Source organism: Diadema antillarum, unplaced genomic scaffold, assembly GCF_040938485.1.
Source record: "Diadema antillarum isolate AM-2024a unplaced genomic scaffold, OU_Dant_1.0 seq00000783_RagTag, whole genome shotgun sequence".
In the NCBI taxonomy this organism is placed as follows: Eukaryota; Metazoa; Echinodermata; class Echinoidea; order Diadematoida; family Diadematidae; genus Diadema; species Diadema antillarum.
The window spans coordinates 1,806,971-1,879,059 of record NW_027271671.1 but is presented as its reverse complement, the minus strand read 5'-3'; the positions used below and the strand labels follow the sequence as shown (position 1 = coordinate 1,879,059).

The 72,089-nt window shown below is 39.2% G+C and overlaps 1 protein-coding gene across 1 annotated transcript; it reads left to right on the top strand.

Annotated features, from left to right (window-relative positions):
• Positions 1-11,649: 11,649 nt before the first annotated feature.
• LOC139739119 (cullin-5-like) lies at positions 11,650-69,210 on the top strand. Its single transcript, XM_071649738.1, has 19 exons — positions 11,650-11,729; positions 14,353-14,465; positions 19,857-19,956; positions 21,493-21,681; positions 24,815-24,956; positions 39,069-39,214; positions 39,677-39,757; positions 41,882-41,975; positions 44,673-44,803; positions 52,101-52,208; positions 55,312-55,376; positions 56,197-56,329; positions 57,503-57,634; positions 58,039-58,162; positions 58,558-58,730; positions 61,811-61,972; positions 62,863-62,981; positions 64,113-64,236; positions 65,828-69,210. Exons 1-19 carry the CDS (start codon positions 11,664-11,666, stop codon positions 66,020-66,022), a joined length of 2,397 nt encoding a protein of 798 aa, XP_071505839.1. The 5' UTR covers positions 11,650-11,663; the 3' UTR covers positions 66,023-69,210.
• The last annotated feature ends 2,879 nt before the right edge of the window (positions 69,211-72,089 follow it).

Here is a 72,089-nt window from a genome sequence, read left to right as displayed (position 1 = left end):
GAACATTTGTTCTTCTTTTTTTTTTATCTTGGGTTGTTTTAAGACAAGTTGCATATATCCAGCTGAAATGTGAGATTTTTGTCATTTCTGTACATACACTGTAATATGAAATGAATAAGAGATTGTGAGAGCATGTTATTGTGAGAGCATGAAATTTCAAAATGTCATAATCTTCCCAATTTCTTATCCGATTTTGTCATTTTTGTATTGTTCTGTGGGGGATATTTTCTCTTTCTTTTAAAGCTTATTTCTCTTGTGGGAGGGATTCCCTCTTTAATAGCCTCTAGTGAAACAGTATCAAAAGTTGTTGGTTGGGAGACCACTCCAGAGTATGATTGTTCTTAGAAAGTAATAGGGCCTAATTTTTAAGGGCCTTTGTAGTTTCAATCAAATCCTTTACCCTGTCAGATTACCAGAAAAAAACAGCCACAACAACTAGCAAACCTCGGGGCATTCTATCCATCACAGGTGCCTACATAAGATAATGTAATATTTCGCGAGGTTTTTATTTTCGAGAATTTCGCGAGTCGGGTGGTATTTGCGATTTAAAACACGCGAAAATATCAACTCTGATCCCGACATGAATGTTGCGTGTATGCATATAATTATTTTCTCGATCAGTACTGTGTGTGTATAGGCTATAGGCCTACTCAATAATCTCGAATTCAACCACTCACGAAATTGCCGAAAAGTTCCGATCGGCGAAAAATTAGACTCCCTAAACATAATATGGCGTATAGTAATCATTATGTTGCGTGATGAACCAAGTTACTATCACAGGCGGTCCGTTTACCCCATCCACATTCACCCAGGGCTTTCCCCTCACTAGTAAACGTATTCTTTATAGGCTCCTACTAACTTTACTTTACTTTTACTTTTCCGGAACGATGCTGTAGGTCAGAGTCTATTCATCGATCAGGATTGTATCCTCGACTGCTCTTGATCCTTCCATTAGGCCGAAATAGCCTGTGCTAATCTTATTCAAACAAGTGGGTTAAATTCTGAATATCTATACAATGGGACCATGCAGGGGAGAGTGGGTGAACTGGAACGCGGGAGAAGTGGGTCACCTCCCATATCTCAAAAAATTTTGAACTTATCAGCTTTCAAGTAGTATCCCCTATTAGGTATTAGGCATCATTTTGATGAGAATAGTATGGAAATGATCGTCCAAGCATTTATTTTTAGTAAACTGGATTATTGTAATGGGTTACTATAATATGGACTCCCTGATTCTCAAGTTGGGCGCCTGCAGCGAGTCCAAAACTCCTGTGCAAGGCTAATCTGTTATCTGTAACAAACTCAGGTTCTCAAGAATTTATCCTCTTCTGAAAGACCTACACTGGCTTCCGATTTAGACCGGGGGCCCAGAAGATTTATTCAGCTGAAAAGGGTCACACTTTTTAATGGTCTCATCGTATAAGGATGTGGCCAAGGGTCAATAAAATGGATTGCTGGCAAGTCACATCCTGTACCGTAAGCCTAGGGACCACAAAAAGGGACCCCGAAAATGGATTTATTCAGCCGAAGGGGGTCACGGACAAAAGTGTGTGGATATTGTTCCTTTGGGTGTGCTTATCATGAAAACAGCAATGCCAGCTATTTTATCCTGTACGGGGCCCCAGACAGTAGCCCCAAAGGGCCCCACAAATATGGTGTTATTCAGCTGAAAAGGGTCACGGCTAAATTCTTTTGCAATGGAAGTAGTTCCCATTAGAGATATCCAAAACACCAATGCCAGCTATTTTATCCTGTACGGGGCCCCAGACAGTGGCCCCAAAGGGCCCCACCCCCCATAGGCCCAACGTACAAACACACACAAACATTGATTTTATTCAGTTGAAAAGAGTCGCGGCTAATTTCTTTTCCAATGGAAGTACTTCCCATTCCATCAGAGATATCTAAAACACCAATGCCAGCTATTTTATCCTATACGGGCCCCAGACAGTAGCCCCAAAGTGATCCATCCCCATAGGCCATACATACAAACACACACAAACATTGATTTTATTCGTGCAGATGAGAAGAGTAATGGCTAATTTCTTTTGTAATGGAAGGAGTACCCATCAGAGATATCAAAAACACCAAAGCCAGCTATTCTATCCAGTACGGGGCCCCGGACAGTAGCCCCAAAGGAGTCCCCCCCCCCCCCCGGCACACACAAACACATTAGTTTCATTCAGCTGAAAAGGGTCAAGGCTAATTTCTTTTGCAATGGAAGTAGTACCACCCATCAGAGATATCCAATATACCAAAGCCAGTTATTTTATCCTGCACGGGGTTCCAGACAGTAGCCCAAAATGCCCCCTCCGCCTCCTCCTCCTCCCCCACCCACATTGATTTCATTAAGCTGAAAAGGGTCACGGCTAATTTCTTTTGCAATTTAAGTAGTACTCATCAGAGATATCCAAAACACCACAGCCTGTATGGGGCCCCAGACAGTACTTTAGCCCCAAAGTGCCCCCTCCCCCCCCCCCCCCCACACACACATACATTAGTTTCATTCAGCTGAAAAGGGTCACTGCTAATTTCTTTTGCAATTGAAGTAGTACCCATCAGAGATATCCAAAATACCAAAGCCAGCTATTTTATCCTGCACGGGGCCCCAGTCAGTAGCCCCAAATTGCTCCCTTCCCCACCCCCACACATACATTGATTTTATTCAGCTGAAAAGGGACATGGCTTCTTCCTTTTGCAATCAGAAGTAGTAGGCATACTCATCAGAGATATCCAAAACACTAAAGCCAGTTATTATGGGGCCCCAGACAGTAGCCCCAAAGTGCACCCCTACACACACACACACACACACACACACACACACACACACACACACACATTAGTTTAATTCAGCTGAAAAGGGTCACGGCTAATTTCTTTTGCGATGGAAGCAGTACCCATCAGAGATATTCAAAATACCAAAGCCAGTTATTTTATCCTGTATACGGGGCCCAAGACAGTATAGCCCCAAACACGGGTAATCTCTTTTGCACTGGAAAAGTACCTATCAGAGATATTCAACACACCAAGGCCAGTTATTTTATCCTGTACAGAGCCCCAGACAGTAGCTCCACAGTGTTCCATCCATTATACATGTACTGTGAATCAGCTGAAAATGGTCTTACAAATTGAGTGTATGAATATAAGAACGACCCAAGTCCATGGAAGACCATTTCAAGTAAACTAAAAAAAAAAAAAACTTCATATCTTTTTTGTTTGTCCAATAATAGTCTATTCAACTGTGATGGGAAGGCAACATTGTATATACAAATTAGAACATATATTATTATGACAATTAACATTAAAATTAATTGTGGAGAGGCCATTTTGTGTGATGGACTTGGGTCGTTCTTTGATTCATATGGACTTGGGTCGTTCTTTGATTCATATACATGATATTCTGCTATAGAGATGAGAGAAGGACGAGAGAGGGCGCTATAATATGAATGTAAGAATGACCCAAGTCCTTCATTCTTACATTCATATAAGATTTAACTCATTTATTTCAGGCACTTCCGGGGGTAATTAGGATTTATCATTTATACACAAGATGAGTCCATGCATAAGCTACAATTTCCCATGTCAAACGGACTTTGGCCAAAAATTGGACTTGGGTCGTTCTTATATTCATATACAGTACTCAATTCTTTTGTAACGTAAATATCAGGGCCTACTGAACAGAGATATCACAAACACCAAAGCAAGTCATCTTATCCTGTTTACGGGGTCCTATAGGTTACAGTAGCAAAACACCCAAGAAATTTGCAAAGCAAGCACACTTCTGTATAGTGCAGAACCGAGATGACCATTACGAAAACCAGTAATTTCATCCTGTACTGCAATATCGGCCCAGTACAGTAGCCATAAAGTGCCCCTCCCCCACATAATTTTCATGACATCATTTAGCTGAAAAAAGTCATACTTGTTTTTCTTTTACAATCGAAGTAGGGCTTAGTTTACATCATAGATACCCAAAACATCAAAACCAGTTTCGCACTTTTGTCAGTTCATTTGATAGAAGGTTCGAATTCGTAAAATGGGTATTCAAATTGGCTGGTATAACCCTACGTTCATTCAAATTCGCCTTGACTTGTCGAAAAGGGTATTTCAGTCATTAAATTTCGCGAAAGACAGTCAAATTCCAAACGTGTTCATTCAAATTCAAATCATGCTATTTCTTTGTTTCAGATAATTTTAACGTGTCTTTCTATGTGTGTTTTCGTTTCATCTACAAATTACTGTTATAAAGCAGTAAAAGACTAGTATCATATTTCTTTTCTAGTATAACTGGATTTGGTTGTTCTGTAACACTCCTTCTCTTTCATATACATGTCATTATAGGCCTATACCAGATATGCAGGTTAACTTCATTTTTTATAGTCATGACAGCACAATAGATACAGAAGTATATTATCTCTAGAAGACGTAGAAAGAATTATTAAAAAAAAAAACATTTGAGGATCATATAACCTTGACTTCCTGGAACTGGCCGACGGCTCGTAATAAAGCGCTCGTAACGGCCAGATAACTTGTGGCTTCTTACTTCTTCGGATTCAAAAAGCACGTAAAAAAAAAAAAAAAAAAAAAAAACTGGTGTCAAAGTCTCTTAAACGAATACGAAAACATGAAATGTTATGATGCTTACAAAACAATAACTATAAACGATGAAAGAAAATAAGGAAAGAGGTCAAGCATAAACATATCTGTTTAATTAACTGCAGAACATGTTAAATTAGATGGCCAGAAATTTGAATGAACGAGCGCAGCATATGATCACGTGACTATATCATTATGAATTTATGAATGAACGGATAGTGGAATGGTGCTTGTCTTATATGGATTTCAGTTGAAAAAGTGATATTTAGAATAAGGTTAGAGGTAATGTGAATGTTTCAAAATGAATTTGAATGAAGAGATTACGACATTGAACTACCATGTCATCTAGGCGAAAAATTTGCCAAATTTAATTCAACATTAAAGAATTCGATTAAAAGAGGTGCAAAATTGGCCCGGATGCAGGGCCCTTGATAGGTATAGCCCCAAGGTATTTCCACCCCATATGAATTAATGTTCTTAGGTGAAAAGAGTCATGTATGCCTATTTTCCTTGGCAGTGGAATTAACAGCTGAGATACGTGAAAACACAAACCCATCCAGTCATTTTTATTCTTTAAGGGGCCCCCAGCCGGTAGCTGGAAAGTGCTCCCGTATTATTTTATCCTAGTGAAAAGAATCACTGCTATAATTTCTTTTGCAATGGAAGTAGGACTCAACGAGGTATCAAAAACACCGAAATCAGTTATAGTACGGGGCCCCACGGAGTGTTCCTAAAGTGTCCCCACTAATACCACTATCAAGATCTGCATCCCGATCTATTCAATCTGTCAGATCGGGAGAGAGCGGCAAAAAGTGTACGGGGACCGGGAGCATCGTAGCAGCAGCGTTTGGGTGATGGGGTTCGATCTGGCAATTTTACAGATCGGGAAGAAAGTTTGAACTGGTTCAAAATTTCTTCCCCATCTCCCCATCAAGATTGACCTATTTTGAATCGTAGCTCAAACGGGGAAAGAGCAGTGACAGTATAAATACCGCGGGATGAGCGTAACAATTTCAGGTTTTTCTGACCGTATAGTAACAGCGGCACAAGAACGGGAAGTAGTCTTAAGGCCCCGTCACACTATACAGCGAATGCCCAACGAATGCCCAACGAATGCCCAACGTATGTCCAATAAATTTGAAAATTTGAATATATATTATTAACATCCATTGGTAATACACTGTACTAGAATAGTTCGTAGCATGCTTGGCGTTCTTTGTATTCATTAGCTATTCGTCGGGATTCGCAGAGATACGCTGGAGCCGATTTTATTTTTTAAACATGTCCAAAATCTCCAGCGTATCTCTGCGAATCCCTATGAATAGCTAATGAATTCAAAGAACGTCAGACATGCAAACTGTCTTCACATTTTCGAATTCGTTGGGCTTCCGCTTGGCATTCGTTGGGCATTCGCTGTAGTGTGACGGGGCCTTAAACTAGACACCGACGACATGGTCCCGCTGCTGCGCCGCTTTCTTGATCAAAGCACGACCTTCCCGCTTTAACGACGCTCTCACTACGGTCTCTACTTTCGTATAAAATCAAGGCCTGTTCCTACGACGCTTCATTCCTGCTTCGATAACGCTGTTGGCCGCTTTAGCTACGCTGTTCCTACGCTTTCCCAGACTCAATTATCTAAAATCGAACGTAGCCGATACGCTGGAAAATGTTTGCCAGAACAGCAAAACTGATGATGATGAGGAGGACGTTGTCGTTGTCGCGAAAATGAAGACGAAGGAGCGAATATTTAAGAAGAAGAAGAGATGCAAACAATAAAGAGAATAAAGCAAAACACAAATGGAGCTACTGTCTGGGGCCCCGTGCAGGATAAAATATCTGACTTTGGTATTTTGGATATCCGATGGGTACTACTTCATTGCAAAAGAAATTAGCCATGACCCTTTTCGGCTGAATGAAACCAATATGTGTGTGTGTGTGTGTGTGTGTGTGTGTGTGTGTGTGGGGGCACTTTGGGGCTACTGTCTGGGGCCCCGTACAGGATAAAATAAGTAGCTTTAAATAGTGCTTTGGATATCTCTGATGAGTACTACTTCCGATTGCAAAAGAAAGTAGCCGTGACCCTTTTCAGCTGAATAAAATCAATGTGTGTGGGGGGGGGGGGGGAGGGGCTAAGGGGGCAATTTGGGGCAACTGTGTGGGGCCCCGTGCAGGATAAACTGGCTTTGGTATTTTGGATTTCTCTGATGGGTACTACTTCCATTGCAAAAGAAATAAGCCGTGACCCTTTACAGCTGACTGAAACTATTGTGTGAGTATGTGTATAGCGGGGGGCACTTTGGGGCTGCTGTCTGGGGCCCCGTACAGGATAAAATAGCTGGCTTTGGTGTTTTGTATATCTCTGACGGGTACTACTTCCATTGCAAATGAAGTTAGCCGTTGCTCTTATCAGCTGAATAAAGTCAACGTGTGTGTGTGTTTGTACGTAGGACTTATAGGGGGTGGGGCACTTTGGGGCTACTGTCTGGGGGCCCCGTGCAGGATGAAATAGCTAGCTTTGGTGTTTTGGGTATCTCTGATTGGTACTCCTTCCATTGCTTAAAGAAATTAGCCGTGGCTCTTTTTAACTGAATAAAATCAATGTTTGTGTGTGTTTGTACGTAGGGCCTATGGGGTTGGGGCCCTTTGGGGCTACTGTCTGGGGCCCCGTACAGGATAAAATAGCTGGCATTGGTGTTTTGGATATCTCTGATGGGAACTACTTCCATTGCAAAAGAAATTAGCCGTGACCCTTTTCAGCTGAATAACACCATTTGTGGGGCCCTTTGGGGCTACTGTCTGGGGCCCCGTACAGGATAAAAATAGCTGGCATTGCTGTGTTCATGATAAGTACACCCAAAGGAACAATATCCACCAACTTTTGTCCGTGACCCCCTTCGGCTGAATAAATCCATTTTTCGGGGTCTCTTTTTGTGGTCCCTAGGCTTACGGTACAGGATGTGACTTGCCAGCAATTCATTTTATTGACCCTTGGCCACATCCTTATATGATGAGACCATCAAAAAGTGTGACCCTTTTCAGCTGAATAAATGCTCTGGGCCCCCGGTCTAATTCGTAAACGAATATTGTTTAAGATTTTGTTGATTGTATATAAGTCACTCATCGGTCAAGCCCCCAGTTACATATCTGAATCATTAGTACTTAAAGAGGATGGCTAGCGACTGATCAGTGGGAATCAGTGGGAATGTTGGGGGATGATTGTTCCAATCCTTGTGGGATTCATTTAAGAGTACATTATATTGTTGTGTGAAAGTTGTTTGCTTCAGAATGGTCTCATAGTTTAGCATGCCTGTACAGTGATGGGGCATTAAACTGCACATTACTTGAATATGAGACCGTTCTGAAGCAAATGATTTTCACACAATAGATATATATTATGAATCCCACAAGAATTGTAACAATTATCCCCAGCATTCCCACTGATTCCCACTGATCAGTTACTAGCCATCCAAGTTTAATCTCATAGACATACTCATATACAAATTTGCTCAGTTTCAAGGCTCTTACAAATTCCAACACGTAAATTAAAGTAACACTGCATGGGAGACAGAGCATTTGCCTGTGCAGCTCCAAAACTCTGCAATGATCTACCATTTAACAGAAGTCAGGAAATCCCAACTGTAGCAGTCTCAAATCACGACTCAAAACACATATTTTCATTTAACCGTTCATTATCATCAAGCACATCAGAAGCTTTTGCAGCGCAGAAGAATATGCCGGGCCTATGTTTATATGTTTTGTGCTTTATAAATGTCATAATATGACGTATTTTGTCACGTAATAATTTGTCTCATTTTATCAATGTTCATCATGTAGACCATGTAAGAAATCGATGTTATTATAATGGCTAGAAAAGAAGTGCAACTTTAGAAAAAAAGCCTGCATCAACATGATTAAATAAGGAGATTTTTGCGATGCACGATGAAAGTAAAGACAGTGATTTGGTATTAAATGTTCTTAGGATGAGTAGACCCCATGTGACGTCAAAATACGAGGAAAGGGTTTCCTGATAGTATGCCTCATACTATCTGGAATGTGGACGTCATTCACGACGTTAAACACAAGCTTCTATATTATAGCTGTGTCAAAGCAGGACCATTTCAAAGAAATCCTGGTTTCCGTGGACATGATGTGATGACGTCAAGCGGAGGCTTGACCAATGCAAAATGAGATACTCAAGAAAGTTTTGACAGTCAGAAAACTCAAGCCAATAGGAAATGGGGGAAGGACTTTTGTAAAAACTTTCTAGGAAGTCACTTAATTTAATTTATTTTACATGGAGACCTATGGTCCAACAAAATATGCAATGTTTAGGCACAAAATTCAGATGCCATAAATTTGCGGAACACTCAGGACGAGGCTACGTTACTTCGAGATTGCGAAGTTAGAGAGTAGCAGAGTGTTAATTGGAATCAGTGTGATTCAGGGATTGGCAGGGATGCCAAGTTCAAAAAAAAATTTATGAGTGAGATTTTCATGACTCGGCATCTCGGCATGCGAATGTGCGCGCGAGCGAGGGTGTGGGAGGGGTTTTTTCCCCCCTGTGGCCTCCCACGGCAGGGAGCTTTTTCAATTTTTAGCTCTTAATGGTGCGATCAGGTGCATACTTAAGTGACTATTTTTTACTTATTTTGAAAGACAAAAGGGAAATATACCTTCATTTGCAACTATCACTTTAATCTTTTGAGCTATACTCATTATTATAGGCCCAAGTTGCAGACTTGGCCCGATGCGTGAGAAAAATGGGTGTCATGCGTGAGATCGTGAGATTGCCCCTAAATGCTTGAGTCTCACGCAGAATGCGTGAGACTTGGTAGCTCTGGATTGGTGCATTTTGGCTTGGACAGCCTGACCGTCCGGAAGAGAATTTAGGAGGATTCGAGTTTAAACACCAACAACTGTTGTAAGTACATGACCATCTTATTGAAAGTTGTTTTATGCCTTGTAAGTTTTTATGTAATTCCCGATATAGTATTGTTTGTGTAAAGTTTGTGTGTCAAACCGAATTTTAACTGCATTACATTAAATACAACTATTGTGGAAGAAATAAAGACCCAGAACAACGCTTAGAATTAATGGGCTGATTAACCATCTCGTATTCAATGTTGAAAGATAATTATATATACATTGTGAAACATTAGTATGAAAATTATCTGTGGTAAACAGGATGGAATTATAAATGTGTTTTGTTAAAGATGTATTAGAATCAGGAATAACAAAAGACCACAAATTATAAGGAAGGTATTATGTTATTGAATTAACATGTGTTTAGGGTTCCAGAGAGAGCCACAGTTTAGGGTTCCAGAGAGGACCAAAAGCTTGGGGTTCCGACAAGGACCGAAGTTGGGAAGCCAACGAAACGCCCAGAAAGGGGAGACGACCCGCTACTTCAGGCAGGGCATTGTCGACAGCCTGGAGCAACCAAGCTCAAGATCAAGTCAAATTGGAAATCTGTATTCAAGTTTGTTCTATGCTATTATTGTAAACCATCACAGCTTTGAAACCAGTATCATAAATATAATGGATTGTTATATTGTAAGAATATACTGTGTGATTGGCTACTTATTTCGAGGCACATGAGTTGCGCAAGTCGAAAGAGTTGATTGAATTAATGGTCTGTTAACAATCTGCTGCATTTTGAGGAAGTCAACCTTTTACTGGATAGAAAAGATCCCAGTCGCAGGGAGGACTTTCGTTCCCCACATTCAGAGGAAAGCCCCCTGTGACAATAAATATTATTGATATATAATTATATTATATTATATATTATCAGAGTATATGTACCCTATAATACAAGAACATGGTAACAGCTATAGATGCAACAACACTGCTGGAAAGTTTAATTTTGATTTATATTTTCACACTTCTTTGTAGGTTTTTTTTCTTTGCATCCACTGTGAAGTGCTTAAAAAAGCAAAAACTCATTGCTATTCATCATTAGCAAGCACCTAGCACGCTTATATGAAAGCCTTATATGAGTTCCTTTCCACTAAAAGATTTTATAAAAATATGCGCTCATATCAATAGTGACGTATAGAGCCTACACCGCCATACTGACTTTTTTTTTTGGGGGGGGGGGGGGAGGCGAGGTGCTGGGGTAAAATGGGACATCACTGTCTCACTTCTCCCTTAGTATCCACAGTTATATACACCATCACACTAATCTTTAGATTTCAGGCGTTTTAATTGTAATTTTCTCTGATGGACCATAATCGATATCACGTTTTGCGATAAAACTCTTCATGTGTAATTATATTCGCACATACACACACGCGCACACACACACACACACACATGTATATATATATATATTATATATATATATATATATATATATATATATATATATGCTTGTAATATTTTCTAGCCTAGTTACTGTACGTACGTTGGTCCCACTTTACCCCAACCATTATTGTCCCATATTTTCTCCCAGGGGGTGGCCCAATTCACCCCGTTCAGAAGCCCCCCTCCCCCCTTTTTTTTTGAATCGATAATTTTCACAGAAGACACTAACAACCCAGGGACATGCGGCCTAGCATCAGTAGTCTTTAAGCTTTGGGTCCGAGACATGAGTGCCCCATTCTGAATATCAGAAAAGTTACACGAGAAAATTCATCAAATCACAGCTTTTGTCCCACTTCGCCCCACATAAGTATACTCTCCCCAACCCATGTATGGCAGTCGAACTGCTGAAAGTATAATATATAAGTACATGTACAACGCAGGTAAGGTTTAATCATTGATTGTAAAACGCAAGGCAACGTGCCACGAAAAAAAAAAAAAAAAACCAACAACAACACAAAAGCAGAAAAAAGAAAACAACAATTGTAGCCACTTGGGCTTGCCCGTCATTGCATTGCGAGAACCAAACAAAATGCATGCGTACCACTCATTGAGCTGTGTACGATCTTTGCCGGTTCTGTGATACGGCACTGGGGTGCAGTGCAGTGATATAAGACTGGTGAGACTACCACTGCCGGTCGGTGTGTACTGTACTCAGTACTAGTATTCCTTTTGGTTTGTTTTTCCTGGAGAGTAAAAAAGGTCAACTTATGCACAGTAAAATGGCGACCGTAGGAAGTAAACCCGGCGGTGGTAGTGGAAGCTCAATGCTCAAAGTAAGTGAGGGATGTGAACAGAACCTTGTAATTGGCTTGTCTTGAAATGATTACTGCAAGGATATAAAGCTCGCTGGTCGTTGAATTTTTTTTTTTTGACGTCGTAGGCCTACCTCTTAATTGTTATTACAGACATAAAAGATCTGAATCTGGTTCCAGAAGCTCGTTGCTGAGACTAGCGTAAACGTGTAGGTAGGTTAGTGCGTTAGTGAATGGTCTACGCCATACATAGGCAACAAAGGTGCCAAAACGTCCAAATGTAACGTGATGTAGCCAAATTAGAATCTTGTGAGAGAGGGTGAGAGAGAGAGAGAGTACTCCCAAGTCTGATGTACATTTTCTGTCATTTGGAACCATGTAATACGAGCTGTTAATAGAATACTAGACCTTTAGAGTCCTAGTGAATTGTTCATTCGTGGCCTTGGTTTAGGTCACCTAGCCTACAGACAGGTCAGGTAAATTAACGTTAGCAGTAAATAGTCTAGAAACGATATAGGTTCTAGTTCTAGATTGCTCTAAATCTAGTATAGATCTACCTAGATAAAAGATTGTTTTTGTGCCTGATTGTGGCAAGCTAGATCATAGATATCGTGGTATCACAATAATGCTAACGTCAGTCCGGGAAACCCGCTCATGAGGACCGCTCCCGCGTACGAGGACTGCCCCGCCTCATGAGGACCGCCCCCGGGCCTCATGAGGCATGGGGGCGGTCCTCATGAGGCGTGGGGGCGAACCTCATGAGGCGAGGCAGTCCTCGTACGCGGGAGCGGTCCTCATGAGCGGGTTTCCCGGACTGAACGTTAATGGTCAAGAAGCAAACATTATACTAACGTTAGAACCCCCTACTCCCTAGTTGAAGTACCATACCGTAAACCACTTTTTAGCCATGGTCCAAGCTACTGACTGTGTGAGTGGAAATTTTTCGCGATGTTGAAATTTTCGCGCATTTCATGCACATGCAACCAGAAACTTGGGCGAAAATAAAAGCATGCAGATATTTTTGCTTGGCATATGTTTCACTCCAGTAGTTCTGTCTTGCTTTCGCCGAATTAAAAACCAGCGAAACTCTTTGTACCCAGCTGAGCATGAAAAATTAGGGCCTACTTGCGGTAAAAATAATATCCACTTATACAGTAACTGTGTTAGATCTTGAGGTTTGTACGCACGCCCTGTCACTGTAGGCTTACGCAAGTGTTGCGACCTGATCCATTTTTAGGAAACAAAGTACCGGTAACTAAATTTTCACCCTGGAGATGATTTTCTAATGCAGCCCAACCTTTGTGACCTTTTTTTACAGTGGAAAGCAATGTGGGCATAAATTTACTTAGTGAAATAGGCCCCACCATCTATCTGTGTAATACTGCAGCAGCTAGCTGTCCTGTTGAATACTTGTGAATTCAGCTCCACTGGCACTGTGGCATTCAGCAGTAAATTTACCGTATCTGTGTGGGTAAACTTGGCAAAACGGGTAAATTCGTCCCCTATACGATCCCATTACAAGGGGCTTAGACAAAAAAATGTGTCTGTCCGGAGGAGTCTCTGTGACTTTATCGGCTCTCCTCTGTATTGGAGGGGATTCTGTGAAACATATCCCAGACGATCAGATACAGACTGATCTTTTAGTCGACAAGAGACTGAGTTTACCCACAAATATGGGACATAAGCACAGCGGTGGGGCCTTCTTCCACAATATTGTGTCTCTTGACTAACTGAACCATAAATACAACCCTAACCTAAGCCCAAGCCTAACCCTAACATAACCTTGGTTGCTAACGCATCGATGCACATGTACTGCGGTGGGGCCGATATAATGATTTTGCTGCAAAACGCTGTTTATGATTTAGCATACTGTAAACTAGGGAACCGCTATGTCCTAGGTTATGGCACCCTGTAGTTCCACCTTGTTCCCAGTTACACACTGCTATCATAGTGACCAAATTTTAGCAATAAATAGTAGCGTTCCTAATGCAAGTTCACTCCGGGGTGTACTATTATATAATTGTTTGGTGAAGTATTTTACATTGATGACAGTAATGATAATAGATTTTTATAATTTTTTCTAGCAATAAGATGTAATTATTTTGGACAGTAAATCAGCTCTCTTGAAGAAATAATTATGGAAAATGAGACTTTTACAAATTAGTTTTTGAGAAAGGTGGCTTGTAGATCAGTATTAAAAATAGTCAGAAAATGGGGTTATGGTAACATTTGGTCCGCGCGCGACAGCAGGCACAGCAGCCTTACAGGAGCTAGGAGGACAGCCTTCAGTCTGTATGGGAGGGGATTCCGTGAAGCCAGACGTATTCTTAGCAGAACATATCCCCGGCGACAAGATACTGACCGATCTTTTGGTCAAGTAGAGTATTAGTTAAAGGGGAATTCACCCCTGTACATGTGGATTCAAACAGAATACCACGGTATGTGAGGTTTTGGGAAAATTGGACAATCCATTCAAAAGTTATGAATTTTTAAGGTTTTGTATCTGTTATAGTCCAATTGTCATTACTGGATAAGAAGGTTATATCATTGATGTCATATTTGTGGAAAGATGTAAAGTAAATAAAAGAAAGGCTCTTTCCAGACTTTGTCCCTACAGTGGTGTCTTTATTTGTAATCTCTGCAGCAAGATAAGAGCCAGCCCCAGTTTGAAGATCGCTGGGAGGGCATGCGGCCTACTGTTCTGAAGCTACTGAGGCAGGAGAATGTCAGTAGGGATGAATGGCATGACTTGTTTTGGTGAGTAAACTTTTAGGCCGGAATTCATGAAGGTGGTACAATCTTTGTCCATGGTTTAAACCATGGACAACGACCATAGTTTTGTATGGGGCACCAAGTGTCGCATGGCCTATTTCGTTACAAAATCAGTCACTTTTGGTCATTTCATCGACAAAATGTTCATTTCGTTACGCATTTAGTCAATGAAATGACTGTTTTCGTAATGAAATAGGCCATGCAACACTTACGCCCCATACAAATCTACGGTCTTTGTCCATGCTTTAAACCATGGACAAAGATGGTACCACCTTTGTGAATTTGAACCTTAGTGTCAGCCAAGGGTTACATTCACTCCTTTGATATCCAAATTTTGTGTGTGTTTTTTTTTTACCAATGGTGGCTGTATGAGCCATTATGTACTATTTCAGATACAATATTCTCACCAGATAATTGGGCACCATTGTACAAGGTAGTGTAACAACATTCAGTGGAACAAAGTGTTTACATGTTATTTTCAGTGATTAATTGGATTCACAGCCTGCATTATCAAGACATATTTTACCTGAAATGCTAGGTCGTTACTCTCGGTTATGTTTAAGAATGATAACTAAATCAAGAGCAATAATCCTATTACAGGTTTCATTCCCCACACTACAACAATTTTTTTTCCCCCAACCAATTCCAGATCTCTGTTTGTGCAGCCTAATCATTAACTGTTAGGCAGCAGGACATACATTGTACCAGTAGTTTGGAACTATATACTGGTACAATACTTAGGATGGCATTGGGCTGGTGGCCATTATTAAACCCGTCAGCTTTTCCTCACACATGCACTGAAAAGTGTGGTAGGTCGAGACCTTCCCCACGTGTGGACGTCCGTACCCTCCCTCTGTGGCCATCTGTACTCTCCCTCTGTGTATTATAATGTGCTACAGAAACTCAACCATTAATTATCATTACATAGTGTATTTTTGCGGATCTACCAAGTCTCACACATTAGGCAATTTCATGCCCACGAACACTTTCTCATGCCCACGAACACTTTCTCTGAACCCCCTCCCCCCGCCAAAAAAACCCCCAACCAAAACAAATAAACAACCACCAAAAAATCACATTAATGGGAAGTGTCTTGTTGATGAGAATATGTTGAAATTCATAGTACATGCACCAGATTGCACGTTTTACAGAAAATGCTAAGAGCTCCAGGGAATAATTTTCCTGATATACACATCGCATCGCAATTTGCTATGCACTTTTACACCACTGCTACACAAACTATCTTTTGTGTAGCAGTTTTCTTCCATAGAAGTGTACAGGATACCATTTGAAATAGTGTTCATCAGCTGAAATTGCTAATCAAATTTGAGTTGGAAAATTATTCACTGAGCTCCTTACCATGGGATGGGGAACACCCCCTTGGTTGCCTTGCTCCTAGATCACGCCTTGCTGCTATCTGACCTTGGCATCTCTCTGCTTTTTATGTGGTGTGATGTAAATGTGTTCACTCTCAGTTGTAGCATTGCACATGAAGTTCACTCAAACAGTATGTTCAAGTTAACAGTGCTGCCCATACGGTACTTGGCAATAGCAGGCTCATAGACAGTGTGAGTTTATTATGTATTATGAATCTCTAAGAATAATTCCTTGTATTGCAGAAGAAATTAATAATTGTTTGTTTCAGAGATCCATTTGCAGAGACGTTTCAGAAATTTATCCTTCAGTCGTCACTTGTAAACTCCTGCATGTCCCCAGGAACTCTGGATTGATGCTGTTGTGGCATTGCATTGCAGAGGAAACATTGCAGTGGAAAATTTCCACCTTTACAATAATTATAATGCAATAGATCAGGAACTGAGTATAGAATGAAATTAGTTGGTGCACTAGACGAAGACATGGGTCAAAATTCCTTTCTCCAGGTACATTCATTTACCGTTGCTATCCGATACAGTCATTAATGGCAAATATATTCATAAGATTAGCTCTTTGTCTGGATACGATTCTAATTTGCCGTTTACTGTATTCGCCATATATTTCGCGAGTCTAAATTTTTGCGAATCGGGAACTCCCGACAATTTCGCAAGTGGTTAAATTCGGCATCGGGGAGTCCTGTACTGAACGGAGAAGTGTACACGCATGTGTCACATTCACATTGGGATCAGAGTCAATATTTTCGCATGTCTTCAATTTTGCAAATAGCATCTGACTCGCAAAATTTTCAAAAATAAAAACCTCACAAAATATTCAGCGTATACAGTACTTGTAGGCAGCGATTCTTCAAATTTCACCCTCTTAATATGATTAATGGATGACCTACAACTGGGTAGAACTTATCAGTTTAAATCCATGCCAAGTTCTAATAGGTGTTAAAAACCATATATTCTACACATTCACTTGGGTTTGACACTTGCATCTGACTGAAGAAATTCTATCACTAAAGCGGGGTTCCCACAATCGTACGATCTATTACCAACGCCACGATTGCACATTCGTAACTGATCATGGAAGTTTTGTTGAACTCGCTTGAAATTTCACGTTTTGATACGAGGTTATGTGAGTCAATACGTGTTGGTTCGCTTGGGTGCGATATGGTCACGATTGGTCTATTTCAAACAATACGATCTGTCACGATCTGGTCTCCCGTCCAAATACGATCCGATAGGATTGTCCCGATTGCGTCCATGATTGGTTCCGATCTACCACGATCATTACGATAGGGATTCCCAATTTGGTGGGTGCAGCTACGTTCTGATACGTTCCAATACGAACAACGTGAACCAATACGGGCTATTGAGATAAGATATGATATCTTTCACGATTGGGATCAAGAGCGACCCCCATTTAAATTGCGATTGGACCCGAATGGGAATATTATAGTCCGGCTGACGATGGATTTCATTGTTTCCTTAACTTCTGCAGAGTGATAAGGCCTACTATCCACAACCATTGATGATGGCAAGGGTTGACAGGTTGAGGATGATGACGACGTGACCTTTGCAGTATTGCGAATGACGATTACGTTATCATCAGAGAGAAAGCATCACCTAGGCCAGCCACAACCTCAGATAGTCTCTCTCTAATTTAACCTAAAGAAATTAATAGATTATTGAATCGACGTTCTTACCCTTCCTCCCCCCCCCAAAAAAAAAGAAAAAAAGAAAAAAAGGAAAAGAAAACCCGAATATACAAGATCAGATCATTGCCCATCTTCCCCAGAAAAAAAGATCAAGACAAAATAAATATTTTCACCTCCCTTTGAAATGCATGAAGAAAATGTGAATAGAAGCTAAAAAAGAGGATGGGATCTTTTTGAATGCTAACAAAATATGTGTTATATACGCTCAAAGAAAGTTGGCCGAACTGATAGCATTGCTTGTGTGTTTGATTTCATATTCGCATAGTATGTATCATATGCATTATTATTTCAAAATGTTGTTATCTCATGGGGTATTGAAAGTTTGGTTGGTTTGGCTTGATTTATTGTTTTATTTATAAACAGTGTTTAATAAAACCAACATACACACACAACAGAAAGGTAACTTCCCTATAATGTCACTTTTTAGCCAAAAAAAAAAGTCTTCAGCAAATTATTTTGCAGGGGTATTGCTACACTTCTATGTGAAAAATAATAACTGATCTTTATAGTCATGCACGAGTGACCTTACATCCATGAGAATGGTCACTTTTCAAAAGTCACAAAGTTACTTTGTGAGGTATGTGAAACATTGTGCTTCTGGTGAATGTTTCAGTGGTGTTGTTATTTTATATTTCATTGTGCCACCCCTCCCTTATTCAACCTCGCAGAATACAAAACAATACCATTTGCGAGTAAAATAAGGGCAAATGTGCGAAAAAAAATAAGCAGAAGGAAAGTGAAAAAGTTGATACCGATCAACGCGATTAAGGAACATGATCAGATAAGATTTACTGCGTTTTGATATGATCCAAGACAATCTGATGCGATGATCACGATCAAAAATTAATAGCGTTAATCGTAGAAAATTTTTGAACCGTCCAAAAGTTTTCTACGATTAACGCGATTGCCACGATTGACCTCAAGATCTGATACAATCTGATACAATCTAATAAGATCACCACGATTGCTTCACGATTATTAAAGACCACAATTTCAATCTTGGCACCAATCGTGATAGTGGGAACCCCGCTTAACCCCAATTTATACCCTGATCAATTGAAGTGGTAGCATGAGCCCTACATCATATAACAGTTGCTCCGCGTGAAGCGCTGTTGTAGCAAGGCCTTTAAATACAGATATTGCAATGTGATTGCTTTGATCACAGAAACAGTGAATCTTGTTGGTCTGGTAAAGTGGCAAGAAGATGGCAGTGTCATATTATCATTGTAGCACTATTGTGTTTGGCACAGATTGACCATAGAGAAGACATAGTGTAATTTCATTGCAGGCCAAAAATGGGAGATGGAAGGCAATTCTGCTATGATTTTCTATTTTTCAGCGATCACAATGATCACCTTCTCAGTGAGATGGGGCAAAAAATTGAAATTTCATACATTGTAGACATCTGAGCATTTAAGTAATTTTAATAAATGCTTTTTGTATTTCAGGTTCCAAGATGGTTGTGAACAGTTTGATTAATGTTCAGTACTGTTTATTCACATCAATGGTCATGATTGTTGGGGAAAAACATAATCAGATTTGTCAGTGAGATTTGCGGTACCAGGTATCTGTTCCTTTAGGGTTGTGAATGATTCCTTTAGGATTGTGAATGATATCAAATACTGAGTGACAAGAATGGCTCAAAGCCAAACACAGGGCCAAACATAAATCCTGAAATAGCAGAAACATGTTTTGTCAAAGCATGATTATGTGTGTGACCATGCCTGACTGCAGCCTTGTGACTGAGGTCTTCCTAGTTGTACTGTAAGTTTTTTCTTTTTCACCCACAGAGAAATGCTCCAAATTCTGTTGTGTAAATTGGTATGCAATTGTGTATATTAATGTAGAAGTGTGTAACTTTGTACAAGTACACTGTTACACTGTACTGCATTGTTCTTGTCATGGAAAAGCTAAGGAAGTATACAGCTTATTAGCCATGACTACACTACAGTGTATGTACATATTGTATACTGCACTGATTCAGGGACACCCCCCCCCCCCCCCCCCCCCTTCCGGCTGATTTTACAGCTTACTGTAAAAGTGGATATTTTCGCGTGACTAATTTTTCGCGCTTGACATCACGCACAGGCACATTATGGCAAGCAAAAATATTCGCGTGCTTTTATTTTTGCGCTAGTTTCTGGTTGCGCGAAATGCGCGAAAATTTGAACACCGCGAAAATTTCCACTTTTACAGTATGTGTCCTGCTGCAGATTTCTCACAGTGCCCAATTAATGTTTAGCCATTCTATGTGAGTATTCTGTTTATTTATACTTTAGGGAGGTGTATTCAGTATGTGTGTGGGATGACAAAGGAGCTGAAAAGGTCAACGATGCACTGAAACATGACATTGTGGAATTTGTGCAGCAGTCTAAACAGGCAAGTATAAGATAACCTTTGTGTGTACAGTGTAGTTATGCAACAAATTTTTCTGTATAGAAAAAGGATATTAAAAATGCAAACAAGGTGATGGTAGTGAAGACACTGACATTGTAAAAAAAAAAATGACATTTCTTTCAGTGTTTTCAATTTCTGCTTTCATATTTTTGCAGTGATAATGCATGAAGGGGATTATAATGGTTGTATATGGTTGTTTACCATGCAAAAGAAGATGCCCATTATACAAAGTGCACAGAGGACAGAGCAATGAAAGTTATTGCTCAGCCAGGTGAAAAGTTCTGTATGGATATTCTTTTTTTCCAAAATTGTTTTCAGAAAATTGATTTGTGTACTGCAATATTTCAAGTTATTGAACTTGGGTCTCCTAACTCTTGTGAACATTATTTATGGGAGAACTTTCTCATTTTGTGAAATTAGATCTCACAAAGTACTGAAAGTATTCTAAATGAAAAAAAAAAAAGCAAAAACAAACCAGAACAAGTGCTATTGGTCAAATCTGAACATTGGTGAATTCTGACAAGGTTAAACGTCAATTGGTCAATGAACTTTACCCAATAAGCACTGTATGCATGGTATTGTGAACTTTCAATAACTTTCCACAGAGCTTGGAGATGAAAATATGACCACCAAATTCATACCACAGGTACATCATGTAATGATGCACATCAAATTTGAATATTGGTGAGTTCTGACATATAGTAGTCAAAGGTTACATGTCAATGAACTTAACCAAATTTAAGCACCATATGTGCTCTCACTAACTTTCCACTGCTTTGAGCCATGACCACAAAACTCACACCACAGGTACATCACCAAAAGATGCTGGTCAGATTCAAATATTGATTATGTCCATCGCCGCCTGTCAGACAAGATCAACGGTCATAAAGTCAATGAACTTACATAAAAAACCACTGTAATCACAAATTACAATATCCGGGCAAGACATCGCTTGGTGTTTGCCTTAGATTGTTCTCCTTCCTGAGTGGATTGTATAAGTACCTGGCCTAAGTATACTACATGAGATGTACATGCACTCATAATAATTGTTTTCAAAATTCAATTTTCAAAAGTCATTAAACTGTGGTCAGTTTGGCATCTGTTGTTGTTACTTCATCTCTGGATGTTCAGCATTAAAATGGTGCTTTAGGAACATAGCAAATACAATTTTTTTTTGCACAAAATAGTACTAGTGGAAAGGTCAAGGAGCACTGCAGTTTGGTCATTTCATCATAGCCATTACTTAATAGCAGAGAATATCCATTGATGTCATTTTGGTGGAAAGGGTAAGAGCAAATAGATGATTACAGATCAATTGTCAGAAGTAACAGATGTACGGTCATAAACTGAAATCTGGCCAAAAATGTGTGTTATCAGCCATTGTTTCCTCTTATTAAGGACTATGGTAATGTTATTTGCATGAGAAAGGTGAGCCATCCTAGTCAGCTACATGTACATGTCCTGCAATTCATTTACTCTGTAGGTTTTAATAGTATTACTTTATGTCATCTTTGACAGAGGGTGCTCCATGATCAGGATGAGTCAGCCCTACTGAAGGCCTACATCAGGGAGTGGGGCAAGTACTTCACACAGTGTGACTACTTGCCCAAGCCTTTCAAGCCGCTTGAGTCAGCAGCCAGTGGAAAAGGATCCAGTGGGCAGCAGAAGAAAGCCAGCCAGCAGAATGAAGACTCACCAGTCAGAAAGGTAAAGCAGAGCTTCAAATGTAATGTCACTGCACATGCAAGTTGACCAAACAATTGGAGTAAAGTCTAACACAAGCATGATTGATGATAGAAAAGCTATAGAAATTTAAAAGAAATCAGACCTGAAATAAAGAAGTTATGAGATTCTGAAGTTCACACATATTTTCTGGAAGAGTGATACAGTTTATTGGTCACAGCCATGCATTATGGATGTTACTTGGAATATTGATGTCAAGACCTCCAGCAGGTCTTCCACTGACCTGCAAACAAATTTTCACCAAACGTCCTATCTCTAAATAAAGATAATATTACGTATCTTGCACCAGCGCTGCACACTGGCACTGCTCCGATGGTCCCTGAACAGTAAAATTCATTGTTGGACCAGTAACATTTCAGGAATGGACCGGTATAAAGTGGAAAAAACTGGGTACCTACTAGTCCGATGGAAGAGTCAGACCAGTAGAAAAAATGGGTTGGTGTGTAGCTCTGCCTTCACATTGTACTTTGTTAGGATTGTTACCAAAGTAGTAGTAACTTTAAAGGCAGCCGATCGCCATCCCTAATGGTACGTAAACTCCGAACGACCGAAGTTTGTGCATGCAATTGCGCAATGCCAGACTCGGTGCTATATCCATAAACGTGTGGGACAATGCTGCCACTGAGACACGTGTGTGTGTGTGCGTGTGTGTGTATACGCATCATACACAAATATTGTCAACGCAAGCTGCGGTGATTGGAGGAGAGAGGCCAGAAGACGCGTGGCTCTTTTGGCCTCTCTTCATGCGCATGCGCACTGAGAGTGTGCGTCCATTCGGAAGCTCTCGTGGCTCGCTCGGACAGCCATTTTGGGTTAGGAGATTAGCACAGAGAGCTCTCTTGTAGCCTAGCGTTTTGTTCGCTGACCCATTGAGCCAGAGCTATTCTCATTCGGGGTCACTACATTTGATACAGAATGGGGGAGGCAGCATGTTGCGTTCTTCTCAGTGCCGCACAAACCACTTGCCACGATTGAGTGCCTTTAAGGGAAGAGTAGTTGTAGTTGTTTCTACCAGAAATGATATTAATGATATTCGGTGAACAAACCACAGAAGAGTTGTGAGGTGTTCAAATGTAGAGTTCTGGGGCTTTACTGCATCCACCCATCAAACTTTTTATATATCCCTTTCCTGGCTCATGTACCATTTACATGCGATATCTTGATGTCTCCACCACAAAGTGTCGCTGGAGATAATATGTTTTCGGGTTGTCCTTCCGTTTGTCCGTTCATCTGTCCGTTATCAATTTTGTGGACGGCGTAATTTAAAAACTATTGTAGGTATCCAATTGAAATTTGGCATATGTATGTATGAGTGAACAAAGTTGTGGCTGTCAACTCTTGGAATGCATGTGTTCAAGGTCAAAGGTCAAGGTCAAATCTTAGAATTTCATTTTTATGCCTCCGCCACGAAGTGGTGCCGGAGGCATTATGTTTTCGGGTTGTCCGTCCGCTTTCGTTTACGCGATAACTTGAGTAATATTGACTGGAATTTTACCAAACTTGGTCCAAGTATAAAGTATGATGGGGCAATTATTTGATGAGATATTGGGTGAAATCGGCCTAAGGTCAAAGATCAAGGTCAAATCATGAAATTGTATCCGTTTACGCGATAACTCCAGACTGGATCGAGGAAATTTCACCAAACTTTGTCGGAGGATGATGTATGATGGGGCAATAACTTGATTAGTTTTTTAGTGAAATTGGACACAAGTCAAAGGTCAAAGATCAAGGTCAAATCCTAAAATTTATCTGTTTACGTGATAACTCAAAACTGTTTGAAGCAGCTTTCACCAAACTTGGTCCAAGGATGATGTATGATGGGACAAATGAGTAGATTTTCATGACATTGGCAAGAGGTCGAAGGTCAAGGTCAAATGCTAAAAATGTTGCTATTTCCCCATATCTATGCAATGCCCCAAGGTATTTTTCTTGAAACTTAGTGTAGACATGTACTACTGCGTAAAGATTCTCCAGAGAGAGTTTCATGTCATAAGGTCAAAGGTCAAAAGGTCAAAGTTTAGGTGAAAATGTTTAATATCACTTTTATCGCAAATGGTTCAATGTATCTTCATGGAACTTGGTAAATACGCATGTACTGACTGGCAGGGATTATCTAGGGAATTTAGGGGTCATGGGTCAATAGTCCGGGGGGGGGGGGGGGGGGGGGGAGGGAGTCAAAGGTCAAGGTCAACTCCTTAAAATTTTACTATTTCTCTCATATACTAGTATATGCAATGCTTGCATTATTAGTTTAAAAACTTAGGTATACATCTATATGCATTACCTAATGGAGATTCTCTGGGAAATTTCCAGCCAGAAGGTCAAAGGTCAAAGGTTAAGGGTCAAAGGCCAGGTTTCAATGCCCCCCAAAAAATCTATTTTGTACTGTAATTGCACTCTTTCTTCATACCTTGGAAATTACTCAATGCATAAACTTATAAAAGGGTCCGTCAGAAGTCAAGTAAAAATTCTCAATTCCCTTAATATGTGTACCTGCACTCTTAGACAATTATAGCAAACCCAGTTCAAGGAAAGTGAACATTCAAGATATTTCTGACAAACCTGTCATTGCAATATTTTGCCAGTTAGATGGGAAACTGTCATCACACATTGTGAAGACATTGTACACACCTATTGGGAGAATCATGCATTATGGCGGAGGCATCAGTCGCCATAGCGACATTTCTAGTTCCTCATATTTTTGCAATTCCTGAAGGTATTTTCATGAAACATAATTCATGTTTTTCATAAATGCCAGCAGTCATAAGTCACAGTCCCTCTTATACAATCAAGATCATATGCCCAGAAGTGTGCACTTGATTAGAGCTAAAGATGCTCATAAGAGTCCTCCAACAGTGAAAATTGTGAAGCAACATGGTTTGAACTTTTGAACTTTCTGTTTTAGTGATGAGTCATGGATATTATGCCTGTTACTTTCTGTGAGTGGACAACTCGCAGGTCATTTGCAAGTGAGTTTAGGCAACTCAAGAAGCCTGCTCTACATAAAAGTTAACACAACTCACAATCAAGAAAATATTACTATTCACCTGCTTGTAAGTGGTACATGAGATTTGTACCTTAACTTTTTGTCTTGCAGTTGATGCTAGAGAGCTGGAGCCACTACATCTTTTCGAAAATCAAGCAAAAGTTACAGGACAGTGCCATGGGGCTAGTTCTTGCCGAGAGGAATGGGGAAGCCTTTGAGAAGCAGCTTGTCATCGGTGTGAGGGAATCATATGGTATGAAAACATCAAGTCTCCAATATCCCATATTGAAACCTAATCATCAAAAAAGAAAAAAATCACAGGTGATTGCACAAATGTTTCCAAGCTGAGAAGTCAGGCAGTATCAATACTACCATTTGCACCATGAAATTACCCTTGCATCTCTTATTATCTTTGTCTGTATTTTGAATATCTTGACCATTAATGATTACCGTAAAATGTTATGTATCAGGCACACTGACACATACAGTAAACCTCACTTAAGTCGACATCGCATAAGTCGACAACTCGCTTTATGTCGACACGATAAAAAAGTCCAGATTTTTGCCTTTGTTATTCCTTGAAAATTTCCTTGTCTTAGTCGACATTTATAAGTCGACAACTCGTGTAAGTCGACATGATTTTCAAGTGCCAACTGAGCTGAAATACGTCTAAGTCGACATAATTTTTCCTCGCTCTTTGTCTCGTTTAGAATTACGTGCATTGTACCGTGGGATGTACACTTGCCTTCTAGTATTTAAAGCTAAGTCAACAAAAAATTTTGTGTGATGACAGTCGCTAATGTATAGAATTTTGTAAAATATACTTATGTCACACCTCCTCTCTGCATGCTCATCATTTGTTCATGCATCTTGCAGGATATGTTTGTTACGGATGATTTTGTTTATCCGAAAATGAGATGAGGTTTGATCGTTATTCCCAAAACACACAAATTTTGTACATCTTTTCTAGGTCCTAGTAGATATTCGTTATCCGAACATGAAATAGGCTTTTTCGTTAATTCAAATATGTGTGGCGCTCCGACAAAATGAGTCATAAGTCGCACGGGGAGTTTTCCCGTAATGAGCCGAAAATGAAGGGGAAGCACTGCTCTGGTCGAAATTTTTTTATGACGGATTTTGATTCCTTGATGTTTAATCTGTTTGTACAGAAAATTTCAGCGTGTAAAAATGAATACAAGTGTCCCAAATCACAGATTTTCTGAGACAATTTTTTTACGGTTACATTTTTTTTGAACGCTCTCCTCTGCGTTGCGTTTCGCACCTATTGTTCTTCCCTGATCGAGACTCCGCCTCCGTTGCTAGGGTGTATGCTAATGAGGCATTGCTCTTGGCCCCATTGAAGACAAAACAAAGCATGGTGCGCGCGGCGGCGTCGGAGGCCAAGCGGCGAGGGCTTTAGAATTACGCAATGATAGTGAGCTGACCAAGGCCATCGATTGCATGACCAGCAAGTTTTGTTTGATACATGCACTCCATTTCATGAAGTGGTGATTGATGTGACGCACAAATCGCGCTGAAAAAAAATGATTCCAACGAACGATCACGCAAAATTTATGATACTTTATCTATGAGCTAATACAATGATCACATATCGAACTTGAAACCTCTTTATTCGTGTGTGTACTTTTACAACGGTTATTAATTGGCCTCATTAATGAATTCATACAAATAATCATTACTTTCGTTCCCTGGTATGTGACTTGCTGTTTAAAGTTCGTCTCTGGAGATATAGTAGGGCCTAAGTTGTCAATTATTCTCGTTTTTATAAAGTCGACAATTCGTGTGATAATTTGCCAAATGTATGTAATGCGTACTATTATTTCCCTGGTTAATAAAACTTATTGCCCTATTTCTTATGATGGTTTGGGCCGTGACGGCATGGAGAGAAATCGGAAGACAACGTTATTGATGCCCAAATAGCTGGTGTTCCCTTTGGAGGATATTCTGACTCTTGTCATCTGTGTATTTTTTAGAAGTAGGACCTATTTGAGAAAGGGACAGAAAGCTGTGTTGCTACTCAAAAGTGTGCTTCTTCATTTTGTTTTGTTTTTTAATCAGAATGTTTGTAATGATAGCTGTTTGTCGTGTATTGCGTGTAGCTGACATGTGAGAGGTCAAGTCTGCAAAGAATTTGGCTAACAGCTTTGCGAAGTAGCAGCGTTAATTGCCCATTGAATTGCGTATTCTGAGGAATTTCGAATGAAAGAACTCGGACGACACTGTTCACGCCTTGTATCTGAGTAAACCCTGCATTAACGAAGCCTTAAACAATGAAAGGAAAACTTCCTGCTATCAAGGGGTGGATAATCACACAACCAGTATTCTTTCTTCGCCATTGATAGCAGAATCAGTGACGGTCGGGTGACGCCAAATGTTGGAATCTTGAGCAATGATACACCGCACTTTGTTTGTTGGTTTTCATCTCATCGCTCAAAAGAATTTTGACTACGATTACAGAGGTATCATCTACAAGACATAACTGATGGTTTACAGAAGTGATCATCAATTCAGTAAGGATTAGTCAAGTCATGAATTCACTTTACCCATCATGTCTAATCGAACTACGACATTGTTTGGGTAACCGCGCCTTTTTATTCTCATAGTTCAAACTTATTCTTGACATAATTAAAACAAATAATTCTTTATATAATTTCTCAAAATACTCAAAAGATGGCCTAAGTCAAAACTTTCTACAAAGATTGCATACGGCAATCTTTACTAGCCTAAACAAGTTTTCTAGAGCTGTCAGTTCCCCCTATGACGATGACTTCGATTGCGTTTTGAACTTGTATTGAACTACTTTCAAAACAGCTATTACCTTTATAGTTCGATTAATGAACCAGTCTTTTGAATTCATAACCAACATTCATAATCGTAACCATACAGTAACATAATACTGCATGTCAATAAAAGTTGGAAAATGTAAATGTTATAATAGTAGCGCAAAATAAATGAGTAACGATTATCTTCATATGATAGCCATATGGTAACCATACAGTAACATAATACTGCATGTCAATAAAAGTTGGAAAATGTAATTGCTATAATAGTAGCGCAAAATAAATGAGTAACGATTATCTTCATACATTCTAATTCCTAAGTGATGTCGCTACGAAAATGACACATGGTTTGACGACTGCTTCAAGCAAATAAAAAAAGAGAAGGAATGGGATATACTTCCAATGATAGTACCACGCCGTACAATGCATTTCACTATATTTGGTAACGTTTGGTTACGTTTCTGTGCGCTTTACGTACGGAAAATAAAAGGCAGATTGATGCTATTAACATGCTAACACACAACGCATTCAAAATGATTTTTGAAATACACCGTGTACAATATAATGTTTTAGTATAATACGGGTTTGAAACTTTTAATTTGCGAGTCCTTTATAAAGTTATAAGCAGGGTTATACATTATCAAGCAAAAATTAAAGTATTTAGGGATTCGGATTTGCGCAGAAGACTAACAGTATTATATATGGCGATCGTTTGCAACAGAGAAAATCCTCTTCAATAGATATACAATGTAATTCTGTTTTCATGAATTGAAAGAGAAACGAAAAGAAGTCAACTTTTTAACTTCATTTAGCTTTCTCACCAATTGAACTTGATCTGATCTGCCACGCATGATCGCTGTGTGTTCTATTAATTCTATTAAATTATTTAATCGGCGTGCTTGTTTTTTATGCAGAATATCACAGGTAAGTTTAATTCATGGAAGTTCATAATGTTTGTACATATGGCGTGTTCGTTGTTTTGTATTTTCATTTCTTTAATATATCTTGTGTCCATTATCTGATTCTGACCACGAAAATATGGAGACTGTTTAAATGCGGAGCATGTACTGGAAAACTGTAATGTCTCCTGCCAGTATCTATAGACAAACTAATTTCTAGTCAATCCTTGCTTGAAATGGAAATGAAATTTAAAAAAAAAAAACGAAGTTCGACTTTCAGTAGATTTCAACCGTTTTGTATAGTGCCTGATTCATGTAATGGACACAATTCTTCAGCACATAAGCAATCACACAACTTTCGGGAATAGATGTGTGTCTTAATGATTGTATCTCATGGAAGAAAACTTGTCTCCTTGCCTGAATTTTAGCTTCTTCCTGTTCAAGCTTGCGTGAAAGAAATAGTTGAACATCAATCGCAATCATTAAGAGAGGGCACATCCTTAAAAATAAGCACAGGAGTACTGGGACACACTACGAAATAAAAACGGGCCTTTTATCACTATTGACAACGCATGACATTGAAATGCATTTTTTTTTCTTGGGGGGGGGGGGGTAATACAATTGATTATTCTGAAGGTTCGTTAATCACACAATGAAATATGGTTCGCTATTAGCTTAGGTTCGTTAACAAGAAAATTAAATGCGGTTCCTTTCCGGTGGTTCCTTTACCCGAAAGTAATCAAGCAATCATTTTTTCTCATAAGGTTTGTGAATACAAAATGAAATGAAGAAGGCCTAAGTATTAATTCCGAATATTTGTCAGTACTATTATCTATACCCCACTTCTCAAATGCAGAAAGATTGTAACTGCAAATGTGATGTAAAAAAAAAGATTCAGCTTAAGCTACAAGTTAATGTTTTTTAATATGCTATGGTATTACAAAAGTGACTGAGAATAAGAAGTATATTTATGATACAATCATCGTAAACCCAACGTGAAGCTGTCAAGCCTACATCGACATTTGCTTCTGATACGTATAATATGTGCAGCATTGGCAAGCGTGATAAGCGATAATTACTGTGCACGCAACGCCTATAAAGGAAATGTGCCTAATATGGCGGGAATTCAGAATGTTACGGCTGTATACAGCTGCAGCAGAACAGATGCGAAAGCAGTCTTTGCTGCTCTGCAACATTACGACCATGTGCATAATTTGAGGGTTTTTAGTACACGCAAAGAACACGATCTCAAAAGACGACTATCGTTAATTAACTTCATTGACTTTTTCTACCGATGCTGTCTTTTGAACCCCCGCCTACAATAGGTTCTCAGGTTCTATTTAGGTATTGGTACTTGCATGCTAAACGCATCCTCTTTAGTTTCCATTGACAACAACATCGGAGGAGAATGGACGCGATGAACGCCCTCGCTAAAAGACGCTTCTCGTAAGATGCATTGCCTGCCCGCCTACAATAGGTTCTCAGGTTCTATTTAGGTATTGGTACTTGCTAAACGCATCCTCTTTAGTTTCCATTGACAACAACATGGGAGGAGAATGGAAGCGATCAACGCCCTCGCTAAAAGATGCTTCTTGTAAGACGCATTGCGTGCCTTTTTTTCTTTCTACTGTTTCCTATTGTTTGTGAGTTAAAAACTTGCGGCAAACCACAACGCAGCTGACACACAATGTGTACCGACTCATTCATGCGGCGGCAGCGGCACGGACACAAACTCGCCGAAGTTTACATTCGGGCTGCCGTATTGGTCAGAATCGTTCAATGACAGACCTGTCCTGCGATTGGTTAATTATCTTACATACCCAAGCTATCGCCTTATACGGTAGTGTGTGCGATGGAGCGTAAACGCCGTCGCTAAGCAGGACTGTTGTATTGTTTCGTCCCGTGAAAGAAACAGGTTGTGAGCTTGAACGTAGCCTGAACTTTGAGAGCGATTTTCTCCGTTATTTAGAAAATGGACTGACATCGTAAACGTAGTTAATATTCGTTTTTATGATCTATAGGGATATCGAAATGAGCTGTATTACATATCAGTGTAAAGCTTAGAGTCTGTAGAATTCACATATAGGCATAACTACGATTTCATTTTTTGCGACTTTTGACTCATTCCGACGGAGCGCATCACATATTCTGTAACATTAATTATTCCGAAGCGGGATTAGAAACCTGGGCCCGTTTCTGTAGAAACTTCACATTTAATTAAATGCAGATGTATATAACATGCAACTTTGCATTAAAAACGCAAACTTTGCAGAAAAGACTTGCATTTTATAGTCATATGAAACTAGAAAATTGTACAAAACCAAAAATCAATTACGTTTAAACGCAACTCTAAAAATCACATGCAAGTCCATCAAATCACACTCAATGCTGACAGACTTGCGTTTGCTAATCATACGAAAGTAGAAAATTGTACGAAACCAAAACACAATTGCGTTAAAAAACGTGACTCTAAAAATCTCATGCAAGTTCATCAAATCACACGCAACTTTCCATTTAAACATAAGTGCGTTGTTGAAAAGACTTGCGTTTGATAGTCATACAAAAGAAGAAAATTCCATGCAACTAAAACTTAATTGCATTTGAACGCAACTCTAAAATTCAAATGCAAGTTCAAAACGCAAGGACGTTGCAGAAAAGACTTGCGTTTTTGGTACGAAACTAGAATCTGCATTTAAATGCACCTCTACAAATCAACGCAAGTGCATTGTTGAAAAACTTGCATTTTTTGATTTTGTATTTCATATGCAAAATTAAAATGTCAAACGGAACTTTCGCAGTGACGGAACTTAGTAGTGGGGGAAAGACCTCACATCATTTACACATTTCAAACTACCGAAACGCATGCAGCTTCACGAAATATAGATGAAAAAATGCAACAAATTGTTACAGTTTGCTATGCCGAAGGTTTAAAAGGGCATTGTACCGGTTTTGAATTTTTTTTATATGTTGTTCTTTTAATTCTAAAAGACCCAGCGGTGCAAACAGAATCAGCATTTCATAACGATTTAGTCCGTAATTTCATGTTGAAAATGGAACTTTTTGGGCGAGAATTATGCTAATGAGCTGACGAGCCCGGATGTCGTGATGTCACAGGTGCCAAATATATCATTGATTACAAGCCCTCGCATACGCGTGCGTTAAAATCGTGCCGAGTAGCAGACGACGCTTAGGCCCAATTTAGCTAGCAGGCGCCACTTGTGTACTGTCCTATTCATGCAGCTGTCTCAAATTTCGCAGAACCAAATTGCACCAAAATTACAGGATATACTTCTAAGCATATTTCAAAATACTGTATCATATTTGAACGTAATCGGTAATCGAGAAGTATCAATATTGACGCCGACTTTCAAGTTGTCACTCAAAAAAAACTCACTCTTCGCGAGAGATCTTGGTAAACACAACATGCACAATCTAGAACTGAAGTTAGCCGACTAGTACTGTGCGAACGGGGAATTTACGCGGGAACTAAACTAAAAAATGTCATGATTTTGGCGATTTGTGTGATTTACGAACTTTATTTTTCATTCAACTTAGCTCAAATGATTTATAAATTTATTTTTTGCTCCCGATTACTTGAAAGATTTGTCTCATGATATTAGATGGCTAACTTCAGTCTGTGCATGCGCAGGCCGTTAGGGCTACTACTCCGCGATCACTATAGTCGTACAGAGCAGATTGTTTTTAGCGACGACAGGAAAGTCGACAACTTCACTTACGCTTCCCAACATGCGATTTGGTTCCAATTAGCGTGAGCAAGTGGACATGAGTCATAAAATATTTCTTGTGATTTTGGTGCAATTTGGTTAAGTGAATTTTGAGATATCTACATGGAAACGGAAGTAGTGTAGCACTATGCCTACACCAGCGCTTGGATCGCGAAGCGGCGGCACTGTTTGTATCTACGTGGTCAGGCCACTCTTCCGAGGTATGGGTCCTACTAAAACTAGATGATGGATCTAAGTTATTCCTTGGTGTTAATACGACCACCATGAGATTTATCTCGACTACAAAAACATTGAAAATCCATAAAGCAGATACCTTACCTGCAAAATTCAGCACAGAAACAACAGGGCCTGCAGCACAAGGGCCTAGATTTAGCAGCAACGCTAGACCTTGGAGTCTGGACTTTCGTCTGGACTTTCTTCAAGTTCTGGCAGCAGGGGTATGTATTGCATACTAAACGTTTACGCTGTGCCTATTATTAGCGCTGTGCACGTACAGCTGTAGACGGGGCGGCGAGTAGAATCTTCTTGGTCTTTGACTGCTCACTAGTCCTAGTCCTAGTTCTGGTCTAGAGTCTATATGTACTGGGTGCTGTTTTCTTCTAACTAGGCGTAAACCGTGATTGCCGTTGACTATTTTTTTGGATGTAGATTTTAAGAATCACTCAGTCCTCATCTTCGTTAGATACATAGTAGTTTGAACTGTGATGTCGAACCATTATCGCTCATCATCAATGCATAGCTAGTTAGTGCAACGTTACTTACACACAGTTTTCTATGGGCAGCACGTTCGGACAATGATGCCAATTTCATTTTGCATATGGAATATTCCCCACAAATTTTATCTAAATAAAAAGCTTTTGAAGAGATTCCTTTTAAAAATTAATAAATATTGTTTAACATGTTTATTTCAGCTCCATATTGCAATTTTACTAAATAACAGTTTTTGCAGTACTTCGTGTGAGATTTCATCAGTAAATTGACATGTGTAGTTCGTTTTGCTAAAGTCGGAGGTTGGCACCTGTGACGTATGCCAAATTGTGTGGATCGTTCCTTGGCTTGCTCGTTTTCATTTTTTTCAAAAAATCATTACAGGCTTATCCTGGGTTTTAGAATCCTCTCTTTCCAGTTGTAGGCATCACAAAATGTAGATTAGAATTATCAGACAAGTAGAAAATATCAGTACAGTTTTCTTTTAAATCTCAGTCCTAAGTGGAAAGAGGTTTGTTTTTATGAAGGTAAGTTAATCCGAAAATAAAATGTCATTTTCGGATTTACACATTTTCCTCTCCTTTTTGTTCAGACGGGTCCGCGCCGTACGATATAGCGGTACTGTTGCGAATCGGAGCGTGGAAACAATTCTTTTTCAGAGTATGGCAAAAGAAATTTAACTCTTAACTCTTTATGTGCCACGTTCGCACGTCCGACTCAGTCGATGGCTTGCCAACTTCGCATATTCTGCTCGACAAACAAAGCCGCCAAGACCGATCGATAAACCGCTAATTACTGCTAATCCCGCGGCACAATGAAAGCGTTTCTCGTCCTTTTGTTCCTCTTATATACGGCTTGCATTCTATGTGGAGATCGACTATCAAGCGATGTTCCCAACTAGATTTGCTCGTACGTTCTAAGTTTCTGTCACGGTTTTATATGCAAAAGTCATGCCTTTATACTAATGTAGCAACTGGTCATTCAAAAGAAAAATTGAAAATAGATTCGTCATACAATTTATATCGAAACGAAGCTTGGCATTCCTCTTTAACTTTGCCTACTATTATGCCCATCCTAATAGAAATTTGTAGAAGTTATACAAATTGGAAAAACAGAATTCTTTCTCAAAGCATGACAACCTTCGTGTCTCGGAATAACGTGGCACACAGGGGGTTTCCACCATGGCACATAAAGAGTTAATGTGCCAGACCCAAAACCCCTAACGTGCCAGACGTTTTCACCCAATGCCAGAAAGTTTGCGAACTGAATTGACAATGTAATTTAAAACTGCCATATCTTTGAAACTATTGATTGTTTTGAATTGGGTTCTTCGCAACTATTATCAAGAAATGATTGTTCTTTCGTGTCATGTAGTCAGTTTGCTGTAATATCTATCTGAACCTGAAATATTGAAGAAATAATCGATGTCATTAAAAAATAATTATAATTTTTTGTGTAGTATGGAAAGAAAGAGTTAGTCATGATTTTTCTTCAATAGAATGCTCCCTTGACTCTGTGAGAAAGTTTTAGAGCTACATTTCTTCTTTCAAATGATAACAAATTTGTCTTCTAGAATTGTATAATTCCAAAGATATTGGCAGTTCAATTTGTCTTTTCAATTTCATTTTCTGCCTCGGTAATTCATTCCCAAATCTGTGTCCTTTAGTCCCAGATCCTGTATTTGAAACTCAAGTAAATCCCGGGTCGAGTCCTGGAAGAGTGTCTTTTGTCCACTTGAGAAGGAAGCACCTACTAATCCTTCTTTTGTCTCTACTACGGCCGGGCGTACTCTATTGAAATCGGCAGGCCTTTGTACGCGAGGAGTTTGTGCTTGTGCAATTCCTTGGTTTACAGGTCTACTTTCCGTCCACTGTACATGGACATAGACAAGAACAAAAGCGTGTTCTTCTTTTGTATATGCTAGCGTGGGGACGATTAGTGAAATTTACTGTCCAAGACAATAGGATGAAAGACTTGACTGACGAACGAAAGCTTTATCCTCTTTGAGGGATAAAATGAAAGCCGCTCCCGCAGGAGAGCGCTCAAGCAGAACAATGCGAGTGGAAATGCATGGACAACACACGCAGATTCAGTACCATACACACGCATGGTTTATCAATGAGAAATTTGATGTATACACATCCTGCAGAGGGTGCGCTCTCTTCGGATTTTCCTGAAGCGAAAAAAATACATCTAGCTGAAAAAATCACGCATTTACACAAAATTTTCCAATGTAAGCATATTCATATTTTTAGTGGAAACGATGGATATGCTAATCAGCTACCAGTACATGTAAGTGGCAGTTTCTTGTTGTAACGCATTTTGGTGCCACAAGAACTTAAATGACCAATGTTTTTCGAGCTCTTCTTAGTCAGGACTAAGGTCGCCGTTCGGCGACCATGGCACGTTAAGAGTTAAGTAAAACAAATATTGTGACTTAAGGAAGGAAAATCGTACATATTTCAACTCAGTCGGCATTGAAAAAATCATGTCGACAGAATCATACGAAATCACACGCATATCTTTTCAGCAACGCACTTGAATTTAAACCGCAAAGTTGCATATAATTTGGGGAACTTGTGCTTTATGTTTAAAATTAAGCTTAAATCGTAAAGTTTCTAGAAACGGACCAAGGTTTCCGATCCCGTTCTCTCAAAATCTCTCTAGAGATTGGGCAATTGTGCGTTGTCATTACCATAGTATCCACGCGAGATTTATTTATGAACTAAAATAGGATCGTTGCTAAGATAAAGTAGGCATATTTCGACGGCAAAAGGAGTGAGATTTGGATTGCGATCGGCATCACAGTCCAAATTTTACGCTATACAGTTGAAATTCTCATTTATAAGTGGACAAAATGTCGACTTACGCGTACAATTGTAAGTTGACTTTTGCGTAAGTCGACATGTTTTGCTCAGTCCCGATTATGTCGACTTAGGCGCGGTTGACTGTACATGAAAGGCAATTTTTAGGCTTTGATATTGAAAAATGAAAGCATCCTTCTGCCCTCCATACTGCATGAAGCCTGTCTTGTAGTCTTCAGCTGAAAGAAACATGTGAGCACACAAACAGGAAAGGTGGCTATTAACATTTTTCCTCAGGTCCCCCCCCCCCCCCCCCTTTAGCTCTCTTCACACTTAACGCTGTTTTGGGTAGAACTATAAATTACCTCTTCTGATCCTCAAAGTTGACATACAAACTACAAGGATAGTGAATATTTGGGGTGCAATTAGATTTAATAGAAGCACTGTATTGATTTGACTTTAGTTGTTACAGGGTATGCACCCTCTGACAGTCAGAACTTTGGGAACAGCCATTTTATGAAAATACAGTTTGAAGTGATAATTATTACAGATGAACAAAGCTAGTATATCTTGAGTGCCTTCTAGCGACTAAATCTGTATACGTATATCTGATCCACAACTCCCTTTCTGTTAGAATGCCATGTTTTCCTGGATAAAGGGATCTATTGCAATGTTGATATTTTGATATTTCTTATTGTCTGCATTTGACAGTATAGATTTTAGAAGTTCATCTTAATCTTTGAGTGTGGCAGGCTTTGTGGGAAAGGTTAACCTTTGATAAGCTCTATTCATTGTACTTACTGCTTGCCAATTTCACATGAACAGAGGCTGTGAGTTGCCAGAGGCTAAATTCACTGAACTCCATGCTGAATTTGCTGATTATTTGTCAAAAGATGAAGGCTATACTGCAAGTTCACAAGCAAACTATTAGAAGAGACCAGTGCTTAGTTAATAAAATTTCCCTAACAAGTGCAGTGGCTGTTCCGGCAACACACTCCTTCTGGTCAAGAACTGATTTTCTTATATATGACTGGCGACAACGGTTTCAGGCCAAAGTCAGGAATTTTGAAAATTTATTTTTTTATTGAATCACATTGCCCATTTCCTAAGCTGTGCATTGATATACAACACTTGTTTTCTGGGGCACCATGAGTGGGCATAAAAAAGCCAAATATAATGCACTTTTTAATTTGTTAGCCTAACAAAATTGTGAGAAAATGGGATTTGAAGATGCACCTCTTGCTCAAAGACATTGACCCCGTTTACAGTGCGGGGCCGGGCTCGGCCGTGGCTCGGCCGCGGCCGAGCCCGTCATCAATTGCGCGACCGAGCCCCGCAATTTTGTCCGTTTACACTGCTGGGCTCGGCCGCGCTTTTGATTCAAACCTTTCAATATTTTGTCGTAGTGGCGCTCTGCTTGTAAACAAATGCAATTTGGTATTGTCTGGTTTTCAGACCCTTTGCCAAATGAATTCCGTGGCGACGAAGTCGCCGTTCGGGCAAAGGCCTTTGCCGAAGGAAAGAATCCTTTGCAGGACAAAACCACCTGAAACTATACTACTTTTCGACGTTGAGGGGGTTAATTTCCTGAAAAGCAAAAGATACAGGCAGAGGGTTTGGAAGCCAGACTAAAATTGGCCGCGCAATTGGCCGCGCATTTGGCCCAGTTTGCGTTTACACCAAGAAAAGGCCGGGCTCGGCCGCGGCTCGGCCCCGGCCGAGACCACCTCCAGAGCGAGGCCAAATGCGAGGCCAATTTTGGCCTCGCATTTGGCCTTTTGCGCGTTTACACTGAAGCGGGGCTGGGCACGGCCGCGGCCGAGCCGCGGCCGAGCCTCGCACTGTAAACGGGGTCATTGTCCGAACGGCTGTGCGAGGTGAGAATCATCCATCCGTACAATGGTGCCAATCGAAATTAAGCTCCGCCTCTAGCAACCACAGCGCCTTCTTACTGGCTCACTGAAAGAGTCAAATTTCCCGGGCACTTTCCTCGGATCTCAGCGTATGGAGCCGAAAAGCAATGCGTTTCGCTTTGGTTTGTTTACTAATTACCAGTATGTCTTTCAAGATGGGGGATACGATAATTGGCAGCGTTCTGCATGGTGCACACATTACCTAATGACATCCACACGTCATGCCCGTGTATGTAACGTCGGAGCGGGTGGCACATTCGTATCCACATCTTTACAAATCGCGTTTTCATTTTGTTTCATTTTTTTTTGGTCATTTGGGGACCATTTCATAGGCAGAAAAATTACAGCTGGCAAGGGTTACATATAATGTCTCCTGTTTTGTTTTTCAAGCTGTGCATGTGTTGCATTGTTATCATAATAAAAAACAAACAAACAAACACAACTACTTAGTCTGGAACAATCTTGATATTTAGTACTTGAATATCAGTCAGTTATGACCGCTCCTTCCCTCTCCTCTGCTGTCCTTTAAGTCAACTTACTGTCATATTTATTACAAGCACACAGTTTCGAGAATATTGTAATTTTTCTTTTTACAAGATTATGTAATTTGCTTCATTTGACAGGTGAGTTTCCGATCGCATGTTGCACGATTTGTGACTCTGATGTGTTCAAACCATGTTCTCCATGTATCTGTTTTCACGTTGGAAGTTAGGGCTGCTGTTCACTTTTGTTTCACTTCTGTTGTTGATTACGGAAGAAAAGCTTGTATACAGGTCTGTAAAAAGCCAAATGTAGAGCATAATACAATATACAGAGCGAGTGTATCTGTTGTAGTAACAACAATGGAGCATGCACACGTGGACAAAACATTCCAGAAACGCAGCGAGGACATGTCTCCAAAAGCCGAACTATGTAAATGTGTGCAAGGCACTAGCCAATGGCACGGGAGACGCCGCGCTGTAGCAACACTGGGCAAATTGGCGTGGTGTTAGAAAGAAGATCGAAACTGATGAGTGCAATCCAATATAGAGTGTTCAAAATTCCATTTTTGATAGCAAAAACGTAGTCTTATGCAGTGAAATTTAGTGTAGATGTCGAAAACACATCAAAGATTCTATTTCTGCAAAAAACCTAAATCGCCAAAAATAGCGGTCAAAATCTTTGTACCCTGCCTAGGAAAGAATTCACTCCTGTGACTTTTGTCTGAAACCATTGTCGTGAGTCACATATGTTATCATATGTCATGAGACACAAGGCATTTAGACCATTATGCTCCTAATCATTTTTTTTTTTTTTTGGGGGGGGGGGTGCTGTGGGAGGGGGATGGAGATGGATCATGTTACATGCCTCTGGGTGGAAGTGGGGAAATTTACTAGCCCCGTTTCTTTCTTTCTCTGCATCACAGTCCCAATTTCTGGATCCAAGTTTTGGTCTAATGCTTAGCTGTTCTTGTTTACATGATCCATTATCTTTCTATATTTCCCCTTACAACAGTCAACCTGTGTTTGAATAATGATGACAGGCTCCAAATATACAAGGAAAACTTTGAAAAGGCCTATCTTGATGCTACAGAGGCTTTCTACAAGGCACAAGCTCCAAACTACTTGGCTGAGAATGGTGTACAGAACTACATGAAATATGTAAGTGCTCTATAATTGTGTTACATCCCACCTAATTTTGATTGTACATAGCCTCTCAGAGTAGACACTGATAAACGCTAGACTGTATGACTACATTCATTCAGCAGCAAATGCATGGTTTTGCTGTCATGATACCAGAGTATACAGTGATGAAATAATTTTTACTCAGCAGATATTTATTTGCGTGGCCTATACCATGCAAAATGCGTGCTTACATTTGAACAGGACCTTTTAACCCAGTATGTTTTCTTTTTTACCATTTCCCTAATTCAAGTATGTGTTTTCATATTTTTTTCCTTGAGTACATGTAAATAGTTTCATTTGATAGGTAAGGGACTGATCTATTACGATGATTTTTTTTTTCCCATTGTGCAGTCATCTACATGTAACAAAATACATGTAACATGGTGTTCTGCCAGTCTACTCAACATTTTGCTGTATTTCAACCATTTTACTTGGCAGGCAGACAGCAAGTTAAAAGAGGAGGAAGCACGGGCTCAGAGATATCTGGACACAAGTAAAGGCAGCACATCAATCTCACTGGTATAGTCTGAGACCAATTTTAGTGTTATACAACATGATTAGAGAATGAGACTGCTCAACTCATTGATGCAGAAATCATCGTAAAATCTTAAATGGTTTTCTGCTGTGTCAAGATTACTATCAGCATGATATTTGAAGCGTACTTTGCTACAACATTGTCAATGTTATGTTACTGACACTTTTGCACTAGGTGTAGAGTATTTCTTACACTTAAGCATCACAAGTTGAGCACATCAATCATTGAATCTCAACAGTATGATTGTATTCACATGTCTTTTACAGTGAAAGGATACGTGGGACTGGGTTTGGTTAAATACCAGAGAATATGATGATTTCATGAGCATTGTGACCTCTCAGAAATAAAAATTTCATGTCAATTTCAACCTAACCACAGAAAGAACTGTTAAATGCCTAATAAACTAGCTGTGGAATCATCCATTTTTATTTATTTATTTATTTATTTTTATTTATTTATTTATTTATTTATTTATTTATTTATTTATTTATTTTTTTTTGGGGGGGGGGGATTATGTATTCATCTTGGCATGTCATTTCTTTCCCTAGTGGATTCATGTCTTTGTTAGGAACAGTATGCCTTTCACAATATGATTATGTGTTTAAATCTGTTTGGTACTTGAGGGGTCAAAAATATGATTCTCAATGCAGTTAGTGTCCCCCTTACGCTGTTCTTAGATATAAATATCTTCCACTGTTATCACTATCCCTGGAGTAGAGGAGGGAAGCACATGTTTGCACTTTCATGCACGCCGTGCTATAAGTTTTTGTTATTGCCATATACGTATAAGGAGATATCTGTATTTTAATGCCTCCGCCCGAAGGGTGCCGGAGGCATTATGATTTCGGGTTGTCCGTCTGTCTGTCTGTACGTACGTACGTCCGCATTTGTTTACGCGATAACTTGAGTAATATTGAGTGGAATTTTACCAAACTTGGTTCAGGTGTAAAGTATGATGGGGTCAATTACTTGATTAGATTTTGAGTGAAATCGGCTCAGGTCAACGATCAAAGGTCAAGGTCAAATCATGAAATTGTATCCGTTTACGCGATAACTGAAGACTGGATGAAGTAAAGTTTACCAAACTTTGTCCAAAGATGATATATGATGGGACAATTACTTCAATAGTTTTTTTAGTGAAATCGGTCAAAGGTCAAAAGTCAAGGTCAAATCCTGAAATATATCTGTTTATGCAATAATTCAAGACTGGATGAAGCAAATTTCACCAAACTTGGTCCAAGGATGATATTTGATGGGGCAATTAAATGATTAGTTTTTGAATGAAATTGGCAGAGGTCAAAAGTCAAAAGGTCACGGTCAAATGTTCAACATTTTACTATTTTCACCATATCTATGCAATTCCTGAAGGTATCTTCTTGAAACTTAGTGTAAACATGTTCTACCAAATAAAGAATCTCCAGAAAAAGTTTCAGGTCATGAGGTCAAAGGTCAGGTGTAACATTAAAATTTCACTTTTTTCTCCATGTGTCGCAAATGCTTCAAGGTATCAGCATGGAACTTGGTACAGATACATGTACTGACTGGTAGGGATTATCGCGGGAATTTAGGGGCCATGGGTCAAAGGTCACGGTCAACTCAAAATTTCACTATTACCCTTGGAAAACCATGCATTATGGCGGAGGCATATCAGTCGCCATAGCGACATTTCTAGTTCTTGATAAACCATAACTGTAGACAGTTTAGTCTGGAAACATTCTTATTAAAGCTATCGTTCATATTTTGTTTATTTAACAATACTTAACATCGATTTTACCAATTCAAATTTTTACAGTGGTTGTTTCTATCCCTAACTCACATTTTAGAACTATTTTAAAGCACTAATGCTGGGTTTTCATTTCATCTGCAAATGATAAATTATGCCTTTAAAAGTGAAACTTGTAAGTTTAATTGAAACTGTTATCCATTTTTAGTGTGGGACAAGAGTCAATGAAATAGAATTAGCCTTCTCGTTCACGCTCTTTGGTTCAGAGTTTTGATAAGATAATGATTAGTCCTGAGAGGATGGATGTACTTGCTGACAAACTGTCACAAAAGGTGAAAATTACAAGTATAATCATTGATGTGTTCATATGCCTGTTTTGTTTCAGTTGACAGATTGCTGTGTTGAGTGTCTGGTGTCGGTGTTCAAGGAGGAGATTCTCAGGGAATGTGCCCCAATGATTAGAAATAATGAAACAGACAGTAAGTGTCTCAAGGCCCGGTCACACTGCCCAAAAGTCGCGTAAACGCATGAATCACGTAAGAAATTCAAGCCTTACACGATACATGACATGGAACCTTCGAAGTTGTCCGCCGATGTGCACCGGATTGGTGCTTTTCGCGATTCCAGGTTTTGAGCAGCTCAAAACTCGGCTTCGCGTAAAAGTTTATGCAGTATTGTGCTGTTTGTACGTAATTTTTGGGTAGTTTGCGTAGTTCCTTACGCGAACAATGCGCGAAATATGTGTGGAATATCAGTTATCGTTCTCGAAAATGTTGCCGCTATCGCATTCATGCGCGATTCTTACACAGTTCATTTATGCGCAGATTATGCATGGTTTTCCGTGGACCTCAGTCGTCGCGCACAACCACAAATTCACCCTATTTTGAGCCTTTGCGTGCCTATGCGCTGAAAGTGCCTGGTTTGTTAGTGATTTTTGCTTGTTCTTTCCGTAGTTCTTGCGCAATTCATGGGTTATTTTCATTGCATAAATCAGCGAAAATTCTTGACGGACAAGCACGCACAACCAAATTTCTTGCGTGATTTATGCGTTTACGCGACTTTTGGGCAGTGTGACCGGGCCTTAAAATCATGCTGCAGTTCGTGCATATAATAATCCAATTTCTGTAGCGAATTAATTGTCCCCGCCGAACGAGTTCGAGCAGGGGACTATGAAACGGGCTCCGTACGTGTGTGTGTCCGTGTGTCCGTCCGTCCGTCCGTGTGTCCGTCCGTGTGTGCGTCCGTGTGTGATCAAAATGTTCAAAATGCTACTCCTTCGCCATTTCTAACCCGATTTTGATTCTGTTTGCTTTATATGATAGCACTACATGGGAGCTTCAAAACTTCTACACGGAATTTTGACCTTTGACTTCTTTGACCTTTGACCTTGATTTTTGACCTACATTGTACATTGCCTACAAAATGCTACTCCTTCGCCATTTCTAACCCGATTTCGATTCCGTTTGCTTTATGTGATGGCACTAGGTGAGGGCTTCAAAACTTCTACACAGAATTTTGACCTTTGACTTCTTTGACCTTTGTCCTTGATTTTTGACCTATATTGTACATTTTGCTACAAAATGCTACTCCTTCGCCATTTGTAACCCGATTTCAATTCCGTTTGCTTTAAGTGATGGCACTAGGTGAGGGCTTCAAAACTTCTACACAGAATTTTGACCTTTGACTTCTTTGACCTTTGACCTTGATTTTTGACCTGTATTGTACATTTTGCTACCAAATGCTACTCCTTCGCCATTTCTAACCCGATTTCGATTCCGTTTGCTTTATGTGATGGCACTAGGTGAGGGCTTCAAAACTTCTACACAGAATTTTGACCTTTGACTTCTTTGACCTTTGACCTTGATTTTTTTACCTATATTGTACATTGGCTACAAAATGCTACTCCTTCGCCATTTCTAACCCGATTTCGATTCCGTTTGCTTTATGTGATGGCACTAGGTGAGGACTTCAAAACTTATACATAGAATTTTGACCTTTGACTGCTTTGACCTTTGACCTTCATCTTTTTACCTATATTGTACATTGGCTACAAAATGCTACTCCTTCGCCATTTCTAACCCGATTTTGATTCCGTTTGCTTTATGTGATGGCACTAGGTGAGGACTTCAAAACTTCTACATAGAATTTTGACCTTTGACTGCTTTGACCTTTGACCTTCATCTTTTTACCTATATTGTACATTTTGCTACTAAATGCTACTTCTGGCGGGGACATATATTACGCACCGCGTAATTTCTACTTTTCCTTGTTAGTACTGTAAACGTCAATATTTTCGCGCGATTAATTTTTCGCGCTGAGCGGCTCGAAAACATGTTCGCGGGTTCTTAAATTCGCGCTCGGCAGCGGGTTAATACACAGTCGCTGTTTTCATCCAGCGATGCCAGCGTACGATAAGCGACGTAGCGAGCGGCGCGAGTGCGAGTACAAGCGCTCAACTACGTAGTACATGTATTTTACTCGATACATGTTCTGTAGGACTATTACTGTAGTCGCGGGGATGTAGCACACAAATCGGCCGTGGGCTCGGTGCGTGCGGTGCGTGCGATGATACTGCTATATGCATAAACATGTCTGTACTACGTAGCAGTATCATCGACGAAGCGCACCAGGCCGTTCAAAATGTGCATAGAAAATTGCGAAGATATATTCGCGCGTTTTTGAATTCGCGCTAGCCGAACGTAGCGCGAAATCCGCAAAAATTAATGAACCGCGAAAATTTCCACGTTTACAGTATGTTGATGGAAGGTTTCTCGGTGTTAATTTAGATTAAACTGAAAAGCATACCCATGCGACTTTACATGATACCAGTAGCTGCTGTACAGGATATATACCTACTTGATACAGAGTTGTGGCATATTAGGGAGTCAGATATTATGATAATTATTTCTGTTGACAGAAGTGAGAAAATTATCAGCAATTCGAAAATAATTCAAAGTTGTGTCAGTAGGAAGAAGAAGAAAAAAAATGTTTATGTCGAGTCTAAATCAATGCTACATATTGCTTTCTGTCCTAGGATTTTCTCGTTGGAGATAATAGTAAGGCTGTGTAATAGTCATTGTTATACAGTAGAGTGACTAGTTACAATGATGGCAACTTACAGTATGTGTAGGGGTGTTAAACATCATGATTTCATGTGTTTGTCATCCTACCTTCAGAATTGAATCTAATGCTGAAGCTGATGGACAGGGTGCCTGAAGGTATCAACCCCATGCTGAGAGACCTAGAGCAACACATCATAGAGGCAGGATTGGCAGACATGGTAGCAGCTGCAGATGTCATCACCACAGTAAGTGCCTACTGAATATTTGTTTAATATTCTTTGATTCTAAAGCCATTAAAAGAGTTAATTGTATAGTACCTGTAGAGAAACTTTGTCGTCATGGTTGTTTTCATATGAGCAAATGGTTACATTCTTAATAGACTTGTCTCTCAAAAGGTCACCCTGTGACAGCACTTCTATAGGTTTTCCTGCCCAATTTTATCAGATTTGCATTCTAATTAATGAAAAGGCGTTCAAATTCAAGCGATTTTGGTCACTGCTCTGCTCTCATGGTTCATTTTATGGCACTCCTTCTAGATTTTATTATACCCCCGCCAAACGAAGTTTGAAGGGGGTATATAGGAATCAGCGGACGGTCGGTCGGGCGGTCGGGCGGTCGGTCCGTTGCAAATCTTGCGTCGCGAACTACTTCCTCAATTTTTCAACCGATTCCCATAAAACTTGGCACAGATGTGTGCCTTGGGTTGTAGATGTGCAAGACATATTTTTTGACAGTACCCAAAAGTATGTTGCCATGGTAACGGCATATTATGGGCAAAAATGGGTACAAATCTTGCGTCGCGAACTCCTCCCACAGTTTTTGATCAATTTTTATGAAATTAGGTACAGATGTTCATCTGAATATGTTAATGTGCAAGACACATATTTCCGCAGTGGCAAAAAGTGCGTTGCCATGGTAACGGCATGTTATTGGTAAAATATAGGGCAAAATGCTTCATGGCAAAACTGCTTCATCAGTGTTCTTCCAATTCTCATGGAATTCATATTGAATGTTTGTCTTAGGATATAGGTCAGCATGACACATTTCTTGACAGTGACAAAAAGTATGTTGCCATGGTAACAGCTCACATATTATGAGCCAAAATGATGGAAAATTTTGTGTTGCAAACTACTTCCTCAGTTTTTGCCCAATTTCCATGAAACTTGGTAGAGATGTGTGCCTTTGGTTGTAGATGTGCAAGACGCATTTTTCGACAGTACCCGAAAGTACGTTGCCATGGTAACGGCATATTAATGGTAGAAGATCAAGGAAAGATCTTGCGGATTTAACTACTTCCTCAGTTTTTTGACCAAAGCTTATGAAATGTTGTTTTGACCAAAGCTTATGAAATGTTGTTTTGGCGGGGGTATAACCAGTCGCTGTAGCGACATTTCTAGTTTCATTCAGTTTAGAGAGAAATGCATTCAATTTTGCACCAGCTGGATAGACGTTCAAATTTGTGCCAAATACCAGTTTCAATTTCATTTACAGTGGACTCCTGTATAACGAACACGGTTATAACGAAATTTCGTTATAACGAAGTAAAACTTCTGGTCCCAAAATCATCGCCATTGAAGTCTATGGTACAAAATTCGCTTACAGCGAACATGGTCATAACGAAATTTTCGTTATAACGAAATCTTTCTGAGCACCACTGACAAAGAAAAACAAAAGAAATGTGCTCCGTTATAACGAAATGCGAATCGCTTCCGAAAATATGTAGCGGAACAAGCATTTAAAGCGTCTCTGCATGGGCGAACGCTTCACATCACTGTGTACGTGTTCGCTCCTTGTGTCCTGCATAGTTTCCGAGGGGGACTTGCATTATTGTTATACAATAATCTGAAATTAAACAAGGTTCGTTTTATTGCTTCGAAGGTACTTTATTACAAAACACACAGATTCTTATACACCTGAATGTCCGTTGGTTCGGAAATGAAATAAGGTTTGTTATTACGGACATTTGGCGTTATTCAAACAGTTCGTTATTACTAAAGTTCGTGAAACCGTCCATGAGATATGGTTCTTATTACGACGGTTCTTTGTCAGAAAATGATAGGAATTCTAAAATTTCATTAATCGGAACATTAAAAAAAGTTTCGTTAATCCAAAGGTGAACAAGGAAAAGTAGAAATTACGCGGTGCGTAATATATGTCCCCGCCGGAAGTAGCATTTTGTAACAAATATAGTACAATATAGGTCAAAATTCTGTGTAGAAGTCGAGGTCAAAGGTCAAATCGAAGTCAAAGGTCAAAATTCTGTGTAGAAGTTTGAAGCCCTCACCTAGTGCCATCACATAAAGCAAACGGAATCGAAATCGGGTTAGAAATGGCGAAGGAGTAGCATTTTGTAGCAAAATGTACAATATAGGTCAAAGGTCAAGGTCAAAGGTCACAACTGAAATTCTGCGTGGAAGTTTCAAAGCTCCCATGTAGTGCTATCATATAAAGCAAACAGAATCAAAATTGGCTCATAAATGACAGAGAAGTAGCAAATTGAACATTTGCACACACATACACATGGACACACACGTACGAAGCCCGTTTCATAGTCCCCTGCTCGAACTCGTTCGGCGGGGACAAAAAGTGTGTCCAGTAGCAAAACTTTGGAATTGCAAGCTTCATAATCGTCTTAAGATAACCGAACCTACAAAATAACTAACCTTTCTCATTTTTAAAAAAATTATTTACAAATCTTCGGAATAACAAACCTTATTTCATTGTCGCATTAAAAAACCTTCGGAACAGTGAACCATTCTCATTTTTTTTTCATTTACAAACCTTCGGAATGACTAGACTCATTTCATTTTCCGATCAACGAGCCTTTGGAAACGAACAATATATCTATATCTAAATTATGAACTTTCGGAATAACGAATCGTCGGAAGAGCGAAGTTTCAAAATAATGAACAAACCTTTGGATTCCCGGGAATGACGAAACTTCGGAACAAAGAGTCTTTCGGAGTAACGAACTTTAGTAAGAAACGAATCTTTGGAATAGCGAACTGTAACGGAATCCTAAACTATTATTTTCTATACGACTTATTGTGAGACAAAAACAACTTTATGCTCTCTTTTAAATGTAATATCCAAACGAAATTAAAAAGGTACCATCCCATTTCACATAGCTTTCCAGTGTATGATGAGTATTCAACAGACATATGATATATGCGTGGTGGTTACCTTGTTTTTGTTATATATCGTATTTGTTCATTTATAACGAAATTTCGATATTATACAAATGATGCACAGGATAGAGTGCGTTAGTGTAGGCGTATAGTGCACTCGAGGGTATTTACAATTGTGAAACATGCACGAGGCGAAGCCGAGTGCATGTTGCACTACATTGTAAATACCCGAGAGTGAGCTACGCCTGCACTAACGCCACGAAATAATCCTGTGCATCATTTGTTTTATAAAATGGGTCGAAAATTCGAAAACTAAGAGCATTTTTCAGCGTATTTCACGTACCTTTGTGGGTCAAGACGTCTGAAGATGTTCGTCCCAAACATGTACGCAAGTCGCACTCGGAAATTCCGCACATACAGTATAAGTATGATGGGGGGGTTGGGTTTCCGGACACTTAAGTTCCCGCATGAAAACTTACTTATTTTACATAGAATATGCACCCTTTACCTTAAAGACTTGATATAGACTCCTCATACAGGCCTACTAGACAACATACTCTGAAAACGGCTTGAGAATTAACCTGCTAAATCGTTGGATTTGCCCTTCAAAGTGACTCCATGTATGCGTCCGGTCCCACAACGCTTGGTCTACTGTACTGTACAAAGTGTACGTACAGTGTATATAAGAGTATACGTACGCGCGCCACACATGTTATGCACAAGGGAAGAAAGGCCGGCCGGCTGGCCGGCAGCCCGAACTAGAAGTTGTTTACAGGATTGACAGCGCGTATGCATGCAATTCAAAGGAGCCGCCGCGCGCACAGACGATCGGCAATAGGATTTAACACGCAGTGCAATGGGACTAGAATAAAGGAAGCACATGTGACTCATTTCAGCGCTTCCTATTGGCTACATTCTTGAACCCATTTTATAAAACGAAAGAAAACGGCTGGTCCCGAGCATTTCGTTATAACGGGAGTGCACTGTATAGGAACACAACTTAGCACTTTGAACGTTCTAATTCAATCGACATACGCAACTTCTACAGGCCTTTTTCACTGTCATACGATTGGATGATACAATTTCATTTTTGTCTCGCCCATCGGAGGTGAAGACAAGACTAAGGGATCCAAATGGCGTCCGTCCGTCGTCCGTCCGTCGTCCGTCCGTCGTCCGTCCGTCGTCCGTCACAAATGTTAAAGTTTACCTGCAAGACTCTCTTATGATGCATAACTTGGCAACTGTTACAGCAATGGCAGCCACACTTGTGTGATAGAAGCACTAGGGGTATCTTCATGATATGGTGTTGTCGGAGGTCATGTGATGATGTCAAAGGTCATTTGAGGTCATATATTAAAGAGTATGTGCAAGACTCTTTTCTATGTTAAAGTTTACCTGCAAGACTCTCTTTTGACAAATAACTTCACATAAGTTGCTTGGATTACAACCTAACTTGGGTCATAGATGCACTGGGGGTACCTTCATGTTATGGTGCCGTTGGAGGTCACAGGATAAGGTCAAAGGTCATTTGAGGTCATACGTTAAAGTTTACTTGCAAGACTCTCTTATCACACGTAACTCGACACATGTTGCTACAATGACAATCAAACTTGGGTGATGGATGCACTGGGGGTACCTTCTTGTTATGGTGCCGTGAGAGGTCACATGATAAGGTCAAAGGTCATTTGAGGTCATACATTCAAGTTTACTTGCAAGACTCTCTTATCACACGTAACTCAGCACATGTTGCTACAATGGCAATCAAACTTGGGTGATGGTAAATGTCTCTTGGGAAGTTGAAGGTTACCACAAGGTCAAAGGTCACAGACAAGGGTCAACAAACTTTTAGGGCCCAATTTTAAGTTTTTAGGGCACATTTCGTTTATGGCTCATAACTTTTGATCCCTTTGTCCGTTTGTGACCAAACTTGGATTGAAGATGTCCCTTGGAGAGGTGAAGGTCGTCACAAGGCCAAAGGTCACAGACAGGGGTCAACAAACTTTTTGGGCCCAATGTTATGTTTTTAGGGCGCGTTTTGATTGTGGCTCATAACTTTTGATCCCTATGTCCGTTTGTGACCAAACTTGGACAGTAGATGTCCCGTGGGGAGTTAAAGGTCATCACAAGGTCAAAGGTCACAGAAAGGGGTCAACAAATTTTTAGGGCCCAATGTTAAGTTTTTATGGCGCGTTTCAATATGGCTCATTACTTTTGATCCCTTTGTCCGTTTGTGACCAAACTTGGATTGAAGATGTCCCTTGGAGAGGTGAAGGTCTCAAAGGTCACAGACAGGGGTCAACAAACTTTTTGGGCCCAATGTTATGTTTTTAGGGCGCGTTTTGATTGTGGCTCATAACTTTTGATCCCTATGTCCGTTTGTGACCAAACTTGGACAGTAGATGTCCCGTGGGGAGTTAAAGGTCATCACAAGGTCAAAGGTCACAGAAAGGGGTCAACAAATTTTTAGGGCCCAATGTTAAGTTTTTATGGCGCGTTTCAATATGGCTCATTACTTTTGATCCCTTTGTCCGTTTGTGACCAAACTTGGATGGTAAATGTCCCTTGGGGTGTTGAAGGTCACCACAAGGTCAAAGGTCATAAGCAGGTCAATTAACTTCTGGGAGTTATAAAAGATATTAATTCCTCGTACGCGAATGGGCGAGACACAATTTGGCACTTGCCTTGTCATTTCAAGGTTTCATTTAATTATCTTGATTGTACTGGATGTATTTCTTTCCTGTCGACCTTCTGTCACTTTCAGTTCATCCCAAACAGTATTGATGTAATGTTTAGGAAATAGCCATATTCCAGAATATCCTAGGGGTTCTATACGTCCAAATCAATATTGATCCATTTTGATTCCATTCCCCATGTCCATATCATCACTGATCATAAGTTGCCGCAATCAGATCAGCTGTAGATAGACCTATTTCACCAAAGGGTTATACTGCCAGTTTTGCTGATTGTCAAGGTCATGCTTCATCCTGTAATTCTGTCCGTATTTGAGATGTTCATGCATACTCTGAAATGTAGCAGTGGTTAAAATTGTGTATATGAATAAAGTGTAAATGTATGTGTATGATAGTGGGGTTATACAAGTCATTAGCTAGTATGAGTCAAAAACCACATTTCAAGGTATATTCAGATTGCAAATTCAAACAGCTGAGTATAAACTACACAGAATAAAAGCAACAACGAAAAAGACTGCCTATACTTTGTAGTTGTTTGCCTTATCGTGAATTTGAATTCCTCAACGCTCTCCACGACAGTGCTGATGCGACCTTGAATGCGTTGCACTTGCATTTTTAATTTGAATGCCCTTTTTACACCCTTGTGTGAGAAACTCATGAAATTGCATGCTGATGAGCTTGAATTGATTGAACTAGTTACCTTTTTGAATGTCAACTTCGGTGATCATTCAAATTCACTCAAACTTGAATGATCGCATCGTTAAATCGAATGCAAATCTGATGGAATTGGGCAGGAAAACCTATATTACGTGTGTACCACTCTGTCAAAATGAGTCATAAGTTGCGCAAGGAGTTTCCACATAATGGACCAAGAATGGATGGACCAAGAAAGCACTCTTGAGATCGCAAATGTTTTTTATAACAGGTTCTGATTCCTTGGTGTTATATCTCCCTTGTATTGAAAATTTTATAGTGAAATATGAGTAGAAGTACCCAAATTCAATGTTTTACTTGAACATCATCTGTGACTGTAGGTCATAGTCCGAAAGGGTACATTCACACTCTCCCAGTATCACTGTCTTCACCTCTAAAATCTGCGCTATAAACTCTGCCAAACAATGATAAAAAGAGGAAATTCTTTGCATGGGGAAAGACCTTCCACTTTAAAAGGACATTATGACCACTGATGCAAGTAAATGTATGATGTAAAGGTTATTGGTCAGAAGGCAAAGATAAGTCATCCCTCCATAATTTGGAGTTGGGCTGTGGGGATGAGGTGTACATGGAACTGACCAGCGTCCAACTCACTGTAGGGAAAAGTGGTCAATGTCAATCATTATATTCCTATTAATGTAAAAGCTTTTCCTGGGTAACGGGAAAAGGACAAAAAGAAAAAAAAAAAGAGAAAGGAAGTCTGACAGGAAGCAAAATAAAGGATTTTACATACTCAAAGAAGAGGAAAGGGCTGAGCATACTGACATTACAGGGCAACTTTTGAATAACATTACTGCAGTGTTGTTAAGTCACATGTGCCAGTAGCCTTGTTTGCTACATCTATGATGGATGCAGGCATGGGGTCAAAGATCAAGGGTCAAAGGTCTGTTCACTCATCCAAAACTGTCGCTCACAGTGTCAAGATATGCTTTGCACTTATTGGGTAAATGATGCAATATAGGGGAAGCATACCACTAATTTCCTTTAAATTTTCTTTTCCTTATGAACAGGATTCAGAGAAATATGTGGAGAGATTACTAGAATTATTCCACCGGTTCAGTTCACTTGTCAAGCAGGCATTTAATGATGATCCAAGATTCTTGACTTCAAGGGACAAGGTAAGATATTTAACACTTTCCTTATAAATATTCAAAATAGGAAGTGTCAAATTTTAGATGACAATTAAGATCAGTGAGAGACTTAACTTTCAATGATTTGTGAATAATTTGTCAGTGATCTCCAAAAAATTGTAGCAATTCTTGAGATACCTTTAAAAAATGATTGATAGACCTCCCGAGAGCTCATTGAGAAATCGGTGAAAGACTGCTGAAAGACCACAGAAAGACTGTTTTCTTGAAAGACTGCTAAAAAACAATTTTGAACTGTTCAGTATTCTTTACCCAGGATAGCCCCATCAGTGGTTTATACACTGTTATTCTTGGGGGCCCTGCAACAGAATAACATAGCGAATCGAGTTAGAAGGACCACTGAAGATTTAGGAAGTGGATCCGTAATTGTCTGCTGGGATGTATCTCACTTACATTGTGGACGGGACTAATAGTCATCATGAAAGTGAAGTTCAATGTTATTGCAGAGTCCTTGGGATGAGAGATGAAAGCCGTGTCACATTCCTTGACCCAAACTTTTTTAGTAATCAAAGGCAGCAGTTCTGGACCATATGGACAGAACAAAAGATAGTTTACTCCTGAAGACATTGGAGATGCAAGTTCCTTACAAAACCAGATTGCGAAAAGTGAAGTGATTAGTTTGTAGGTGCTTGATATCCACTGGAGTGCCCTTTCATTGAAATAAAGATGATTGGCAAATAGGAAGTTTGTAGACCAAAATTATTTCTGTCCATTGGTCTGTCAGTTGTAAATATTGTCTGATTGACCTCCCCTCGACATTTCGCGCCACGATTCCGCAACGCGCACAGATTTTGCCGCAGCGTTTCATGACTTTTTATGCCTCCGCCACGAAGTGGTGCCGGAGGCATTATGTTTTCGGGTTGTCCGTCCGTCCGTAATGAATTTTGTGGACAAGGTAACTATCAAAACCTGTTGAGTTATCCTAATGAAACTTAGCATGTATGTGTATTAGGGGGTGAAGTTGTGCCTATCAACTTTTGGGTGCACATGCTCAAGGTCAAAGGTCAAAAGGTCAAGGTCAAATACATAAAATTTCACAATTTCCACCATATCTATGCAATGCCCGAAGATATTTTCTTGAAACTTAGTGTATACATGTATTACTCGATTAAGATTCTCTGGTGAAAGTTTGGGTCATGAGGTCAAAGGTCAAAGGTCATAAGGTCAAGTAAAAACATTAAAACTTCCTTTTTTTTCTCCGTTCCTTGGAAAATTGTTCAAGGTATCTTCATGGAACATAGTATATACATGTACTGACTGGCAGTGATTACCTAGAGAATGTAGGGTTCATGGGGTCAAAGGTCAAGTGCAACACTTAAAGATTTTACTATTTCCCTCATGTTTATGCAGTGCCAGCAGGATTATTATTTTTTTTTACACTTGGTGTATGCATGTGTAACCTAATAGAAATTCTCTGGAAAGTTTTTCTTTGCCTTTTTCTTTTTTTTTGCCTCAAAGGTCAAAAGGTCAAAGATCATGTGAAAGTGCCGAACTAACTTTTTCCTCCATATCTCGGAAGTGGCTCAAGTTATCTTGAAACTTACTACATATTTATGCATGTTCTACCTGAAAGTGATTATCTTATGAATTTTAGGGTCAAAGGCTAGATGAAAATGGTAACAATTTACTATTCAATACAGAAATTGCACTTTTTCTCCATACCGGTACCTTGAAAATTACTCAATGCATAAACTTATGAATGGGTCAAAGTCAAGTTAAAGTCCTTAAATCCCCAAATACATGCTCTCCTATTCATCCAATTAAACCTAGGTCAAGGAAGGTGAACATTCAACACATTTGTGACAAACTTGTCATTTTAATATTTTGCCAATTTTGTGAAAATGTAATCACACATTGTCTACATGTACTATCTAGACCTATCAGGAGAATCATGCATTATGGCGGAGGCATACCAGTCGCCATAGCGACATTTCTAGTTTCATTGAAGTCTCCCGCATATTTTGAGACCAAATTTGCGACGTCCGGGTACACCGTTCTGAAGTTACGCAATGTTTTGCATATGCATGTCAACCCCAAAACAGCTCAAATTCATGATTTTGTGTGCAAATCCAATGCAAATTGTGTTTTTTTGTTTGATATAAATTAGATTATTTCAACTTTTAACCATTGAAATTAATCATTTCTAATGTAGATCAGCTTGGAAAAGTGCCTACAACAAATTTTGGCAAAAAAACAATAGAAAACAAAAGGTCGAAAAACAATGAAATACATAAGAAATTAACAAAACAATACAAAACAAAAGAAACTGATTTTGATTGCGCTATTTTTTCTGTAAGAAAATTGTTCGATATGTCTTGAGGAACTCTGACACAACAATTTAGCAATCCTTCAATGTTTTTAATGGAGTTATAGGTGAAAATATGATTTCATGCGTAAATTTGCATAATTAGTTTATTAAAAAATATCAAATCAAATTTTTTCTATTGTATGACCATATAATCTTGTAGTTGACATCCGCTCTATGTACACGCAAAATTTTGCGGCAATCGCGTGATCGGCGGCCGAGATCTGAAGGGGGGTCAAATTGACCCCCTCCCCAGTAAAAACTTGGTCTCAAATAGCCCAGTTAGAATAGGGTTAAAGATTAATAGGGCATGCAGACTTTGAGATGAAGCTCACAAACATGACAAAGAGAAGTATGAGAGCCTGTGTAAAGTTAGCAAGGGACAGGTGTTTGTGGAGCTAAAACTTCCAGGCACTTGTACATGTAGCTTAAAGTATGCAGACAGCAATTTGCATTTCAGTACAAACAGCTACAAGTCACCAAAGAATCGAATATCACTTGGAGGTTTCTTACTTGACCTAATGGCCTGATCTACATGCCAGATGTTCATGGCACTGCCAACTTTCAGATGGTTAATCTTCCTCATACTCTCTGCTGATGAAAGCCAATCACATTGAACTCTGTTTTGTCTTCATTCAGCTTTAGGCAGTTGCTCAAGAGCCATCTGTGAAGATCAGTAAAGCAGAATTTGAAGCTCTGAAGTGTGCAATTGTTGAAAATTTAATGGCTTGTGAAAAGACCTTGATATTCAGTCTTCTTTCTTTGCAGGCCTATAAGCATGTAGTAAATGACACAAAAGTCTTCCGACTAGAGCTACCAACAAAAAACAAAAGGTAAGTTAAAGTGCAGAAAAAAAAAAATCCAGATTGAATTCATGTATCTATCTCATACTTTGTAGATTCGCAATTGCTGTTTTGTTTAAGATGTATGCAATATTTCAGTGGTTGTTGAAGACAGTAATATCTGTTATTAAATTTGTGATTTAACTGTAAACATTTTTATTTTTCACTCTTCCAGTGGTTATTAAAGCACAAATGATTTACGCTTGTAAATGTTATTTTTCTGTCAGCAAATAGGTGTGCAGATGTTGATGTTAGTTAAGTTGATCTGTCATTGTAAGTGTCCTGCAAGTAAAAGCATTTTGAAGGAATATCACTATTCCTTCATTGTCAGAATTCTTTTATATTCATGATATCTATTAAGCAGAACCTGAAGATGTGATTCTACCAACATATGATTCTCTGATCATATGATCATAGCTATATTTTATTTGATTCTTTTCAAGTGTATTCAACGGTATGCATGATTGTGTAATGTAATGTTAACACAAGAGAAAATTCTTATTATTGTAAGCCTTTTGTCAAAAGTATCATCCCAATTTCTTTGGTGTGAAGTCCTGCTGCTGTGCCAGATGAATATTAGCCCACTGCAATTTGACTTGCTAGCCTTACTGTGACACATGGAATCATAGCCCATGAATGTATGAGAACGTAGCTGGGCCTGTTCTGTGATGAACTACATTTTGGTCAGAAATGAAAAGGGAAATACAATTATGTACAAGGCATCTTGCCCCTTTTAAGTCGAACATATAATTGTACAGTTTGTATACGCCATTTGTGTTGTCCTTATTTGCTTTATCTTTTTGCTACATAGTGCTGTTAGCAAATGTCAGCCAGAATCAAGATGCCCAGAACTTCTAGCAAACTACTGTGATATGCTTCTCAGGAAAACTCCACTCAGTAAAAAGCTCACATCAGAAGAAATTGAAAGCAAGCTGCGAAATGTGGTATGTGATGCACTTTTAATATTTATTCGTATTGAAACTAGTAGGCATTCACGGTGGTCATGTTTTTCATGTGTTTGGATGGTGTATGTGCCATGTTACATACTTGAATTTCAAATCAGACATAATAAAAAAATGATGTATTGTAATTGATTGTGAGGCCCCAAATGATGTGGTTACCTTTCAATTTGTTCAATACTATAAGGGGGTACTAAATGGTTGATGCATCAAGTCTCACAAATTTGATTTATCTTTAAATTCAGTTTAATCACTTTTAGTCTTTTAGCTTCTCTGAAAGAGCAATTCTACTCTACATAATTCTAAAATATGTGATCATAAAAACTGTTTATCTAGAACTCCTATTTTTTTTAATTGTCTGATTAGGTAGGTATAACATCTTAGTGGCGCCCTTTTCATTTCTTTAAAACCTTGTACACACTCTTCACTTTCAACTCTAAGAACTTTCGAAAGGATGATGCTACTGCTTGGAAAGTTAGCATTTGTCATGAGTAGAATTAGTTTAAATGGAGTGTGCAAAATTTCTACTTAATCTGATCATCCCTTCACTGCCATTGCTATAGAGTTCAACATTTTTCCAACAAGAATGGTCTTCAGTAGCGTAGGATACAGTTTTTCAGTTACGTATTCTGCAATAGTGAAGCAATCATACAACATTCTGCCTGTTCCTTAGTTGAGCAAGGAGGGCCATGCAAATCAGTTTCTGTATCATTGTCTCTTTTTTATCATCACAGAGACATTTTCACTGATATAATGAATGTTGGAGGAGCCTTGGATTACAATGTTAGGTTCTGAACGCTCTTTGTCTACGGGAGTTTAGATAATTTATTACATACAACCAGTACTTGACACATTGGATGTCATTTATGATGATTTTTGTATTCTCTGGACCTAAAAATTGAATTTCTGTGTGCTCTTTCTGAATTGTGTTTTATCTGTGGGTTCATTAAATGGTTTTTGGAAGTTTATTTCAATCAAGTCTTTATGTCCCCTCTCTATCATACCTGCAGTCATTGTCTTTTTGTTTCCACCATTTAATGTATTTGTATATCATATTCTATTCTTCTTCATTGCCATGCTTGTGACAAAAAGGAGATGGCAGTAAATGTTAAGATGTACAGACCATTGATGATATTAATTTTGAACTTGTCTTCGTAGCTACTGGTGCTGAAGTATGTACAAAACAAGGATGTGTTTATGAGGTACCACAAGGCACACTTGACAAGGAGACTGATACTGGACACCTCAGCAGACAGTGAGAAGGAGGAAAACATGGTAGAGTGGCTCAGGGTAAGAATTTTAGCCTCAGACTCTCAGTGGAGCTATCCTTAGATAGAATGGGTTCTTTGCACACTTTGTTTGGAGGAGAAATGTGATGTAGCAGAACAAAGGGTTTCAATTGATTAGCAAAAAAAAAAAAAATCAAACTACACCCTACCAACAACTAGCATGGAGTCGAAGTTTTACATGTTTTACAATGTCCTTTATATTTTGAAGTGCCATTCACTCATCTTAGATTGAAAGATTATGCTCAGCATAATAACAAAGTGGTAACGTAATACACAAATATGGCAGTAGGAGAGAGGAAAAGCAAAGAATTATTGCAGTTTTCAATACTTTTCCGCCAGTTGTCCTTACTTTTGGCCTCTTAATCGTCAATAAAACTTGATGAGAAGTTGTGACGTTTCTTGCAGGAAGTGGGCATGCCTGCAGACTATGTGAACAAGCTAGCCAGGATGTTCCAGGACATCAAGGTCTCAGAGGACCTAAACCAGGCCTTCAAGGAGCTGCATAGAAATAACTATGGCAATGTTGCAGGTAATAATAATATCTACAGATGTTAACAAACTTTTGTAACAGCGCTAGTGAAACATTACATAGGGATGGACATACACTATGTGCATGTATCTTATAGCTGTATCTTTTTCAACACACACACACACACACACACACACACACACACAAAACTTCATTACATTTTCTGTGATCTTTCAGGTCCTGCTTCCCAACTGTCCTCTTTGTAGGAAACCATTCCTGTACCCTTCAATGTCTATGATAAGAAAGCAAGTATGTAGCCATTAAGTGCTGTATTCCCTTGATACATATAGGTGCTCTGGAATGACACAAAAGATACATAACAGAAATCTTTGTGTTCAGTTTAATGATAATGATATGCCATTATTAACCAATTTCTGTATCTGCTTCTTTCTCAGATAATATGAACATCAAAATTCTGAATGCGGGTGCATGGTCAAGAAGCAGTGAGCGTGTGCCAGTTTCCCTACCTGTGGAACTTGAGGACTTTATTCCTGAGGTGGAGGATTTCTATAGGAATAAGCACAGTGGTAGGAAGCTGCAGTGGCACCACCTTATGTCCAATGGAATTGTAAGTCCTGTTTTTGTGCCTCCGCCACGAAGTGTCGCCGGAGGCATTATGTTTTTGGTTTGTCCGTCCGTCCGTCCTTCCGTCTGTCCGTAATCAATTTTGTGGACAGCGTATCTAAAAAACCGTTAGAGGTATCCTAATGAAACTTGGCATATATATGTATGAGTGAGTGAAGTTGTGCCTATCAACTTTAAGGTGCACATGCTCAAGGTCAAAGGTCAAAAGGTGAAGGTCAAATGCTCAAAATTTCACTATTTCCCCTATATCTCTTCAATGCCTGGAGGTATTTTCTTGAAACTTGGTGTATACATGAACTACCAAATAAAGATTCCCCAGAGAGAGTTTTGGGTCATGAGGTCAAAGGTCAAGGGTCAAAGGTCAAGTGAAAATGTTAAAATTTCACTTTTTTCTCCATATCTCACAAACATTTCAAGGTATCTTCATGGAACTTAGTATATATGCATGTACTGACTGGCAGTGATCATGTAGGGATTTTAGGGGTCATGGGTGAAAGGTCAGGGGTCAAAGGTCGATGTCAACTCATCAAAATGTCATTATTTCCCTCTTATCTGTGCAATGCCTGCAGGATTTTTTCTTGAAACTTAGTGTATGCATGTATTACCCAATACAGATTCTCTTGGAAGTTTCTTGTCAAAAGGTCAAAGGCCAAAAGGTTAAAGGTCAAGTGAAAGTGCTAAATTTCACTTCTTCTTTAAACTTAGTTGTATGAAAGGGTCAGAAGTTTGGTACAAATCCCCAACTACCTGCACATCTTATTAGCAAGTAAAGCCATTCACCCAAATAAATCTAGTTCAAGGAAAGTTAACATTCAATACATTTGTGACAAACCTGTAATTTTAATATTTTTCCACTTATGTGAAACTGTCATCATACATTGTCAAGACATTGTGCTATAGACCTATTCGGAGAACTATAATGCATTATTGCGGAGGCATACCAGTCGCTATATTTCTAGTTCATTGATGTGCTTTATTCTTAAGAGGATTATTGATGACTTTTCATTAGCTCACCTGAGCCAAAGGCTCAAATGAGCTATTGTGATCACTTTTCGTCCGGCGTCTGGCGTGTGGCGTGCATAAAGTTTTTACGTTTTTATCTTCTTCTTGAAAACCCCATGACAAATATTCACCAAATAGTTTTGGTGGAGGTGAGGATTCAGCTTTTAACTTTTTGTAAGATACTTAATAACCACTTTAAGAAATGTTTAGGAGCATACAATTTTAAGAGGAGTTCAAAGTTAATTTGATGAAAATTGGTCTTGAGATGGCTTAGATATCCAAAAAGTAAAACAAAACAATCCCAATAAAAGGTGGGTCCCACCTTTTAGTATGATCACTTTGTTTTGGATATCTCAGCCATTTCAAAACCAGTTTTCCTCACATAAACCTTCAATTCCTCTTAGGAATGTGTCATCTTTCATATTTCATGGGAGGTTTCTCATCTCAAAAAATCATCATTAAAAAAAAAAGATAGGAAACCTGAAGCTCCATCTCAACTGAAACTGTACCAGCCCTTTAATGCTATGAATTAGTACATCGATGAGTGTTGTTTCAGGTTTGTTCATGGTGGATCAAGGGGTGCCCCCTTGGAGCTCAGTGGAAGGGTCCAAATGGAGGCCTGAATTGTACATTTTCATCTTAATGAAAACCCCATGACAGATTTTCACCAAACTTGGCAGGTAGCATCACTAGGGGTATAGGATCTCAATTTGTTCAGATGGGCACCATGCCCCCCCCACCCCACCCCAGGGGGCCCCAACCCCCCCCCCCCCCCCCCAAAAAAAAAAAAAAAAAAAAAATAATAATAATAATAATAATAACAAAAAAAAAATTTAAAAATAAAATAAGGAATCTTTAAAAATCCTCTTCTGTAGAACCAGAAGTAATGGAGCTAAGTTAATACTCTGAGTAAGTACATTGATGAGTGTAGTTTCAAGTTTGTTCATGGCGGATCCAGGGGTGCCCCTTGGAGCAGGAGGAGGGGAGGGGTCCAAATAGGGTACCTTTGTAAACTGTACATTTTCTCCTCCCTCTTGAAAACCCAATTACGGATTTCACCACACTTGGCAGGTAGCAACCCTAGGGGGATAGGATCTCAGTTTTTACAAAAGAGCACCATGCTCCCCCTCGGGAGTCCTAGCCCCCCTGCCCCAAATTAAGGAACCTGAAAAAAAAAAATTACATTCAACCCACTGAAGTTTATTTATTTATTTTTTCTTATTAGACTGCATTGTTCATTTGTTCTTAGAGACAGTGTACTTGTCAGATATTTTACCAGTGTGATGTTATAATCATGCATATGGATACCATGCCCCCATAGAAGCCCTCAAAGCTGCCCCCCCCCCCCCCAAAGTTTGCAATGTTCTCGGGTATTAGTCTGCAAGAATGCATGGAAGGTGAACTTGCAATACTCGGGTGAGCCCGAGACCCCTGGTCTCTTGTTCATGAGCAAGTAAATACATATTTAACTCTGTTTGCCAATTGGTACATCCACTGTTTTTTTTTTTCTCGCATGTCTAGAAACTACTTTGTAATTGCCAATGAATAAAGATTGCCTAATCCCCTTAAGGCCTGTTGTGTCACCCAAACTTTCCTGTTGTACTTGAGGTACATGTTTACTGTATACGCTGAATATTTCGCAAGGTTTTTATATTCACAAATTTCGCAAGTCGGGTGCTATTCGCGAAATTAAAGACACACAAAGATATTGACTCTGATCCTGATGTGAATGTGACGTGCGCGTTTACAATTCTCCTTTCAGTACAAGACTCCATGATCGCGAATTTAACCACTCGCGAAATTGTCGGGAATTCCCGAGTTGCAAAAATTTAGACTCGCGAAATATATGGCTTATACAGTATGCCTGAGAGGGGTGGCTAGCGAACAATTCAACCAAATTTGGGGAATTGACTGAATGCCAATGACAAAACAAAGCAACTTACATCTAAGTGCCTGGGCTCATAAGTAGTTGAAGGGAAATGAAAGAGTTCTCAAGATTAGACTTAAACATAAAACATTTTATTGTCAGTGTGTGTTATATGTTTCTGCGATATCTTCTAGATCACCTTGAAGAATGAGGTAGGCATGTTTGACCTGGAGGTCACAACCTTTCAGATGGGCGTCCTCTTTGCATGGAACCAGAGGCCACATGACAAGATATCACTGGAGAATCTTCGGCTGGCCACAGAGCTGCCAGACCATGAACTCAGGAGGACTCTGTGGGTAAGTTGACTTACAGTCATTTTCTGGTATTTTATCTTTTCATTTTTTTTTTTCTTCGTGCGTGTGTTTTTGTATAGATTTGCTGTCAGTTTCTTTGCTGGTTAGGGTATCTTTTTACCTTGCTTGGTATACAAAAAAAAAAAAGAAAAAGAAAAAGAAAGGGGGCAGGAGAAAAGAAGAAGTTGAGAGCACTTGTTTTATGCATAGGAGACTAGCAGACAATATTTGTGTACATTGGAGGCTACTGTAAATGTATGAAATTTCCTTGGCAAAATGTTGAGAATATACAGATATTGATTTTATCGTTTGACTTGTATATATTGCATCATCTTCATTGAATTTTACCTTCCCCATGCCAAATTGACATATTGGTGTCAACATTGGTCACATTTTATTCTTCATGCATCAGTTTTGCTTTTTTTCTGTGCAAATTGAAATTATTGTGCACCTTCAGAGCGAGTTGACCACTCGCCATTTTTCCAAAGAAGTTAGCCTTCTTAAAGTTATATGTTCGTGAATTGAACTTGACTCTTTCTTGATGGTGTTTCATGCCCAAATTTATTTGTGTACTCCCTTATTCTCAATATGTAGGCTATTATGATTGATTATGCAAGCTGAGTGACACTTAATGGATGAAGATGAAGCATTTACATCATTGGTTGGTGATGATCTCTATGCGTGATTCCATTTCGCCATTTCGTGCAACATGTTTACAAGTACTTGCACATATTCACAGGACACTGAATTTATTCTCGCTATAGAAAAAAAAAATTGTCATGTTGTGTAAGTGAATTTGAAAAGTTTTCCACACATTATGTTTTGATTTCTGGTATATACACTTCAAACTGCACAAATGATAATACAGCTTCATCATAACTCCTTCACAACAGTCACTGGTGGCATTTGCCAAACTCAAAAGGCAGCTAATCCTCATGCATCCTGAGGCTAAATCACCCAAGGAGTTCAGTGATGGAACTGTCTTCTGGGTCAACCAGGAATTTGCTGTCATGTAAGTCTGACCAAAATTTGATGCACTGTGTGTCTGTTTTTTGCTTTGAAAAGTGATGAATTCCCCAAGCTGAGTATTCTGAGAGATGCGTGGCTTTGACTCTGTGATAACCATCAGGAGATGGTCCTGCTGTCAGTAGAGCCACCTGAGAAGGACAGGCTGTCTGAGCTCTAGACATTTTTCATCTTTTTTTTTTTTCTTACTGATTTGTGCCACATTCCTGTCAGTGTATTTGTGATGTATTGTATTCACTTGGATATTGCTTGTGCAGTGGACAAACCCATCTGAGAAGAAAATAAAAGCAAATTTTTCTTACCCTTTGGAGCAATTGGAATAGAAAATTGAATGACCAAAAATTGAATGACCTTTTGTTGTTGTTATACAAAGTATGTGTTTTTCAGCATCTGATGAGCTACTTGTAATGTTGATACAGGAATCACATTTGAAAGATGGAAAGATTACTTCCACAGTGTAAGAGTTATTGAAAATTATTGATATGGAAAATTTTCAGTGTATGTATACATGTTCATATGTTACCTTAAAAGCTAGATTGTGTGCAGTCTTTGCCTCATTTTTCATATCCTGTTGTGGAATGTGCCAAAGTCACGGTAGTTCAAGCACACTCTGATGAGGTTTTAGTTTTACTTTGTTTTCACATTATCTAATTCCCCATTCTCTGTCCAGTTGTTCCTTTTTAAATACAATGAATAGGGAAAAAAAGAAGAGAAAGAAATTGGCTGTAGTATGTTTACGAAGTGTCTATGAGACATATTTGCTTTTTTTTTTTGGGGGGGGGGGGAGGTGTTGAAGGGAGATACTTTGCAAATGAAGCAGTATTTGATTCAATCATTAAAAATGTAAAGTCCAAAGTAGACAGTGCCTAACAGTATTGTGTGCAATATTTATGTATATCAAGTTGAGTACAGTACTATCGATATACGATGTACATTTCCCATAAAACAGAGCAAATATGACTATTCAGTTGTAAACAGTGACTATCCAAAGTCATTAGAATGTTGAAGCTCAGGCCACATGCAGAACTTTGCTGTTTTTGAAGACTAAAGATTTGAAGAAAAAAACATTCTGTTTTCATTTATTGTGTATCATGTAAATCACCACTGATCCCTCCAGAAAGAATGGCAAGCCCCAGAAGCGAGGCAAGATCAACCTGATAGGCAGGCTTCAACTATCCACAGAGAGAAGTGCTGAAGAGGATAAAGAAGGCATTGTACAACTCAGGATTCTCAGGACTCAGGTGTGTTCAAGATCTTCATTTCATGAGGCATTACACGTGACTTTGTGACAATAAAAGGCACATCCTTCGTGTCTTTAACATAATATGATGATATCACCATTTGCACCAGTAGGATATATTTCACACTTTCTGGAAAGGCTATTTGGTATTGATAGACATGGTTTTTTTTTTAAGTTTTACCTTGTGCCATTCATGATGGTAATCCACTTTGCAAGCTCCTGTACTTTCCACAAAGTTAACTAATATGTTGTCTCATTACGTGATATGTCATAGGATAATGTTATGATGCTATGCATTCATTTTGTGTTTAACAAGGGTCACTGAAATCGTGCTTTAATATGCTGTTTTACATATTTATGACCTTTGCTGATGTTCAGTCCAGTCCAGTGATAATGAAGATGACATCTTCAAAGAGGCATTTAGGATGAAAGTTATTCCAAAGTTCTTGAATAGTTAAAGATGCCAAAGAAGGATTTAGAAAATCAACAGCTGACATTACATAATTATCTAGATGATCCTAAGCAGACAATATTATACAGATGATGACTGGCGGGGGAGGGAACATACCGAATGTTCCACCTGAAGGAATGGTTTGAAATGCTATTGAGGGAGGTTATAACTTATAGCCTCCCGAAATAGCATTTCATACCCTGAGAATGGAACGTTTGGTACATGTTCCTGACAACAAAAGTCATCATCTGTTTTATTTTATGAGTTAGTCAAATTATCACACTTTCATACGCATTACAATAATCGGTCATCTGCTTTTTCACATTGTATGAAATAGGCAAATTTATCCTGTCGATTGCGTAAAAAATATGATCGTTCAATTGTTTGGTATCGTTTGTCATTTCTTACGTGAAAATGTTTTCCCATGGGAGAACATTACAAAAAAAGTTCTGCCCATGGGCAAACATAACCAATGTACCTCCATCACGTGAACTTGTTTAGCCAATCACTAACCAGTATTTGACTAACCCATTTAATATATGCGTACAATGCCCTTTTTTTCCAAGCGTATTTGCCTCTCTGTTGAAGCTTTTTGAACCATTGCTTACCTGACAATGCTATCATATATGTACAATCCACAGCATTGGTGTGGATGTCGATTAGTGAGTGAGGAGTTTACTCCATGGAGTGATCTTTGTACCACATCTGTGGAGCACTCCTCATAATTATGCTTCTTAGTGGGCAGCTCGCAGTAGTGTGCTTGTTTTCGGGAGCCTCTAGTCTTCATGCATTGTACATGACCAAACCAGCTGAGCTGGGCATAGCTTGTGATAGCTTCAGTGCATTCAGACCTACATAGCTCTCTCAAAAACCTGCCGAGGTACTCTATTACATATGTCAGTGATAGGGTGGAGTGATATGTGTTAAGATCTTAATTAATTATGAATCATGAGACAAATCTAAATTTATGCAAATTGATATACCTCACTTCACTTGGTATGCTTTCTTTCCTTCACTGGTTAGGGATTAGAGATGACACATTGAAGGACTTGACTAATCAATATGTAGATTTCACTAGTAATAACTTTGCAGACTTAAGTTACATTATATCATGACAATGCCTTCTTGTATCCTTCAACAGGAAGCAATAGTGAAGATCATGAAGATGAGGAAGAAGCTGAGCAATGCCCAGCTGCAGACAGAGCTTGTTGAAATCCTGAAAAACATGTTCCTCCCTCAAAAGAAAATGATCAAGGAGCAGATCGAGTGGCTGATTGAACACAAGTACATGAAGCGGGACGAGGGAGACATCAATACATTTATCTACTTGGCCTGAAAAGATGGAGAATCAGACAGTAGAGCTATGTGTTGCAAATGAAGAATGGTGCCTCAACCCAAGGGGTTGGAGAAAGATGAATCAGTACACCTTTGGGTGTACATGGTGCACATGTCAATGGTCAGCAAACATGGTGCTTTGCTCTGGGAATGCAAGTTGCAGCAGAAGAGGTGTTTTGTTGGATATGTGTTCTGTGTCATCAATCTAGCATAGTTTCAGCAAATGTCATTTCATCACTGCTGAACTGAAGCAGAAGCACACATTGCTATCTGTAGGAGGCACTCTTGAATGGGCAGACGAGAAGGACAAAGTTTGTATCAATTCAAACTTGTCGTTCTCAAGTGCAATCGATCTTACTTCTTGTGCCGATAGGGGTTATATACCATGGTGTTGCATGAGTATAAATAAGTATAAATGCTCATGACACTGATTTTTTAAAGCTTTGATCCATGCTGAAAACATGTTATTGATGTTCTCAATTCCTCTTCAAATTTCATTAGAAAAGGATTATAAAGTTTTACTTTTGTAACCCATGCAGTGGATGTGATATTATGGCATCGTGAATCCCATTATGATAAAAACCAATAGAACAAGCATTCAATATTGAGAGGAGATTTTCTTTTTTATGCCTCCGCCACGAAGTGGTGCCGGAGGCATTATTTCTTTCTCTTTTCTTTCTTACTTGCATGCCTACAACACAACTCTCTTGATATAGAAAGCTTAGTTCATAAACATTTACAGAAATACTTGCTATGTGAGAGGATATTATTTTCATGATCAGTCAAAATTACCTCACACACTCATAAAAGAAGGTGTAACTGAATCTCAAGCTCTTGATCGCAGACTCATTTAATGTTGTGATGTATGGATAGAAGAATTCTGCAAATGTCACTATTATCAATTGCTACAGCTGGTGTCTTGAAACAAGTAGAGTAAGAAGGGGGAGGGGATTAGTAAGGTGACTGATCTCCTTAACTTCAATGTTACTAGGCACTGTATCCATGCTGGCTATGCACTAAACCCCAGACTGCCATATTAATCTGTGTGGACGCCAACTATGAGTGAAAAGCAGTAGCACAATTAGTTTGCAATGGTTGATATTTGTTTGTCTTTGTTCTCCTTCCAGAAATGTTCTGCACAAAGTCGTTTAAAGAGATTGTGCCAAAGTTGTACTTAGCAAGAAGGGAATGAAGCAGATGCATCTTGCATCAATTGTTACCATGTACTGTAAAAGAACAAGTCACACACAAATTGAAGATTGGTATGCATGAGAAAATGAGAGACCAATAAAGAAGGGGGAGAGGGATTTATGAGGTCAAAGAGTTTGAGATTATTATCTCTTTGATACTTACAGACTTGCCATTACACACTCAAACAGTTTGATGTATTACTATCTCATCTATAAGTCCATTACATGCCTCTCCTGCACCTATGATAATGCACTCCATGCATCTTGCTGTATTTACCTAACATTGTCCCCACTACACAAATTATTTCAAACCACCTGTAATGAATTCATGATGGCAGTGCACTTATACTCTGTATATCCATTGAGCAAATTGCTGAATTGCTGTGATGTTATCAATAGCATACATTTGAAGCATTGCATTTTAAAGTACCCTTAACTTCACATGAAAATGTGCTAACAAGATTATTTTCTGATATGCAAGTGGGGCTTCACTTCACTAGCTGTTATTATCTTGTCCCACATGAGCATATTCCAATGGCAAGCTGGTCATCTGCTTTTCAAAATTACCCTTTTTACAAAGTTAAATCCTGTGGTCTTAAGTTTCTAATTATAGTGGGGTTTGCCTGTCTTTCTTGAAAGGCTTGATTATACTGATCATTTCGCTGTACTTTAGGTTAAGCATTAAATGCTGATATTATGTAGCATTTGTTCAGTCACTTTCAAGGTTATGTGAATTGATCAGAGAAAACTGCTGGCCACTATCATGTTACCCTGTTCTCTGTCAGAGGAAATGAGAAGTGCAAGGTGCATTTGCTAATCATTATTATTCAGATATCCATTGCTTGCAATCAACACAGTGCAACTTTGTTCTTTAAGGTATTATGGGACTGATGATTTCATTCATCCTTCCACTTGATAACAGTATAGGAAGCACTAAACAATGATTTGCCACATGATATTTTCGTAGTATTACTGTCTAAGAAAACCTGGGTGACCTATTTTTAACAGATCCTGTGATTGGTGAGGACTTACCATCGGCCATTTTAGGTATGTAAATCTGAAGGCATGTGCTTTAAGTTCACAGTGCCAGAGGTGTATAAGTGCATATGTTTATGCAATAAGTGATTTAAAGGCATGTGTCATACAGTAATATATATGCTCAATCATTCAGGTTTCATAAGTATGTCCCTGCACATATTTATGTGCATTTTTCAATAATTCTATGAGTGATGAATTATCATTCAATTGCTTGATATAACTTGTGGGCAGACAGTAGGATAGGATGTTAATTAACCTTTCAATATGGATCTTTGCCTGAGTTGCAGGGTGAAATGTGCAGTTTGCAGGAAATTTTACAAGATCTGAGGGTTCATGCTAGCAATTTCTATGGATCTTGGCAGGTGGAGGCTCTGTGAGTAGAAGCATTAAGTTCAGTGGCAGTCATGGAAGTTAAGAAATGGAATGCAGGTAAACTATAAAGTTGGAAAAATTGTAAATTTTGATCACTCATATTGCAATACATAGTGAAATGTGACCGATAATTGTCACAGAAGTGTGGCTGGTATAATTTTGAGAACATATGTCAAGGCCATTGTTATTGTGAAAAATATGAGATTTCAAATTGAGTGCACAATTTTGCTATAATTAACCAAGATATGTGTATAACTTGAACAAAGCATGATATTGAATGAAGTCAATATTTAATTCAAGTGTAACAGGCCAGGGATCAGGGTGTGAGCTCAACTTCTAATAGATGACTGAGTTAATGAGGTAATTCAGAGTGATCAGAAGAACAGGATTTGATCAGATAGGGATATCATAGAATGGCAGGGGAACTCGGGTATTGAAGCTGAGAAAAGGCAACTGATCGTAAAGATAGTCACAGCTGTTGAATCATCAGCAGTTGAGCAAGCAAGCCGTACACAACTGTACATTTTATGACTACAGTACCTTAGAGTTTATAAAAAGATAACTGGTGCATTTCCAATGTTTCTTTTCTATTCAATAGACCCTTGTTTTTATCTGCTGTTGGTAACAACATGCTCTGGATTATGATTAGGGAGTCGGTAACACATGACTTTATAGTATATCTGTGTTACTTGTCTTTTTGGGGGGTGGGGGGGGGGAAGCCTCTTGGACATTTGCAGTTTTGATACTTATATAATTATGATGTTTGAATTATGTTGATTTGTGCAAATTAAGTGGTTGAAATGTACATGTACAAATATACTGATGAAGAGAAATTGAAATTCATACAACTGTTGTCACTTGAGCAGTTCTATATTCATGAGAGTGAAAAAAAAAATTGAGAGAATAAAATTATGATGGAAACAAGAATATCAAAGATACTCTGAGCATCAACCTTTGTAATGTTTGTGCTTGCCCTATTTGATTTAACTGGGATTTTTTGTATTGTTGTTTACTTAATGTGTAGCTCTTACCCATTGCAGTGTAAGCATTGCATGGAGTGAAAGCGTGGAACCTGTCTTCTTTTTTCTGTTTTTATTTTAGAACATATCCTCCCACAGTGATGTTCAGATGATGGTAATAAGAAAACCCTGAAGCAGATCTGTAAGCTTTATTTTTCTCCCAGGAAGGGGGCGGGGGGCTTCATGTATCAACCTCATTGACTCTCCCAAAGGACTAAGAAATTTACTGAGTTAGTACGTGCATGTATTAAGATCGGATGGCAGTAAATTGACAGTTCACTATGTACATGTCATGCAGGAGCTTAGGCATGATATCTACAGACTTTATCTCTGTCCAAGGATTTACCTGTGAGTTGACTGCAACTACACAGAAAACACTTGTTTGAGGTGAAGATCTCACTTAAATGCCAGTGAGAATTTATTATACATAGTAGCATGATACCGTAAGAAGTACTTGGGAAAAAGGTTTAATGATAAAGTTCTTAGATTTGAAGAGTTTTCTTGTAGAATAAACTAAGATACCGTGTGTCTCTGATTCTGTATACCTTCAGATGGTGTGTGTAGCTCTTGCAATATTTTATTCTTGAATTACTAATAATGACCGATATGACAGTAGCACTATGAAGGTATGCAGAGCAATCTTCCTGGAAGCACTTCAGGGTGTAGAAGAAATGAGAAGATGTATGCTTGTGCCAGAAAATAGATTTGAGAGGAATTCAGTTCAATTCAATTTAATTCAGTTCAAAATATCCTTATTCCAATCACGTCTATCAAAAGGCATGAGTACATTTACATGGTATGTGATAGTTAAACAGTGATCTTATAAGGAGGGCAATACTCAAAGTTACATACATTAGTACATGTAAAATCTGCGTGTAAATTGTGTTGGATTGCCCTTTCGTAAAATAGCAGTGTAAATAATTTCCTTTTAATGAAATCGATGAATCATTTGCATATAAGGTTCTGCAAAAGTTACAGACCTCAAGATCCACCAGTCTTGTTGAAATACATCCCAAACTACTGGAAGCAGCAGCTCCTATAATATCCGGCGGTCTAATTCATCTCACCTGTTCAGCGTCTCATTGCGTACCGGGTTCATTCCTGGTGAATGGAAGAAAGCTAGTGTCATTTCCGTAAATGATACAAATAACTGCCGGCCCTTATCATTTATTCCAATTGTACTGATTTTAAGAGCCGTGCATCTCCATTTGTGAGTGTTTCGTGACACATGACAATATTGGCACCCGAACAGCCCGGGTTTCGAACCCCCCCCCCCCCCCCAAACAAACAAACAAACAAACAAACAAACGAACAAACAAACCCAACAACAACAACAAACAACAAACAAACGAACAAAAACAAAAACCCAAAACGAAACAATACAAAATAAAACATATTGCAGACTCTGTTCTAGCATTTATTCCCGACTTTTTGTAGAAGAACATGGATAACGGTTTACTTGCCGGAGGGGTGTTTTTATACTTCCAAAAAACATTCGATTCGGTAAACCACTAGCAAACCAAAACTTTACTTGCGAGTGCGGTCGGGCGCACTCGCTAGCACGCCAGATCGGCCCCGATGGCATGTCGGTCATCGCACGGGACCCGACGTGATTGTTGATGTTATCTGTGTGAAGCGGCGTTCCCACAATCGTGCGATCCGTAGAACACCGCGATTGGCCTTTTGTAACTGATAGCGAAAATTTTAACTCAGAAATTTCACGTTTGCATACGAGGTGATGCGAGTTGATACGTGTTGGTACACTTGGATGCGATATGACCTCGATTAGTTTGTTTCAAGCAATACGATCTGTCACGATCTAGTCTCCCGTTCAGTATGATCCGATAAGATTATCGTGATTGAGTCCACGATTGGTACCGATCTATCACGATCAATGCTATGGGGATCTCCGGTCTGGTACGTGCAGCTACGTTCTGATATGTTCCAATACGACTACCGCGAACCAATGTGGTCTGTTGAGATAGGATTCAATATCCTTCACGATCGGGATGTAAAGCGATCCTCATTAGAGCTGCGATTGGTCCCAAATGGGATTATCATATCCGGCTGACAATGGATTTCATTGTTTCCCTAACTTCTGCAGAGTGATTTCAATCCACAACCACTGATGATGGCCAGGGCTGACAGGTTGAGGTTGATGGCAACGTGATGTTTGTAGTATTGCGAATGACGATTGCGTTATCATCAGACAGGAAGAAGGCGAGCAGCACCCAGACCAGCCACAACCTAAGATAGTCCCTCTTCAAAATTAACTTAAAGAAATTGACAGATTATTCAATCGAAATCCTCACCCCCCCCCGCCCAAAAAAAAAAACAAACAAACAAACAAACAAACAAACATAAGATCAGATCATTGTCCCCTCTTCTCCAGAAAAAAAATTAAGAAAAACGCCTTCCTCTGAAATACATATAAAAAGTGTGATGAAAT

Bases quoted from the DNA above. Each gene is read 5' to 3' on its own strand.
- LOC139739119 (XM_071649738.1), top strand. From the start codon at position 11,664: ATGCACAGTAAAATGGCGACCGTAGGAAGTAAACCCGGCGGTGGTAGT. The intron at 14,466-19,856 runs GTGAGTAAACTT...TTTATACTTTAG, and splicing joins GAATGGCATGACTTGTTTTG to GGAGGTGTATTCAGTATGTG. The intron at 62,982-64,112 runs GTAAGTCTGACC...TGATCCCTCCAG, and splicing joins AACCAGGAATTTGCTGTCAT to AAAGAATGGCAAGCCCCAGA.